The following is a 72,089-nucleotide window of genomic DNA, read 5'->3' as shown; positions in this document are numbered from 1 at the left end:
AAGGTAATAGGGTTATATTCTACTAACTAGGGTATACCGAGGATAACTTAGGACCTATTAGGGTCTATATCTAATACCTCGAACTTCATCGGATATGTCCGGGTCTGGTCCTAATTATCCGTAACCTTAATATACGTCTTAAAGGGCCCGATAAACTATATATTAACCCTAGGGATAACCTATCTAAGTCGCTTTAATAGTCCTAGGGGACTATAGTTAGGAGGCAGGGCCTTTTAGTCGATTAAGTTAACCTCGGCGCCTCTATTAAACTTAGCGCTCTGGCGGCCCTATCCGCCGCTTAACCATAACTCTAACTTCGCCTTAATCACGCCCTTATTAGCGAAGAACGGCTAAGACGGCGGCCCTTCCTAGGCCTAAGCCTATCTAATAACAGGGTGCCTTATATTAACTAATAGGTTATTCGGGTTCTAACTATTAGAGTATCTTAATAACTAACCTAACTTAGAGGGTTCCTTTAGGTATTTGTTCCGGTAATAACCCTTTTTATTATAGCTAAAGCACGTAACGCCGCTATTATTATACCTTTAAGGAGGCCCGGGGGCTTCCGTGTTATCTACTTTAATTAATCCCACGAAACCTTTAGGGGGTATAAAGAGCGGAATAGTTATAGTACGGGCCCTATTAAGGGCCCCGTTACGCCTATGCTTCTCGCCGCGGGGCTGCCTTAGGCGATTATTCCGGGGCATCTCTTCTTTATTCTTATATAAAAGAGTAATCTCTGCCTATTAGGCTATAATACCTAACGCCTTACTATTAGTAAAGATATTAGCGGCTGTAATTTAGTTATATAGCGGCTTATTAAGCTTCGTTAAGATTAACTATATACGCTATTTATTAGGGAAGGGTAAGGACACCTTATTAAATAACGAGTCTAGCCTATTAATAAACTTAGCGTAGGTCTAATTAGGTTTTTATATAGTCTAGTCTAAGAATAGCTTCTTAGTTATAGATATTTTACGGGTCTTATTATCGACTAACTGCTTAGTTAGGAAGGTCTTAAGGTCCTCCTAGGTAGCACCTTTAGTCTTCCTATAAACGCGTCTATAATAGGCACGCTATCAGGACTTTATAATCTTTAGTAGCAGGGTAAAGGCAAAATAGATCTTCTTTACTTTAGACGGCTTAACCTTATCGAGTATAAAACGCTTTTCGATTTCTTTAATAAACGTCTAGAACCAGTTATAGGACTGCCTATCCTATTCGGGGAGCTTTTATCGGACCTTATACTAGCTTTTATAGGAGTCCCCTTAGGGGATACGCGTAGAGGTATCGGGGTCCTTCCCTTATTAGAGGGTAAGGAGGCGCTTCTCTTTCGTTTCGCGGGATTAGCGGTCCTTATAGTGCTTAATTAAGAAATCGAGTTTCGCTAATAATAAAGTGCTAGGGGGGCGGCTCTTAAGGTCTTTAATATCGAATTAGGGTCCTACACGGATAACTTAGGGGGTCGCTTAGTCGAGTAGTGGTCCTACTATAGGATTATTAGTATCCGGGTTAGCTTATCCACGAATCTTAAATTCGGGGTTACTATTTTTATCCTCTAACTCGGGTATAAGGGATTACTCACGATTAGCGCCTAATAACCCGGCTTTAGCTCTTTTAATAGCAGGGGAAGTATCCCGGGTATAAATAGTAGTAGTGCGCTTAGGGGGTATCTTAGGTACTAGTTAGGGGTAGTGGTAGGATTTATAAAATAACTAGTCTTTTAAACTCTTAACGGTCGTTATACCCGTAAACTATTAGAATAAATAAAATATTATAGGTTTTATATAAGGACTAAGGAGAGTCGTTAAGACTATAATAAGAATAGGTTACGAAGCTAACCTTAGGGGGGGAATAATTATAAGATTATTCGTTAAGCCCTTTTAACTTAGGACTTAACGGGAAATACCCTACTTAAGGACTAGTGACTATCCTCCCTAGGATCGGTATATAATAACCTGAGTCTCTAAGACTATAGGTCTTAGGCTAGCTTAATAATCCTAAAATATAACTCGGTCCTAAATATCCCTAGGGTTAACCTTAGTGCCGGTTCCGGGTTCTTAATATATTCCTTAACGCCTCTAAGTCCTATCCGATCCCCTTGAATAGAATATCCCTGATAATCCTAAAGGATAAGATAAAGCCTATAAACGCCGCCTAGGAGTCCTTTATTAAGAAATAGTAGGAAGAATATATATATCTATTAGGAAGATACCCTATTAACGCTGGCTAGATAACGTTATAGCGTTATATGCCCGCGTAAGAACGTATAAAGTTAGGGTGATTAATTTAAAGATAGATTAAATTAATGGCTTTTTAATACGATTGGCTTAGTAGCCCCGGAATAGTCCAAAACTTATTATTCCTTTATCCTGGTTACTAATAAAAAGGACGTTCTAGCCGTTCAAGATATCGTCGCCGAATATACTACCTAGTTACATTATAGGCACCCTTATTATCTTAATTAAACCCCGGGATCGTTATCGCTTTATACGGCCACGTTCCTAGGAAAAGAGGAAGAAGGCTAGTAATAGAATTGCTAAAAGGATCGTTAATAAAGCTAGGATTAGCCGGAGTTTATCTACGATTACTATAAAGTCAGGAAGGCTAAATTTTAGTGCTGCCCGGATTAAAAGTGCGCGAACGTTAATAAGTCCCGTAGGAATAAGTCTTTTAAGATAATAAAAGAGGCTAAAGAACACTATAACCGGGTAATCGCTAGCTAGAGTAAAGAACGCCGGAAAGTATTCTAAAGTAACCTTAAAAAGAACCTTAATAGTAGGGCGAATAAGGGTTAAAAGGAGTTATAACCGAAAGACTCTTTTAAAGATATATCTAATTTTCTTAATAGCGGGGCCCCGGATTCGGATAAGGACAATACGTCTTTATACGGCATATATAGCTTTTTATTAATAGTAGCCATAGCTAGACCCTTTAAAAATAAGCTATTAGTTAATTCCGGTACTATAAGGTATATTACTAATTAACGGCATCTGTTCCAGGATTACCGGCTAGCGGGGGAGCTCGTGACGTTTAATACCGGCAGAGGACTATCGGATCCGGTTACAGGATTCGGGACTATAAGGCTAGAAGTTAAAGATCGTGATCGTTAGCCGTATCCACTGATTTTAAAGGATATAGCGTATATCGAGGGATATCCTCAAACCCTTATATTAGCCCTCCGCCTACTTCTAATAGGATCGCTTATTACCGGTAAATATATATTAGAAATAAAGAAAAACGGTAGGACCGTTACCCTGCCTTTAAAGGACGTGGGAGGTTATTTTACCCTCTCACTAACGGTATAATAATAATAGAGATTTTTTAATAGCTCTAGGACCCCTATTATAAGCGTCGCCGACGCTCGGTTATAGTATAAGCGGCTAGGCCACGCTAGCGCTAAAGTCCTTAAAAAGATTATAACTGCCTGCTCCGGCGGGGCAGTATCCGGTAAAGAGTTCCCCTTAAAGATTAAGTGCTAGGACTACTCTATAAGTAGCGGCTAAAGGCAGGTATTACGATAGCCTCTAAACCACTACCTAATAAGACCCTGGGAGCGTATAGATATAGATCTAGGGACTGACTAGAAGGCCTAGACAGTTTGATATTTGGCCTATAATCGTGGCGTGGAAGTGGGGCCATAATAAATTCATCAGCCTCCCTAAGTACCACACCTATTTTCTATATACATCATCCCGCTTCACCCATCACTTAGGCGTTTACTACCTCTAATTCATTCAATACATCTACCTTATCCTTATTATGTTAACAGTCGTCACTAACGCATTAATTCTGCCCTGAAACTTAGCTAAAAAGGCTCGGAGTTATGATCCTGCGAGTACTGCTCAAGATAAACCTATGTATATACGTTTATGGTATATACGCAGGAGGTATGGTACTTAGGGAGCTTGGCGGCTTTGTCATACCCCACGAAAAAGCCACGATTATAGGCCGAATATCAATTCGTCTAGGCCTTCTAGTTAGTCCCTAGATCTATTCTCTAATAATAAGTCCTATAATATACTAAGAGTAACAGTGCTCTTCCACGATCCCTGTATTAAGATAAATAAAAGGGAATTCCTGCTGGATTATACATCACCCCTTAAGTCGGTCGATAAATATAAGGTATAAACATAGAGGTAGTATAGCTACCCGATCCGGGTTATACGCCTAGATAGCGAGCGGGCCCTATAACGGGAATTTAACGACTAGGGTGCTTACCGGGGTATCCTAATTAAGAGGTCGGCTCCGAAAATAGCCGCCTAAAACCCCCGGGCCAAACGGTATAGTAGTATTATATACGCTATCGCCCGGGCCCTTATTATAGCTTCCGGGCTCTAATAGGATATATAGCCAGAGATCGTGGCCGCCGCGATATACCTATATAAGCTAACTCGAGGCCGGGACCTTAGGTAGAAGTCGCCGAATAGTTATATAAATAAGTGGGTTAATATAATAGGCATCGAGCGTATTATAATAACCCCTTTAATCGGTCACCTAAAGAGGTACGGCTACCGGGCCTATCCCTTAACTACCTTTTGATAAATTGGGCTACGAGTAGTAGGCTGTACGCGCGGAAGAGAGGAATATCAAGCAAAAGCTGTTGAATTCGTAGATCCGTAGGATTACTGCTTGTTTTCACTTATGTGTAAAGAACTGACTTCTGGGATTTCTTCCTGGATCCGGGGCTGGCAAAAGACCCTGAAAGATTGGGTGGCGACTGTTACGTCAACAGCCTACGCGACGGTTATCACGCCACGTTATTTGCTTAAGTAATAACCGAGATATCGTATTTACAATACCTAGTATATATATATAATATATATCATAAGCCAAGTATATATACACGTATAATACGTATAGTATTATAGTATAGGTTAAGCTGGTTATAAGTAGACGTCTAGTTATATAGCTATAACCATATACTGTTTATTTTGACTTAGATATTATACTTATGATTATTATGATTATTACTTATTATAAGTATAATATCAACACTACCAACTACTAGTATAGCCACCGGAAAAATAAGAAGCTCGCGGAGAGGCCTTATATTGGTTGTCTAATCGGCTATAAAGCATTAATATTTATCGGATTTAGGTACCAAAGCTTAGGAGGATCCTGCATATAAGAGACGTTAGATTTAACGAAAAGCTCTTATCTAAAGACCGTGATATTAACCTACCTGTTTTAATAGAGCTATATAAAGAGCTTGACCTGCCGGAGCCAGAAAGAGATAATCTGCTATATACGTTACCGGCTATACCGTAATTCGATTACTGCGCCACGATATAGTAGAACTCGATACTAGAGTCGCTCTAAAATATCTAATCGATATAAGGGATTAAAGTCATTAAAAGAAGAGCTGTTGCTATAGTTAAAGTAGTTAAAATAGTTAAATAGGTTAATGAAAAAGAGGTTAAAGTAGTAGCTATTAAAGTAATAGAACATTCGATTCCCTCGCCTAATTCTAGGGGGGGGATAAGTTACTATGGCGATCCTAGCCGTCTAAAACGGCAGCTATAATGGCTACCGAGGTTACTCTTTCCACTATAGCTGCCTGAGCTTAGGGCTCTGCCATAACGCCGGCTATAATTACTACTATGATTACCTCTAAAACCTCTTTTATAATAAGCTCTTCTAAAGCCTCTAAAACAATGTCTTCTTCTTCTTTTTCCCCTCCTATAATAACACTGTCGGCTTCACGTTAATTAACGCCTTCTATTATAGCTATAGGCTAGTTACTGCCTCTAGCTCCTATAACGTTAGCCGTAGTAACCGCCGGTACTTCTAATAATAAAGACTTGGATAAAGATTCTTCCGATTCTAAGAACTGTAACGATACTATTACTCCCGCCGCTACCGCCGGCACTATTATAGGTTTATTATCCCCTAATTAGTTAGTCCTAGAGGATAAGATAACGGCTACCGCCATAGCTATCATAACGGTAGCCCCGGACCAATCCACCACTCCTACGGCAGCTGCTTAACAGCTGTCTCTAATGGCTGCCCCTCTATCTTCGGGATCTACTACGCCAGCTGCTAGTCTATCTTCGTCTACGCCAGTAGCTGCCTCTTAGCTGCGATATAACCGCCGGCCACTATAATAATACACCGACTCTGCCTTCCTTTATTTAAACCGTTTTAAGATCCCGAAGAAGCTATTACTACGCCGCGATATACCCGAAGAGCCTGCTAATTAGTCGTAGATAATAAAGTCGCCGTATAAAACGCAGTAGATTATAGCCGCCTCTAAAGAGATAAAGACCCTGGAATAGATAGGCACGTTTCAGGCTATCAGGGGCCTCCTAGATAGTATACTATTACCGAACCGGCCTCTTAATCTTATATAAGTATTTAAATATAAGGTTAATCTATTAGGCTACGTTACTAAATTTAAGGCACGCCTCTACGTTTATAGTGATTAATAGCCTTAAAATCACCTAGATACCTATGCCTCCACCCTCGCCGGCAAGACCTTTAAAACGCTTATAGGTATTACTGCCTACTTTAATTTAAAGACCCGCTAACTTAATACTGTTAACGCCTTCACGAACACCCGCCTTAATAAAGAGGTCTATATAAGGGACCCCCCGGCATAGAATGTCTTATAGGCCGCCGTAAACGTTACTAATAAGGCCGGATTAGAGCTATTAATAAAGCTCCCACGACCTATAAAGAGAGGTATCCACCGCCTACGCAGGGCGTTATACGGCCTACGAAGATCGCCTAAGTTATGGCATCAGGAGCTCTCCTCCATTTCAGGTAAATACGGGCTAATATAACTAAAGGAGGACGACTACGCTTTAAAAACGATAAGCTGCTCGTCTTCTTTTATATAGATAATATCGTTCTGCTGTATCGTAAATAGTATACCGACACTACCGAAGAATTAATTAAGCAGCTATAATAACGGTTCGAGGTTCGGGATTTAAGACCGCTTAAATGGTTCCTGGGTATCGGGGTCGTGCGCGATTATTAGTATCGGAGGCTATAGTTATCGCTTAATAATTATATCAATAAAAAGATAAAGATAATAAAGATCGAGATAGGCGGCCGTAGAGTATCTACGCCTTTTCCTTTTCCTAACATTATAGAACCGAATAAACAGCAGGCGTTAAAAGAGTCTATCAACCTATATCTTTAAAAGGTCGGATTAATTAACTACGCGGCTTATTAAATAAGGCCGGATATAGCTTAGGCTGCCTCTAGATTAGCTAAAGTCGCTACTAACCCTTCTAGTCAGTATCACTAGGCTATAGACAGGTGCCTTATATACCTCGGCTCGATAAGCGCCCTCTGCCTATCCTTTAGAGCATAGGATCCATCGGAAAACGCAGTCAAATTTGCTCTTTTCTATATAAACAACGTCGCCTTCGCCGATAACTATAAGACGCGGTATAGCTCGTAGGGATACATAACTATCCTTTTTAAAGGTCTTATCGACTAGAAGGCGAATAAGCAAATAAGCGTTATTATATCCAATACTAAAGCAGAGCTTATAGCTCTAAGCGCCGCCGGCCGCTAGTATATAGCCATGCTACAGTTAATAAAGGACTTAACGCTGGCCTTTAAAAAGGATCCTATCACTATCTTCTACGATAACGATTAAACACGTCAGCTATTAGAAAGCCCGCGCCCGTAGGTAACATCGAAGTGAAAGTATCTCGATATTCACGGCCTATAGATCCGGTAGATCGTATAACGACGAGAGATTATAGTTAATTAGATCACGATAAATAAGATAGTTAGCAACGGGATAATAAAGGCGTTAACGTAAAAGCATATTACCTTCGTTAGGATAGTTAGGATAGAAAGGAGCCCTGCCGGCTTAGCCTAATCGGACTAATCGCCACCGCCTTAACGGTGGTTTAAGTCGATTACTATTAACTTAACGGTGGATTAAATTAGCTCGGATTAGATTACGATCACAATTAACGCGATCCTTAAATTAACTATAATTATATAATTCTTATATTGTTTATAGGGTCGATTTAACCACTATTTTAGGATCATAATAAGACACGGGCTATTTAATAAGTCGCTAACCTTTGGATTGATATCTAGGCTTAAAATCCCTAGATTGCTACGCTGTTTTTAAGCTTTAATTCGATCAGAACCGTCAGAATTAATCCTGCAGTTCTAGGGGGGTGTGTCAGGCATTTATACCCAAGGTCCCCGATAAGCCCAAAGGGTTACATTCGACGGGCCATGTTATACACTGCTCCGAATACGGAGGTACTTCTGATAGATATACCATAGTGCTTTTTCCCCTCTTTTACCTATATATTTAACATCGTAGACTGGTACTCTTTCATGGTCTGCAATGAACACAAGCCACTCTTCGTATCCTATTCGTGTTCTGACAATAACTGAAGGGTGATTATCTTAGCGGGCTTAGACGTTTTGGCCCTAGGCGGAGGCGGCGGGCGCCTTGCCGGTTTCCGAGCTTATATATTATAGATGTATACGTTATGCAAAAAATGCACTTAATAGGTGTAAACCTGAGCTACACGCTATAAAAGGTATATTGACGTGGTATTTCTAAGAAGCCTAGGTAAAACGTCTAAGGAACGAATATAAAGCTAAGCGTATTTAAGAAACGCTTAATATAGCGAAAATTTCAAGGGTCTATTTTTAAAACATAACTGAATAATAATAGAAAAAAAAAACCTTGCTATTTATTATCCGAGATAAAGAATTAATCGAATATAAATCTATCTTACGTTTAACCTTATACGACCTCTGCTTATATCTACTCAAATACACTATTATAAAATCCATTTAACAAATATATATTTATAATAACGACGACCCCCCTCTATCTTCGCCTACACACTAGATATCGCTAAGTAAATTATATACTAAGGATTGTTAAGAGTCGGAGAAGCTTAGACGGTAGGTGTAATCGTGTTTCTATAGGTTACTACTTAGGTAGTATACTAATCCTGGTTTTCGGGTCCTCTATAAGGCCTGGATTAATAATTAAATCGTGCGACTAGGTAGTCCTTTAAAGGATCCTGGATTAACCTATTAAATTAACTAGCCTAGGCTTAGTTAAATTTAGCTATTAGGCAGACCTTTAAGACCATAATATTATGGTTATTTATATAAACACGATTAAGCCAGTGTTCGTTATTTACAGTTCTGTTTACGTTTAGGACTTAGACCTCTCTGCGGGAGAGAATACGATAAATAGAATAAAAAATAGAATAAAAGCCTCTGATTGGATAGATTACTAAAACGGACCTATATATATATACTATACTAGTAATTTTATGGAAATCTATTTCCTGTATATATATTACCGGCCTACGCTATACTCCTCTCCCCACGGTAGTCTGAGCTTACTTAGATAAAAGGGTGAGGTTATTTTGACTAGGGCAATACTAATACCGCCTAACGCTAGCTGCCACTCCTTTATTTTATACCTAGATACCTACTTACATATATATATATAATAACAGAACACTAATATTGTACGAAGTGTGACTTATGCTTATTGCAGACCATAGAAAAATACTAGTCTAAGATATTAAATATAGGGTATGAATAATCCGACTATTATCTTAGTAAGCTTAGACCTTTGATAGACAGTGAAGAAAGGCGAAGCCGTCACTATGCAGAACGGCTCCGCGTAGGGCCAAACAAACAACTAACTAATAGGCTAGCCGAAAGCAAGGGTTAGGCTTATCACGGGTCTGTATCTAGAGCTAAGGGTCCCGAGGAGACGGTCGCCGGGCCTCTAGAAGTGTTGGCAGTAGTCTAATTAGGGGAACGAATAGCTATAGATATGCAGGCGGGTCTACGGTCGGCTCTTCTAGATCGTCTAGATATCCGAAAAAGAAAGTATAATATAAATTATGATTATAATAGGTGATAGGTAATAATCGTAAAAAGATCGTACGAAAAAGCTAGCTAGATATAATGGGTCTATTCCGAAGAATAGCCGTATATAAGACTAGATCCCTAGGACCGCGTATATAGTCACCTGGTATCTATAATATCCAGACCCGGAACACGGGTCTGCCCCTCTATAATTGGCTCTAAATTACTAAACCACGCCTTATAGTTCTAATAATTTTAATATAACTAAAGTAATAGTATAACCGTCCTAAATATATCTCTAGTACCCTGATCAGGGTATCTATAAGCAGCTTATACAGCTTCCGTATCGTCCACCTCTTCTAGCTACACATAGCAGCAGTCCTTCTTACCTTATATATGTATATTATAGAGGGGTGGATCGGAGACCTAGTGCTATATCGTTAGGACGTTACGTGACGTTATAAGACGCGCGCTCTTTCATTTATCTTGTATATTATATATACGTGGCGACGCCACCCAGACATATAGGATGCTTATTATCCTATATAATCATTATCCTTTTAACCCTAAGTTTTGCTATGTTTATTATATTCACTTCGTTTAAGCTACGTTGCCCTAATCAGAGCAGCGCGCACCTCTTGGAACCTTTTCTGAAGGTCTCCTTATTATATGTGTTATTTTGGTTATATACACTTCGTGGTCTTAAGCACTCCTGTTATCGAAGACTTATCCGAGATTATGCTACCTAAGCCGTTCTATATAATAACGGCTTCGCCTTTCTATAATTAATGCTTAGAGGCGGATCTATTCGGTGCCTAGGAAGTCCTGATTATCTAATTAGGGTAACCGAAAGTATTTAAGGGGAGTTCCGGCCTACCTAAATAAACTACACGTTAATTACGGAAATAGGAAAGGAAGTATACGGCTAAGGGGCTAAGATTAAAATAAAGTATTAATATTTAAAATTAGTATTAAGATTACGATAATAGCCTAGGAAACCTGCCCCTATATAGCCTTAATAAAACCTAATAACCAGAAAATAAGGACGGATCCTCCTTACTAAAAATAAGATAAGAGCTATAGACGGAGAGATAGGCCCCTACCGCCGATAAGGTAAAGGTAGGAAGAAAAGTGAAAAACCGTTAAGAAAAAGGTACGATAAGTGGAATAAAGAATAGATTAACTATAAGATAGATTCCGGATATAGTATAGATATAGAGACGGAGGGCGCGCTCCCTTACCGGAATAGGAAAAGTTACGGATATAGACTATTAGGGGCCGTAGAGCCTAGATATAAAAAAATCTTTTACTATAACCTCCTAAATAGGAAATAACAAAGGTATAGGGTTAACCTTACTATAATTAGGGTAATAACGGCCTATACGAATAGCGGTAAGTCCCTAGCCCCGAGAATTTTAAGAAAATCCAGTTATATAAGGCCCTAACGGTTAGAAGAACCTATTAAGGAGCTATAAGATACCGCGCCCTTATAGACCCGGCGGTTAGGTGAACCTACTAATAGATCCCGGATACGACTTAAACTAATCTCCTATAACGGCTAGCGATACCTTATCCTATTCCTTATAGGTATCTCCGTTAGTCTAACCACGGTAGGTTCCCTCCTAAGCCTTAGCGGAGAATACTTATATTATATCCTTTAGGGCCCCTAAGAAAAGGGCTCCTCTTACCCCCTATCGCTAAGTGGAATTATCCTTAGACTTATAGACTTAATACACGACTACTTCTTATTTCTTAACCCTTTTTTTCTTAAAGACCCTGATTCCCTTAATCTACCTAAACCTATTATTATAATAGATTAACCCCCCCTTTTTAATAATATAACGGCTTTATAGTAGACTAACTATCGCGACCCTCCCCCTACGGTTATAGTCTATAGCGACTCTAAGCCTAACGATAATAGTATATACGCGGCTATCCTAACCCTAGCGACTATAGTTACGCCTAATTAGGGTAACGCCGCTCCTACGGCTAACCCTCCTCTTATAACTGCCTCGCTTAGGTAAGGGGACGTAGACCCCGGCATCGGCCCGTTAATAACCGTCTCTTATAGTTAGGGCGTCCTGGCGTCCGGCTACGGAGCCGTATCGGCTTCCCTTTCGCCTAGTTAGGGTAACCCGAACCCTAGTAGCGGGCTAGTTCCCCCTATTCCCCCTGTTTCCCCTGGACCGAGCGCTCCTTAACAGGCTTACGTACCTACTATAGCTGTCGCGTCTTTTAATAACGTCCTTAAGAACTTTAAGGCAAGCCTTACCTTAGAGACGCTAGTAGCTATCCACTAGTATATTAGCCTATACGACGATAAGAAGACTTAAGCTACTATTATATCTCGCGCGCCCCTAAACCCCTTCGCCGCGGGAGCCCTTTACTTTAGTAGAAAGGCCCTATCTAACTTTCTTAGGGACTATAAAGACTATACTAAGCTTAACCGCCTTAGCGAGGCCGATAAGATCTCCTACGTTAGCCTATTCACGGAGCCTAGTATCCGCCCTATAGTTAATAAGATAATCCGACTAGTCGAAGTATCCGGTGGCCGATAAAAGCACTTAAAGCAGCGGCTTATTAACGAATACTCTTACCTAGATCCCGATTAGTAGCTCGACTTATCCGACTAAGTGCGCTAGTTACGACTTACTTATAAGCACGAAAATGTTAAGATAGTCTAGTAAGTTAAGTAGCTATTAATAAGCGTTATGGTTTAGAAGTTAAGAGTAGATAAGGTCGGCGGCACCTTTATCGAAGACTATAAGCTTTACGATATCTTCCTCGCTATCTTATATAGGGATATTAATATATAGCTTACTAACCGGATAAAGTATAAGTTCGTTAACCTAAAGGATCGACTATATAGGTATTATAACCTATCGGATATATTAAAGGAGTAGGCAGAAAACGTCTAGGTAGCCGACGGGCGGCCTATTAATAAAGTTATAAGTATTATAGATATTCCTACTCCTACGCTAACCGCTAAACCGATACTAGCAGTTACGCCTTAACCTGATTAGGCTAACCCGATAATATATACGCCGACTATTTTACGGAGGCCTACTATAGTGCCTAAACCGGCCGTATAGATAAGGAGTAATATAGATAAGTTAATGGAGCTTTTAGAGAAGTGCGCTATCTTTATAGTCTATAACGGTATAGGCGTTATTAGGAACGCGGTCCCCTAAGTTATAGCCCTCTCGCGCCGAGTAGGAGCTAATAAGGTTAACGCGATCCTGGCTACTAACCCCTACCTAAAGACCCTATTCTACGCCGCCCTAAAGTAGTCCACTTTGGAGAGGCAGGACGCCGCTCCGGTAGCTTATTATATTACCCCTAATTAGACTAATATCGGTATATATAAGGACGATATATAGTATAGGCGAGGGCCACCACGGTATAGGAATAGGAACTCTTACCCCTATTCCGGCGGCCCGTTATAATACCACCCTATTAATAACTAACCCCCCTATTACTTTTATTATAGATAGGAGCGTTACCGCTATAAGCAGTACGCGGTACTATAGCTAGATAAGACCCAGCACCTAGTCAGGTTCCGCTACCCTAACTACCTCGCCTTAGACTAGAATAACGAGTAGCAGCCCTGCCCCTAGGATATATACCTTAAGTAGTAAGACTAGCCGCACCGGCGGTCTATCCTCTACTAGCTTAGCACACGCCTTTAAGGGAAGTATAAAGACCTAGCTAAAGCCTACTATATTAACACTAACTCCGGAAGCCTCCCTATTAAGATAGAAGACGTTATACGAGTAACGTTAGAATATTATACTAGGCTAAAAGAGGAAAAAACGAAGGCTAAGGCTCCCGTAGTAAGCACTAGCGTTAATTTTATATCTATTATATCCGATTATTAATAGGCGGATATCTATACCGCGTCGAAGGATACTCGGAAAAAGCAGCCCCCCTCTTAGCCTCTTTACACGACTAGGAGTAGGAGGATCGTTAAACCTACTGCTAAGGTTATCCGTTTCCTTAATTAGGTTATTAAATAATATCCGTAAAAATTAAACCCTAGTCCTAGCTACCGGGTCCCGACCCCTATTATAACTAAGGTCGTCTATAAAGAAGTGGAGATAAACGAAATACCGATATAGCCTAAATAGTAATAACTAAAAATCGTCGGTAAAAGTAAGGCTAGTGCCTCCGCGGATAACCCTTACGATATCGAGTAAGCATAGAAAGACCTAGATAGGTAAATTAGGGATCTCCGGATTAAAGTTCCTGTCTAGTACCACCTTATTAACGACCCGGAAATAAGGCTACGAAATAATAAGAGGATATATACCGCCGAGATTAATTAACCTTAGCGCGAGATCGTTCGCCTAACCGCTAATAAAGCCTTTTTCCTTAATAGATAAGGTCCCCTTAGTATACCTCCTCCCCCGCCTTCGTCTAAGGGATACACCGTCTTATTTACCCGACCTAATAACGCTAGCTTAAATACCCTTACTATTATTAAAAAGGAGGTAGTCCCTAAAACCGATAACCCTTTAGTTATTACCCGATATATAGTCTTAAAGTATAGGCTTACTTATAAGGGTGCCTTAACGTATAACCCCGACGTTTTTATTAAGGCTATTATCGATATAGGGGCCACCTTTAATACTATCTTTATAGACACTATACAACGTTTCGGTTTAGAATATCGTATTAGCTAAACCGAAATCCGGATTAAGGGTGTTAATAACTAAAAGGGATAGCCGTGTATAGGGTACCTCGAAGAGCGTTTATAGGTTAGCGGATAGAGTAGCGTTTTTAACTTCTAAGTTCTCCCCGGTCTAGGGCCCGATATACTACTTAGTATACTATAGATCTAGGAGACTAAAGCGTTCTTTTCTTTCCGGGATAGTTAGATCGATACCGACTTTACGCTTAGTAACGCCCGTATTCTTATGCCTATCGCTTATCGTGAGTAGATTAAGGAGATACCGAGGAATTAAAGCTAGCTAAACTATAAGGCTAATAAAAGGCGTCGGATCGATAAAGATCGGTCTAATCAGGCTAATTAATATTAGCTCTAGGATAACGACCCTACCTATTAGCCTAGGGCCGCTACCTCGCTATTTATTAAGGAAAAGGCTAACTATTACCCTTTAGATATTCTAAAGGAGGGCGATAAAATCTAATACACGATTAGGGACGCCGACGCAGCGTCTCTAATAGCCTTCGTGTTCTCTAAGGAGATTAAGCCACTTTTACTAAGGGTATACGTGGCTTTAAGGGCGATACTACGGAATTAGGGCCGAGGGTATAGGAAATATAATAAGGAAGCCCGATAACACTATAAACACCGTTTTTTTCCTCTACTATTATATTTTTCTATAAATCCTTATTATAGTTACCCTAATTAGCCTAATTTATACTAAATCACTTATACTAATTTTAAGTCGGAAATATAGAAGTCTTACTAGTTATTAGCGTTATCGGCTCTAAGGGCCGAAGATACGCGTATTACTAGCGCCGCTATAATGGCTATAAAGAAGCTATAGACCGCGAAAAGGAAAAAGTACTAGGACCTAATCGAGGAGGCATACTATAAGCCTAATTAGGCTATCTATACTATATATAAGCCGAAAGCCCTTAAGATTCACCCTATAAACAACGCGCTATTTAATAATTCCGTCCCCGAAAGCGACCCCCTTTAGAAGCAGAAGATCTTAGCGGAAATCCCCGAGGATATATAGGAATAGGAAGATAACCGTTTTATTAGCCTAATCACCCTAAAGTTCTCTAAGATTACCCCTTACTCGAGACTTATAGAAGAACGACTTAAAGATATCTTAGACTCTATCGACTATCTATTACCTATAAAAAAGGAGCTTTTAATAAAGACCCTCCTAAACCGCGAAGCTACCCTTATATAGGATTAGCAGGAATACGGGAGGCTTAACCCTAAAGTCGCCCCGCTATAAAAGATTAAGGTGGTTCCGTATAAGGTATAGCAGGTAAAAGGGATCCCTATCCCGAGAGCCTTAGAGTCTATTATTATTAAGATAATTAAGGATAGGAAGGATAAGGGGGTTATTAAGGAAAGCCACGCGGCCTACCGTAACCCCTGGTTCCTTATAAAGAAGAAAGACGGTAATATACGCCTTATTAACTCTGCTACTAAGATTAACGCTATTACCCTACACGATGCCTTTATCCCGCTTAAGGCTAATGAGTTTTCTAAGGACTTCGGTATATATAAGATAGTTTCCCTTTTAGACTTTTTCTCCGGCTATAACCAGGTCACCCTCGATAAGGAATTAAGGGACTTAATAACCTTTACTACGGTTTTAGGACTTTTTAGGATATATACCCTTCCGTAAGCGGCGACTAACTTAGTGGCCTAATTTATACGTGCTATAACCCGTATCCTTTATAACCTTATTCCCTAGTGCTATTAACCCTTTATTAACGATATCGCGGTTAAAAGGCTAACTATTACCTATAACGATACCCTAATTAGACCTGGAATTCGCCGCTACGTGGCTAAGTATATCGGTAATATCGATAAAGTCCTTCTTAATATAAAGCTCGCTAAAGGCACTATAGCTAGCGCTAAAAGCTAATAGTATTAAAAAGCGGCTATTATTATAGGCTACGTATACGGAACCGATAATCGTTCCCCTAAGCAGGCTAAGGTGGCTAAGTTAACTAAGTGGTAGAAGTGCCGGACTATTTCTAAAGTCTATTATTTTCTTAGTCTCGCCACCTTTTACCGTATCTGGATCTACCGCGTCGCTATTATCGCGGGGCCGTTAATAGACCTACTAAAAAAGACTTTTATCTTCCTATAAAGCGAGCCTTAGTAATACGCTATAAACACTTTTAAGGTTACCCTAACCTCTATACTAGTTCTAATCACTATTAAGTATAGTAAAGGGGCTAGTATTATCTATATAATTATCGACGTATATATTAAGGGCTAGGGCGGGATCTTAAGCTAGTATATCGATAGGAAGAGAGCTATTACCCGGTATAAAAGCGGTAGATAAAGCCCGGCGGAGAAGGTCTATAATACTAGTAAGCTAGAACTAAGAGGAGTATTAAAGGTGCTTCGCTAACTCCGTAACTACCTTTACGGAGTCCGCTTTATACTAGAAATAGATACTTAAGCCTTAGTATCCTAGCTTAGTGGTTCTGCTACGGACCTGCCTAGCGCACTTATTACTCGGTGGATTACTTAGATCCGACTCTTTAACTTCGAGGTTAAATATATTAAGGGAACTAAGAATACTACGGCTAATAGACTTTTAAGGATACCTGCTACTCCGTCTAATTAGGCTAATAACGCTATAGAGGGAGATATTAACGACTTTATTAATAGCCGAATCTTCCTCGCGGATACGGATAAAAGGTTTAATAACCCTACCCTGGCTAAAGACGTTTTAGACCCGGATATTACCTAAAGCTAGTTCTCTTAATAAGTGGCCTTATATTTAACGAGTTTATGGATACCCTCTGGAATAGACCCTTATAGCGCCTACCGTGTTAAAGATCGATTAACCCGTGTTTTTATAAAGGATAGTCTGCTATAGACAAGAGTTACTAAGAAAGATTCGACTCCTAAAAGGTGGATTAATAATAAAAAGACTTAGGTTACCCTAATTAGGAAGGCCTATAACGAGTCAGGCTATCGTATAAGGGACCGGATATACTAGAAGCTTACCCCCTTATATACCTAGGACGGTATCTATAAGCAGACTAAGGAGGTTATTAAAGTATACGCCGAGTATTAAAGCCGCCGAGGTAAAGCACGCGAAGATCCCCTAATCGTTACTTAACTACCTTAATAAGCCCTTCCCTTTATATAAGTAAGTCTCGATATCCAGTATCTTAACGGGTACTACTTAGTAGAGGCTCGATATATATTCACGGGATAGGTCGAAGCCCGTCTATTATAGAAAAACACGTTATAAGCCGTCGCGATATTCTTATAGGAAGACGTTATCTGCCGGTATAGGCTATACTAGTATATTATCGTGGACGGAGGTCCTAAGAATAAGGGCAGCGTGATTAAGCTAAATTAGGCGTACCTAATAAAGCGGAAGGTTATCTTTACCTACTACCCCCGCGCTAATAGTCTAAATAAGGTAGGATATAAGCCTATCGCCTATACGCTGGCTATCTAGCAGAAGATTTACCGCGGTACGTTATATAAGATCCTGCTTATAATCCTTTTCGCGGACCGCACGACTATCCGAGTATCTACCGGAAAGACCCCCTTTTACCTCCTTTATAGCTATAAGGCTATCACGCCTATTAAGACGACCTAGCTTACCTAGAGAGTGCTCGACTAGGGCCGCGTTAAGACCCCTAAGGAAAAGATATTACTACGCCTAAGGGCCTTCGCCTAGTTAGAAGCTAACCGGAGGACCGCCGCCGATATAGTTAATAAGTAATAGCAGCAGAAAACGGACTCTATTAACCGTTTAAGAGTTAGGACCCTATATAAGTAAAGACTCCGAGTCGGCGACCTCGTCCTTATATATAATACTAAGCTAGCTATCGATATAAGCCGCGATAAGAAGCTAGACTACCGCTAGAATAGCCTATTTCGTATTATATTATCTAATTAGGATAATAAGACCTTTAGGTTATCGACTTTATTAGGGGAAGAGCTTTAGGGCGTTACCTTTACCGCTAACCGCCTTAAGAAATTCATCCAGGACGAAGACGGATACTAGGAACCTAAGGACTAAACGATACTAGAAAGGGACTATGCTAAAGAACTAATAATTACGTACCCTGCCCGCGGCGTCCTTATCGATAAAAAGCTAGTTAAAGCACCCCTCCTCCTAGGTGAATCCACTAATAAAGATACTAGGGCCGAGGATAATAAGCGTTAAGATAACGCTGGTTCCCCTAATTAGACTATTAACGCACTCTTATAACGGTTAACAAGACTTCGGGATATACTAGGCGAGTATTATAAGAGGTTAGAAGCGGAGCTCCGGAAAGCGATATAGTTAGGAAGAGTTAAAGTCTATATCCCTAGAGATCCTGACTTTAACCTAAGTGAGTATAAGGACTATACTAAGACCTTATACTTTATCCCCTACTATTACTTCCTACCTAATTAACCTAATCGTAGTAATACTATACTTAATAGGAGTCTTATATATAGTATTAGGGCCGAGGATATATAAGGTACCGCTATCTGCTTATCCTCGAAAACTAACCACCACCCCCTAAAACGAAAATACCACTTTTAGGACTCCTTAACTCGCTCTTTTTCCTATTTCTTTCCCGTTTACCCTTTATTACCCTAATCACCCTATTCTATACCCTTCCACTTATTATTTCTTTTATTAGTTCCTTTTATTTATATTTTATTATTACTATTTCCTATTTACACGTACTAACTAAGTAGATACCGTAAAGATATATCCACTAAATATATTTATTATTTATCTACCTTTCCTTTACCCGTTTACGCCACGCACTAAAATAAAAATATCCTAATTATACTAAGGTTACCCTAATTATAGTAATCACTACCCGAATCACCTATCTATATCTTACTCCGGCTTACTCTTATAGTCGCTATTACTAGGGCTATATACTTCCGACTTATACCGCTAAACCTAAGCCCTAGAGATAAAGGGAATATAATACCACTCTACTATCTTTTCTTAATCCCTTTTTATCGGGTTATTCTAAATAGTATAACAGAACTGCTCGAGATCGTCCTTATATTTATACGCTAACACAGGGACCTATGCCATTATATAGTCCCACGGTTTAAGACCCCTTCCTCTATAAACGTCGCGTATCTGCTAAGCACTTTCACGGCATAGAGTAATAGTACTTACTATAAAGACGCCGTATTAAGGCGATAGCCGTGGACGTATCTTATTATCGTATACGGACTATAGCAGCACCAGTAAGTCTTTAGTATATAGATCAGAGTAACTAATACCTATATAGTTACTATCCGGCTATAAGACCTTCTAATCAGACTAATAGAACTGCTTCTAAAGCCCGTTATCGCGATACGTGTAAGCTATCTCGTGAAAATAGCAGTTAGTATAGTCCGGAAATCGATCGTTACGTTAAAGCGACACGTACTTAAAGAAAGGATAAGTAATCTTATTATTAACCCGATTACTTATAGCCGACTACCGTTCCTTATAGCACTAACACGGCACCTTATTAATAACCCCGAACCCTTAGATAATCAGGGCTCTAACCGCGTAAGCCCGGGTTACCGTCTTTATAATATACTCCCTCTAGGGACTAGCGAGGTCCTTAGCCACGAATACACAGCGATAAAACAAAGATAAACCATTACTAGACCTTACCTTCTTAAACAGCTCCTATTCCACGTCTCTATTAGCGAGATTTAGCAGACTATCCTATACCCGGCCTACGACGGTAGCCTTAGAGTCACCTTAGATAACCTAGCCTATAAAGTCCAGCTCGATATACGATATACTACCTTTACTAGCCACTTTATACTAAATAAAATACGAGTTTACCTATATCTATAATATCAGCTTACCCTAATCAGGGCAACACGATAAGAAGCGTAAAGAGAACTCACCACTATATCTTAGACCGTTATAAAAAATATTATACTTATTAACCGTACCCGCGATAAGTCGTGTCTTAGACCAGAAACACGGCATAGGACGAACTAACTCTTAATAAGCCACGGCTTTCTTACGCTTATAAAAGCTAAGGTTATTAAGCCCCATAATTAGAGCTTTAGCGGATATATCAATAATCTTATTATTATTATTAATAATAGGAAGTTTATAGGAAAACACGATATCGAGTCGTAAGATAATATAAAGACGCAGAACCCGAAAGATACGCCTCCGGCTAGCAGCCCTCTGCCTTATATCCCTCGATAATAGGTGACGTGGCCTAGCGATTTACAGTTTTAGTGACTTAAGGAGGCGTAGTTAAATAAACAGCCTATTTTAAGTTACTAAAAAGATCAGGCTTTAAGCGTGATTCACGATTACCTTCCTTACATCGCTTTATTATATAGTCGCGACTATAGGTATAATAAAAAAGGTACTATCTAATCTTTTCGTCTAATCAGATCGGTCACACAGCAAGCCGACTTCCGTATTTAGATCCCGCGCCTAATTCACTAAGTTACCTTTATCCGAAAACCATAAATAGTATTAGGATTACCCTTTCTTTGATAATCACGACCCTATTTAACTAGTAGCCGTAATAGAAACTCCGGTTAAAGCCAGTCTCGTAAAGGAGGCACTACCTAGAAATATTAGATATCAATAAAGAATATATATCCCCTATTACTAGCTCTAATTAACCCGTTTTCCCTCTCTTCCTCTCTTTTCCTATATCGTTAAGTTTATTTTTCTAACTTACCCCCGCCATCTATCTCTTTACTATCTACTACCTCGCCGCCCTTATATATTTTCCCTATATCCGCCACCTATACGTTACCGTGATTAGGCTAATAAAGATATTTAGAATATCCGTATCCCCTACCTTTAACTACTAGGAGCCGGCTCCCGCCGGTCCTATCCTCACCGCTAATATTATTCCCGCTACCCGTATCACTATTAATAAGACCATACGCCCCCGCCATATTAATAACCCTAATAATAGCAAATAGGTATTCCCTATATAAGGACTACCATACCGTTTATTTAATATCCCCGATAACGCTACCCCCTTTATAGGTTTTCCTTAGTAGCTAGAAGATAATATATATATAGTCTAATGCCTCTTTAAGAATACTATAGATAGCGAGCTTAACGCTATCACGGTTAATATAATACTACCTTATATTCCTATAATAAGTATATTCGCTAAGAGGCCACAAGATATTTACCCGGTAATATAGTTATCCTTTAGGATATACTATAACCTAATAAATAAGAGATAGCTAGAAAGGGGCAGTTTAAAGGATATAATACGTGCTATATTTAAGCGTAGATAAGGGGATACCCGTCCCTTAGTATAGATTAGTGTTACGCCTTACTAAGAGTTAAATAGCCGTATAGCGGTCTACTTATCTTAGCCGCTTAAGGTAATTAACCGTATTAAAAGAAGTCGCTTTATCCCTATTATTTATTACTTCGATAATCACTTTATTAGTCTAATTATAGATTAAGAGATATAGTATATATATAGGTATAATAGTATTTAGAACACTAGTAATACTAAGGACCGCCTTTTACGGTTATTTAAGTACGCTATAGGTTAGCTACGCAGTATTAATACACCTAATAAGGCCGTCTCTAGCCTTACTCGCCGTTTCTATATTATCCCCGGTCCCCGTTAAACGGATAATTACTTATACGGCCTTTTCGTTATCGAGTAGATATAAGCTATTATCTAGGAGGGCTACTTATTCCCTTAAAGCTTAAAGATTTACCGGTTCATATAAGGACGCTGCTACTCGAATAACGGTATAGCTTATGCTTATTATATTAAGGAAGAATGGCTATCCTATATTAGAGTAATTCTTGGTTTTAGCTATTAGAAGATACTAGTAGTCCTGGTAGTCCCTTAGTCCCCTCTACCGCCTCCTCCTAAAAGCATAGGTTTCACCCCTATTAATAAACCTATTATTAAGTCTAAGCCTGCTGCCCCTAGTTCCTCTAATCAGGTTAAGAAGAAGACTTAGGCGCTAATTAGGAGCACTCCTAAGAAAGATACTAGTATCCCGGTGCGTCCTAAGACACCTAAGGCTATCTCTAAGAAGCCCTTAGCACCGAGCACGCCTAAGAAGATCGCTAAGGTTATAAAGAGTCCTAAGAAGACTCCTAAGTCCTCTAAATCTTCTAAGTTTACTAGTATTAACCTAAATAGCTACAAGATTATTTAGATATCGCTAAAAAAGGTCTTAGTATAGCCTAGGAAGATTAATATCTAAGGTAAATGGGTTAAGGATATAAAGGAGCAGGATAAGGGCGTCGAGATATCTCGTAGTTATCTATTCTATAGACTATATAATCCTCGCCCTATAGACTCTCGTGTTAGTCTAATTAGACCTAGCTTATTCTCTTAAGATAATTAGGTTTATTTATATAATAGTGTCTACCGGGCGATACTTCACGATACCGCCATTAATAGTTCCTTATATATACCGCCTTTACGCGCGATTCCCTAGGAAGGATAGTTACGGTATAACGCTAGGATTAAGTAGGATAAGAATATAGTTACGGCTACTATAAAGCGAGTATATACCGAGAAGGAGGATTATATAGTCGGCGGACGGACTCTTTATAAGCGTAAGTGAGTTTTAGGATGGTTTTACTAGATTATACTTAGCTTAATTAGGGTAACCTGATTATATTTAGAGTTATTATAGCTATAAGGACGTGAGTAAGATAACTCGGGCCGATTATAGAGGGGTGGATCGGAGACCTAGTGCTATATCGTTAGGACGTTATATAACGTTATAAGACGCGCGCTTTTTTATTTATCTTATATATTATATATACATAGCGACGCCACCTAGACACAGAGAATGCCTATTATCCTACATAATTATTATCCTTTTAACCCTAAGTTTTACTATATTTATTATATTTATTTCGTTTAAGCTACGTTACCCTAATTAGAGCAGCGCGCACCTCTTAGAACCTTTTCTAAAGGTCTCCTTATTATATGTGTTGTTTTGGTTATATGCACTTCGTGGTTTTAAGCACTCCTGTTATCGAAGACTTGTCCGAGATCACACTGCCTAAGCCGTTCTGTATAGTGACGGCTTCGCCTTTCTATAATATTCCTAGAGACGTTTCTTAAAGACGCGAGCTTAAAAGACGGTTACCTCGAAGACATAAAGGTAACCTCGTAGGTCCTTCGTGCTTAAGCTAGGCGGTAGTAGCGGCTTCCTCGGTTCGGTATAAGGAATAAGTAACACGGCGGCGGTAATAGTAGTAGGCAGGTGGCGGCCCTAGTCTATTCTTCGAGAAGATTATAATAACAAACACACATATAGGGTACGCGGCGGCCTTCTACAGGAATATAGAACGCGGCGGCCTTAGTAAAAGATTAACGACGTAAAACGTAGAACCAGACTGTCTATAAGGCAGGCAGTCCATTTTCGGTTTATAGGCGTAGAGCACGCAGGTCGGATCTTTTCCGCGCCGTGGCACGGTACGGTATATAAAAGGCAGATCGGTTTATTAGTTCCTTCGTAGAGTCGGTAGGCGAAGAATAGGAATCGGGTCTCGCGGCAGGACTCTTTAAAGCCGTAGAATCGTGCCTAGGCTTAAAGGAACAGAAAGAAGAAGTAGGATTAACTAGACTAACTAGGTTAATCGGGTTAATAGGATTAAATCGGATTAACTATAGGTAGGCGGATTAGGCTCGGGTTGATTAGAGGAACGAAGATATCGGGGAAAAGAAGAGTAATATAAAACGTTCTTTTTTATAAAGTAGGTAGGTTAGCTAGTAGAATATAATACCTAGGAACTAAAGGACTACTTAGTAAACGCTTTAGGGATCCAGAAAAGGTATTAAAAGCATAAGAAATATATATATAAAAAGTAGGACGACGATAAGATAGTATGAGGCGCCGAAGGGTTATCAGATATAAAAATAAAAACTTAATTATAGGTTATAATAACTTTTTCCTTATAGTAACTAAATAAACGGGGTTAAGCCCTAACTAGTCCTAAAATCCTAAACTATTAATATAAAGTTTAATGCTATTTTAGGCGATTTTTACCGGCGATTACTTAGCGAACCGTAAAAAAACCTAGTTACTAAAACTGTGGAAGTCGGTCTTATCCATAGTAGCGCCGGTATTATTATTATTAGTAGGCGATGGGGCGGCAGGTGTATAGCGATAAGGCGTGCGAATCTATCGATAAGGGATATCCTCTTTATCGGAAAAGGCAGGGACCGGACTAGGCAGCGTATACTTAGCGTTAGGAGGAGGCGCCGGGGTGCCCGATAAAGCGGCAGAGGCTTAATAATAAGCAGCGCGACGGGGACGGGTTGCTATAGGATAAGGAGTAGGCGTAACCTTATTATCAGTATTGTTACTAAAAGGGTCGTCGATATCGTCGTTAATAATATAACTATACCGAGGAGCCGTAGAATAACCGGTAAAATAGCATACTAAAATAGGGCGCCGGGGATTATTAATAGCCGCTAAGAGGTTAGCGAGACTATTAAGGACCGGAAAAGTATCTAAGGCCCCTAAGCGTCCCTTATAGTTAAAAGGGTAATAACTATTAGGCGCTAGGTCCGTAACAAAAATAATAAACGACTTAATATCGCGTAGATTATCTTTACTGGAAGGGTAAGTAAGGTCTAGTAACGCTAAAGCCTTAGCGTTATTAATATAACCTAATCAATATATAAAGTTAACTGTTATTATCGAATAAGAAGAAGAAATCCTATTTAAAATAAGCGTTTAAATCTACTAACTATTAGAATATAGCTGAGGGATCGCCGGAAAATTAACGACTTATATTTTTATAGAGAGTCTTTTCTCTCCACGGTCTATAACTATACGGAACCACTTATACGCCTTAGAAATACGCTTATAGCCACGACGCCGAGCTACCGGTATTAGGTTATCATTTAATATACAAATTTACTTACTGCTATTCTAGAATAACTAAGCGATACCTAGTATAAAATCAGGAATCTAATAAAACTAATTAGTATAGAAAACGCCGAAGGGTCGGCGAACTTATAGCGACACATTATTAATAGCCGCGGTCGTAGGCAATATAGCGACTAGCGCCTGTGCCGTCGCCGGCCTTATTAAAATAATTAATACCGGTATAATAATCTAGGCGCGATATATAAAAGAGGTAAGGCGCCTTGCGGGGGACGGCCGATTCCTAACCCTTATTAGCATTATATTTAAGCTTATAAAGAGTAATAGCGACTTATAAATTAACTGATAATATAACGGCGGATAATCGGCGATAGCGATAATACTGGTGATAACGAATTAAGGAGTAGGCAAACAAAAACGATCGTTATACGATCGGTGATTATAATAATAATTAAAGATAGTTATAGGAGGAATTAGGAGCTACGAGGAAAATCACGCGAAGGAACTATATACTTATCGCTAAACGGTTACCTAGGCTAGGTATAATATCCGTAAAAGGCTAGATAACTATAGGTAATAATAATAAGTATCGCGGAGTTTCTATAGTAATATTTAGATACATTATAAGGCGTATAGTCGGCGATAAAACGATAATAAATATAATAAAGGAACGGCCACTCTTTTCTCCCTACAGGTTTTTAATAAGGGCTCGCATAGAATCAGATAGAGATAATTAATCGCGATAAACGCGTAATTAAAGGCATCACGATAATACGAGTCTGCGAGACTAGACTTATTAAAGGGGGGGCAGTATAATAAGATAATCATAGACCCATCGGCATATAGTCGGACAGATAGCCACGCACGGACCACTGATCCGAACCTATCTCTATACGTGCGTTAAGGGATTAGTTTAATCCCTTAAGTTAAAGTCTTGGTTTAAAGTCAGCGCTTAGTTAACGAATATACTACGATCACTCTGCGATACTAAGCTATCGAGCCTTCTCTATAATATCTTTTCCTTGACTAAAGTCTACGGACTTTCCTTTTATTACACGAATATCCTAGAAGAGTTTAAGAATCGTTTTTAGGTATTTTATATACTCCTTAAAAGTATCAGAGAACATTATAATATTATCTATATACGCTGTATAGAAATACCGATATTTAAAGAGCTATTAATCTATAAATCTTTATATATATAATAGAGAATTTCGGAAGCCTATTAGTACTATGTTCGGTCGTTCTAATCCTCGCGGGGAGATAATAGTTATTTATTTCTTATATTCTTTCTTTACTAGTAGTTAGTAAAAGAACGAACTTATATCGAAGGCACTAAACTATTTCTTCGTTTATAGCGATTATATAATCTCCTCCTATAACGGGATCGGGTATATATCCGGTAAAACTATTACGTTTAATTTATAAAGATTAATAACCACTCTACCTTTTCTCTAGCCTTAGACTATACGCTAGACTATAAAAGCTAGGTAAGGGAAAAGTATAGGTAGCCTCTACTAAGTTATTCCCCCGAGTTTATATAATCCGTTAAATTTATTATTAAGGATATCTCTATCCTCTCCGCTAAGCTAATATAGCCGGGAACATAGGTTTATTATCTACTAGTTACCTATAGAGCCGACTCGACTCGTATACGTTTATATAGTAATAGCGGTATAATACCTTAATCGCGCTATATATCGAAGGATTCTAGTAATCTAACGATTTTACTCACTTTATCTTTATTAGTAGCGTAGACGTAGACGCTATCTTCTATTATAATTTCCGGTATATCGTCCGGTCGTTTAGGCTTTATTATACTATATTTCTATTTCTTTATAGGTAGCGTTCCCTCTATTAATACTCCTTAGTTATAGTTTATTATCTCCTTTAGCTACTCGGGACTTGCTTTTAAGATATATCGTATAATTTCCGAGTTATTAAATTCGCCTCCCTTGGCTATTACTAGCGCGTAGGCGTTTACCTATTCGACTTACTTAGTCTCGTCGTTATCCCAGGAATCTCGTAGACGGCCTATTGTATTATTCCTATATAAGGTCTTAGGCGTGTTAGTTTCATTTATAAAGTACACGACCTTTAGAGTATCGGCGTTATAGATATATAATAGGGCGTTATATTAGCTATATAGTTTAAAATAGAATTTATAGTCTCTAGGCAAACTACTATATCTTACGAGAATTAATATAATAGATTTCGGTGGTACTATAATGATTTACGCTACTATAACTCTGCGTTAATATCTATGTCCTGGCTTTCGTAGATATTCTAGGATTAGGACTATTATTCCGTCCTAGCCAGTAAAATGCAAATTTCTAGATAAATAAAGGATATCGACTCCGTAGGTTTTTAGAAAGACTATACCTAGTAGCAGTTTCGGTTTTAGTTTATCTAGCACCTAAGCTTTAACTATAAAATAGCCTTAGATCGGTGTATCGTGTACACGACTATTTACGTAAAAGTCTAATATAGCCACTTCCTGTATATTAATTATTCCGGTAACTCCCTTTATAGGCTTCGGTTTTATTATAGTTCCATATCGTATATTCTAGGTATACTCGTTTAACTATTTTCTATTAACTAGGATTATAGAGTATCCTAAGTCTATATAGACGCTTATCGGTTCTCGTAAGGGGGGGAATCTAATACCGATCCTATAATACGTATATCTCTCGAGTCCTTATATTCTAGATACCTATACGTTAATAATTTTATTAAGTTTAAATAAGAAAAAACTATTTAGAGCTTCCGGCTTAGAGGGTCTTTATAGTTTATAAGTTATCTTTTCTATGTACTCGCTAGTTAGTTCGCTAACTTACTCTATAATTATCAGTAGTTAGGCGATCTCGCTTCGTATTTCGTTATCTTAAGTAGTGCGTCCTATTTCCGGTTTCGGTCTACTATCTATCTTCTCTGCCGATTCAGGTTTCGATCCCACGGTTTATAGGGCTATTTTATATAGGCCCTATCCTTTCGGCTTTAGTTCTATATAGGTATTTAAGAAAACATGTTTAAATAACTATATACCGCTACGGAGGTATACTACGTATTTTCTATATTAATACGTTTATAGTTTTAACCTAGTCAGTTCTTTCGGCTATATTCGTCTTCTTTAAGCAGATATATACTTTCGACTAAAGGTAGCTACGCTGCGGTTATACGCTTACCGGTTTATAGATTATATAGGAGTATAGCCGGTTTAGCTTAAGAAATAAGAATAATAAATCTTAATTTCGTTAGCTAGTTCCTCCTCTTTAATCTTATAAAGGTATATTTCCTCTCCCTCGCTAAGTACTCCGTTAACTAAAATATATCCCTTTTCGCGTAGTTCCTTCTTATCGTTAGCTTTACCTAGGTTATCTATAGCTATATATATAATATATCTATCGCGGTCACTATTTCCATTATTCACCCACTATCTTATATATCGCTAATATGGGCGTCGGTCCTTACGGAACTAGCGGCCTCCTTTACGGAATTACCGGCCTCTACGGCCACGATTACCACGATTATCGCCGCTCCGGCGGCCCTAAAAAAGTCTATCACGGTTATTAGAATTACTACAGTATAATTATCCACGGGCAAAGTTATTATTATTAAAATAGTTACCTCGGTTACCTCGACTTCCTTTAAAATATCTCTAATTCGGTAACTCGCTTACCTCCGCCGTTTTATCTATCACGTTATCGTCTATATAATATATAGCGAGTCTATTAGTCTATAGCTACTATAAATAGTTATTAAATATGTTTACCTAGCTAGTTAAGGGGGGTCCTAGCTACTCGACCCGAAATATACTATTTTATAGTTAGTATTATAGTAAAAGTTAGCGGTTTACTATCTAGTCTTTAATTTATCGAATAAACTTATCTAGGTACTTATTTATATCTAGGCGAGCATAGATTTCTTATAATAAGGCATTAATAAGATTCCAGATTTCCTGCTATATATTAAGGTTAGTTCTAGTACTAGCGCCTAAAGCTTTATATAAGCGGGCAACTTAGTTCGCCCACTTAGCGAATACTTAACCGTTAATGATAACTCGCGCTATAAAGCGTAGATCGGCTATTTTTACTATACCCACCTCCGGATTTATATACTAATAACGGCATAAGGCTATATACTCTCCGTCTAGCGAATATCGAACTTCGCTACGCTATATTATAGTAAGGCTAGTTAGCTACCAGGAAGCGGCTTCTCCGATAAATAAAGTGTGTAAATTAATACGGGCTTCCTTAATCGACTCGGGAATAGTTGCCTACTCTTTAACGTTTTCGATAAATAGCTCGATATCGTGCTATAGCACTTTCTCGTCAGACACCGATTATACTACTAAGGTTAGCGATAAATACTTTAGCGGGCTAAAAACCCCGATTAGAGTTAGCTTACGACGAAAAACGTGTAGACTATTAGCACCCTAAGAGTTATAGTTTATATTAGTAGTGTTATTTCCGCTAGCTATACTATTAGTTATAGGTCTACCTATAAAAACGCTTATTATTTACTGGAATTACTCAGCGGATAGTATAATTACGGCTAGGGCTAGTATAGAGGGTGGGGTTACCTACTACGTTATCTACTATTAGGCTCCGATTAATACGTGCCTAAGCTAAAGGCCTACGTTTCTTAGTTAATATCTATTTTAGTTACCTAATATACTTATTCTAGTACTTATAAAGTTTCGCGTAATTAATAGGGTGGTAGTTATTAACCTAGACTTAGCGACTCTATCCGGTTATAGCATAGGGGCGGGTAGTTAGGAGGATTTTATATAGGGGGAGGTCCTTATTATATTAGAGTCTATGACTTAGTATAGTTACTGTTTAGGGGCGTCTAGGTGGGGGGATTTTATATAAGGGGAAGTGGGGTTACGAAATCGAATAAAGGTTTACGGGGTGCGTTAATATTAAGGGAGGTGAGTTAGGTATTAACGGAGTAGAGTCTATTTTCGATCGAATTTTACTATCTATATCGTTCCATAGTCTTCCTACTTATCGTAGGGATATTTTATAGGGTTTAGCTTAATTAGCGTAAGTATATTCTACTAGGCTATCGGCTTCTATTAATGTTTGATTATCTAAGTATTATTATAAGTATAGCCTTTACTGTCTAGTTATCTATTTCCTCTTATAACAGGAAGGTTAGTCCTATATCTATGGTTCTGCTTTGGTTACTATGTCTACTAATACGATATTTCCTTTCGGTCCTGCTTTACAGTAAAGATCCTTCCTAGTGGATAATAAAGATTACTCCGTCTAGTAATTACTATTATCTTAGCTAGTTAGGTTATACTTATATAAATCTATAGATATAAAAAAGTTCTTTTTTGAGTAGTTATCAGAGGTTTTATTTATAGTCGCGCTTCGGGCGGGCAGAAGTATATAAAAAGGTATATAGTAAAGACGGGGTAGGATTTATATTTATAGCGGGGAATAGTAAAACTATAGCTTACTATATAGGTTTATAGAAAGCTGCGTTCGGGCTAGGAATAACGCGTCTGATTAAAATAAGGTTATAAGAGACTATTAGGAAAAAATAAAAGGGAAAAGTGGAACAACGATAAGGGAAAAACGCTATGTAAGTGTGACGATAGGAAAACGGCGGATAAACGACGTGTTAAACGTCTTTAAGTTACTAATAATATCGGTGACTCGTTTTGCTATAATTATTAGACGAGTTTGCTTATAGGATACGTTCTCTACGAATTTATATAGATAACTACGGGCTATTATGGTCGGGTTTACGGTGTGTTAACGTTATATAAATATCGGATCACTAGAAAGAAGAAAGAAAGGAAAAAAAAAAAGTTTAAGGTATAGTATAGGGGTAGAACGATAGTAAACGAACAGTTACTACTACTTGCTATGCATAAATATATACTAGGAGACCAAAGGTCTATATAAAGGTTTTATTAGAAAAGAAGATAATCATTCTAAGTCCGAGCTCGTGGAGCTCTACTATAGAGGCATACTTTTATAAGTCTGCCGGCAGCTGACTAATCTAGCTATGTACGTATGTATAACTTTTGTGTAGCAAATAACCTGTTAAGCTTAGGTATAGCCTTTATCTTAAGTTATATCTTCCATAAAGCCTAGCGTATAATCTTTTGCCTAACTAGGCTTGAAATAACTCCTCCTATAGAAAACTATACCTTACTTACTCTAAGAGACCTCTTAGTAAGAAGCTTCTGTCTCTAGTTATCTTAGAAATAGTATAGCTTATAGAATACTATTATTACTAAGTCGCTAGAGGAGCTATAGAGGAATGACTTTAAGCTATTATATAACGTCTTAACGATAAAGGTTATGGAGTAACTAAACTAAGGCTAGGTTTAACCTAGTAACGAATAATCCTTTTCTTAAATAGCCGGATCTAGGTATTTATAGCGTAATTAACTATAGGAGCTAGGTTCTTACTAAAGCGTTAAAAGTCTTGAAGTTACTACGTGAATAGCTCTTCCGAGCTATTATCGATTAAGGAGTTCTAGTCCTTAAAGAAAGCTGTTAAGCCTGCGTCAGGCTTAATCTTACCGCTAACCTTCTTTCACTTCGGAAAATACTGCTTATACTTTATAAGTATATTTATTTTAACGTGCTAATGGTATAGGATATAGGGCATAAGTATTAGCTTTTACTAGTTCTCTAGGGCGTTTATAAAAGCCAGCTCCTAGTTAGAAATAATATAGTGGGGGAGAGAGAATCTATTGCTAAGATACTCGACGAGGCAGTTAAAAGCCTACGCGTATTAAGCCTGTTCTTCGCTGTCGATAACAGTATAAGTAGCCTAAAAAGCCTTATATAAAAACGATTCATTATAGATACTAAGTAGTAGTATATTAAACAGGTTTATCTTATAAGTATAATCAAATAGTAGTATATCGGGTGATTACTTTAAAAGCTCTTAGGTAGTTCGCGGCGTAATAAATAGATATTTAACTCGGCCTAGGTTATTCTTTAAAGCGTGGTAAGAATAAGTAGTCTTATTATCTCATTACTATTACAATAGTAGTAGTTAGTCGATAATTATATATAAAGGAAGGGGAGAGATACTTACTTTATAAAGCCACTAGATAGGTATACGCCTACCTAGTTCTTCGCGCCTATATCGGCTAATTGGATTTAGGATATCTTGATAGGAGATATTCTTGAGTGTTTCCGCCTAGCTAGTTCTTCGTGCCTATATCGGCTAAGTAGGTTCAGGATATCTTAATAGGAGATATTCTTAAGTGTTTCCGCCTAGCCTACCATAGGATTATAAAGCTTTATTATAATTTAGCGAGGCGGGATACTACTATTCTATATAGTAACGACCTTATCTTTATATGTTATTTATTAGCTAGGATATTCGGAAGAATAGGAAAGAAGATGCCTTAAGAAAGCCGTGATTATGGATAGAGACCTGGCTACTAATAACAGGCTAGATAACCTATCGTCTATTCTTTCCCTTGATAGAGATATAGAATAGGCAGTTAGTTATCTAGGAGCTTGTTTTCTAGTCTTTAGAGGGATAGGTATTCCAGACATTAACTGTCTTTAAGGCTTAGCCTTTCCCGTAGCGATACGTTATACGTATAGCCTCGCCTCTGCGACGATACTATTCGGCGATAACGAGGCTGTATCTATTTAAGAAGGCGTGAGATCGGATCGCGGTATCTGCCTCTTCTCTAGGTATAAAGACTAGGTTAGCTAGAGGAGGAGGTCTGTAAAGGCGTTAATTAGGATCTGTATCTATCGTAGGTTAAAAGAAGAAGAGTTAGATTAATTAATAGTGGGATAAAAACAGCAGTTAATTATAGGAAAAAAAGCTATTGGAAGAAAAGGCCGCGATTAATAGAGGGAAGTAGCCGAAGGTCAGGTATAACGTATATATAGCCAGGGAACTAGGTACGTATAAAATATCACTGCTTATACCTTTATAATAGATATCCTGTTTTAAAATAGAACAATAGGTGATTTATACATAAGAGAACTTATGGCTGTATACCCTATATTCTACCTGCTGGATATCCAAACATGCCTGCTATTTAAGTCCGCCCCCCGACTAACCCCTTACCTTACCCTCCCGATCACCTTTTTCTAAACCTTTCCACCTATATAACACTATAATCCAACCGCGTTTTTCCTACTATAACATTATAAACCCCCTTTTTTAATTGGATATTCGTATTTAGTATACTAAAATACACGGAATAAGACCTTTAAAATGTGTATAACGATATTCTGGCGGGTAAAAGCCTGCGATAAGCTTACCGAGATTACGGAGTACCCTTCTCTACTCTTCGAGGCCGTGTAAAGGGTAGCGTAACGCGCCGAGAGGCTACTATACCCCTATAGAGGCTTTCCACCGAATAAGAGACTTTTTTAGCTGATTGGATTATCACGCAGGAGTCCCTTAGAATGGCCCTAACCCATGCCTAGATCTACAGATTCGCTTTATGTCTTCTATATTTAAACGGCGACGACGTTCCCATTAGAAAATAATAGATAGAGGGCTTTTTTACCTATAATCTTACTATAAAGATACTCCGAGGTAAGGTAATTATAAGGAACCGCGTCGAAGGTATAATAACTAAGATTATCCAGGGATTCTTCGACCTAGTCGAGGCTCCAGCCCTCCGCGATATCCCCCTATACCTTTGGTTTAATATAGATAAGACTAGGATATAGGAGAGGCTTAGTATTAACGGTCTTATTATTAAAGAGTCTAAGAGGAAGTCGATCTATTTTAAAATAGCCGAAATAAGGATCTGGACTACGATTATGGAGTATATCCCCATAGCGGGAATATCCTTACCACCGCTTATTATTTTTAAGGGAAAATCGGTTTAATAGTAATAGTTTCCCTAAGATATAGACGGATATAATAACTAGCGCTTTACTACTACTAAAAACGCCTAGACTATAAATAATATAGACCTAGACCAGCTCGTGAATATCTTTAATCCTTCTATAAAGAGGGTAGCGGCTTAGGCCGATTCTCTATGCCTTTTAATCGTGGATAGGCATGGGGGCCACGTCTTAACTGACTTTATATACTAATGCTTTATTAGGAATATTATAGCCTTATTTCTACTAGCCTATTCCACCTATATCACTTAACCTCTTTATATATCGGTCTTTAGTCCTTTAAAGTCCTTATATCGGAAATATCTAAAGAACGTGGCTAATCTAGGAGACTTATCGCCTATTAGTACACGGGCTTTTCTAGAGTGTTATTAGAAGGCACGGATTAACGCATTAACGGCTTAGAATATTAAGGCAGGATAGAAAGCTATAGGGTTATAGCCTATTAATCGAAGGCAGGTCATATTAAGTTCTTAAGTAGTGGACAGGAACCCTGTTATAATCCTAATACTAATAACCCCTATAAAGCGGGTAAATCTATTAGATATATAATAGGTAACTCCTCGGAGCTTAAGGGAGCTTAGGGACTTATAGGCGTTAATATCCACGCCGTTAGGATATACGAGACTTAGGGCTATAACCTTACGCCGGTCTAGGCGATTACTCTAGCAGGCAGGAAGGGCTATTAACGTTAAAAACCACTAGTTAGTTATAAAAGAGACTCGGATCAATCAGTTAAGCTATTAAACACAGCGCCTACGGCCGTATAAATAGCTAAAAGTAGTGCCGGATCTTAATACTCGATTTATTAGTATCGAGGCGATTAAGAGAGCGTAGGCTCGTAGAATATAGCTTATTTAGCTAAATAATATTACTACTAAGGAATAGGGGAGGTAGTTTAAGGAACAGTATTCCGAATTCCTACTAGAATAACTAGTAAATTAAAACTAATAGTCTTAATAATTTAGGTCGCTTCCTTAAGTTATATAATCGGGAGGGTAGGGTAGGCGGTTAGTCGGGGGGGGGGGGGGGGGGGGGGCATCCATTCCCTACCAAATCCCACCCCTAATCTGCGGGTGACTTATACCCAAATTCAGACCGGAACAACCTGTTCCGTTGCTGTAGCGGGCCAGCCTGTGCAATAACGTGTGGGTTGCTGATAAATTTGCTCCCACAGACGAGAACTTTCGTGGTATCTTCCACTGTCCTCCTTATTGGCCATGTTAACTTTGTCTTTCTCTGCCTGGCGGTTTCCTCCAACTCAATAACACTAACGGTCGATGTTTGACAACGCTATGCCAGAGTTCAGAAATGACCAGGTAGATCAAGTTCTGAAGGAGGCTGAAGATCGTCTAGCATCAGCACAGCTGCGGCAGACTGATGCCGAAAATCGACTTTCAGTTTTTGAGCCTAGAGTGGCCAAATCCGCCGCGAGTGTCAAGTTCGGATCCTCAAAACACATTCAACCTGATTTAACCCTTCGAAATCCAGGTACAGCATCGATTGTCTCTCAGGTATGTGATAACTTCCTTGGAATGTTTTCTTGACCTCCCCGGTGCCCCGAATGATGAAACGTAACCCTTTTTTAGTGATGTGATGGTATACTCATTCTGAGACATGCCATCACACTGTTGTGATCGACCATTTTGTCTTCATAGTTACTCTGATTGCAACGGGCCCGATGCTTCTCATGGTCAATCTTAATCAGATGCTTGCAGGAAACTGACAGTTTACGGCAGGAAAAGAACAATGCTGGTCCCGGCTGGTTTGGACTGCCCGAGATGGATCTGAACGATAAGCATTTGAAGCGCGACATCCAATTGCTTGGCATGCGAGGAACTGCCCTCGATCCCCATCGACACTACAAGAAAGATTCGATGAAGCCACGAATGCCCCGCTACGCCCATATCGGCCGGATCCTTGAAGGACCAACAGAATTTTACAGTTCTCGCCTCACACGCAGAGCACGAAAGCGTACATTAGTGCAAGAACTCATGTCTGCGGAGATTGCGTCGGGCAAATTCAGATCGAAGTACCATAACATCCAAACCCACAAGAGCAGCGGAAAAAAAGCATTCTATAAGAAGTTGGTGTCGCATAGGCGTCGTCGCAATTGAAACGAGCCAGACTCCGCTTCCCTCGTCAGTCCGGCTGTTTGTAGTTGTACTCTGTCCCCGTTGGTGTATCTGCACCACGACATACGCGCTTCATTATTGTACTGTATAGGGCTATTTGTGCGTAGGGTGGTTTCCTTTCAGCACATCTCTCTGGCTGTCTACCAGCTTCGAGAATTAATAAGGCAAAAACAGAAAATGTTTTGAGGTAATCAGCACATGAACATGAAACAATATACTTCTAAATATACTTCTAATTCTAAAGGATTGACCCATACAGGAACCTCTCAACACACCACACAATCCGACAACACCAACCACTACTGTATTCGAAACCCCCAGCGACGTTTGTAAATGAGTACGGACTTGAACTTCAGTGTCTTACGCAATCCGTCCCCCACTACCGCCTACCCAGTGCACTTCCCTGTATTCTGTAATCATGTGTGTATAACAGATTACCTCGGCGCAAGGAGTTTTGCTTGTGTCATGTGGTGAATCACACGATTCCGATTTGCCGTTAGCTTATGTAGATGATTCAACTGCGTGGTCTTTACGTATCGCATGAAGAGGAGAAGCATCAATTCCATGCTAAAAGCCAGGTCAGTCATCTGATGTACCAGGGTCTGTATGGCCACGAACCGTTCTTTTGTCATCATAAGGATGCCTTGCACTAGAAGCCCCTTTAGAATCTGAGGCCCGATACCCTTGAATAGGCCAGATGGGCCTTCGTGATCCACAATGAACTTCATGACCTCGCTGAAACTGCCGAATGGTCGCCCTTGTCTTTCCCGTGGCGGGCGGGATTGCAAGCCCACTTTAGCGACAATAAGTGGCTGGGTCACAACTGTTGCCAGTGCTTTGGACATCGAGCCCAATACTAATCTAGAGTTAGCAAGGATGGAGAGGACAGGGCAATAGAAAGCAACACTTACGGAAGGCCTCCCACGGCCGCAGATTCTTCTTTCCAGGAAATAAAACATCCTTTAACCTCTCGTAGGCTCCGTATGTGATGGCTGGGTTCACCACGAGCACCAGGCTTGCCTTCAGTCCTCTCCAAAGGCCGAAAAACCCATCACTGCCATCAATTACCTCTCTTGCTGTTTCGAAAAACCCTTTCCTCTCGCTTTTGTGCTGCGTTTGTTGCCGTGTGGTGACGACAGCAACCGGAATCGTGCATAGCTGGGCAATGGCTCCAGCAATGGCTCCAAGAGAGAGCTCGACCAGAGTAGCGGGGGGCCCTGCAACTTTCGAGGTCTTCATATACAGGGTACGCACGACGGAATACCAATAGAAATAGGCGAAATTAGTAGACGCCACACCGGCGAGGGAAGCATTCATGCCCGCATAGAGGCCTGACAGGCCGTCTTCGGCGACAATCTTCGAAATAGCATCCCATGTAGACGTGTAGTGGACTTCCTTCTCTGACGGAAGTGGAGGCTCTAATGCTGTCGGCGATGGGCGTGCCTTAACCTGCACCTGAAGACGCGTTTTGACTCTGGTGGTGTTGATGAGTTGTTAGTATGAAGGGCAGGAGATGTAGCTTGAGTGTCTCTCACATGTCTAAAGGGTAAACGAGTGCATTCGCTAGGACAGCCCCTGATGCTCCTGCCATGGCACGGCCCCAAGGGGAAAGGGTATTGACAGGCTTGGACTGGGCCACCATGCTGGCTGCAATGAGGCGTTTGGGAGTTGGGTTCCTCGACTCGGGCCCTCGGCTGCTGTACCAGCAAGGACGGCGATGTTCAACGGGTGTTGCAAAGGACAGGATGATGAGCAATAGAAGGCGTGAACAAGTTAACAATATGCTCGCGTGCTACGTTGGTCTACAATAGAGAAATCAGGACAGAAAGTCACCGAGCATTTGAAGGTAAAGAATTGAGCTTGGTGATTGCTGCGAATAAGCTGGTAGTTTTTGGTTGCTCTACTTTAGACCTCGGCCTCTCTGTGACTTCTACCGTCATCCACGGGTGGAATTCTCGGTAAAGGCGATCGATCGGTGGAGCGGGAAGTACACTGGTACACCATCTCTTCAAGCTCCCCCACAAATTTGGCAGTGAAAGAAGCCTCGGTAAATGACAGGCAGACCCCCTCCCGTTCTTACTCCATACCCGCTTATAAACCACCTACAGAGTATCTACGAAGTATGCAATGAACCCACCCCCGCCTTACACTACCATCATCTGATGGCCAAAATACAACGTACACTATGAAGTAGGTACCTAGGTAGGTATCCGCTTATCTCTGCCTTAAGGTACGTATGTAATTAACTACCTTCCTGTCCTTGTCCACGCTTACACAACGTATATACAAAGGCAGCTTTGTAATAAAGAATATTCAGCGCTTTGTTATAACTGTTCACTTGGTCTAGCGTTGTTTGCTTGTGTTATAGTGTAATTAATAATGTTTTCTGCCTTAACTAACCACTCCATAATATTAATAGTATATTAGTTTACTATAGCTTATACTATTATATATCTACCTAGCCTATAGTCTTACTCCTAGTATTTATTCGTATATCCTTAAAGTATTTACTATCTACTATACTAGTATAGACTGTCTTACCTAAGCGACAAAGGCTATATATGTATTTTTTCTATATACGAATAGTATATCTAACTAACTCGCGGCATTTTTATAAATAGGGCACCTAGCCTATAAAGGGCAGCTCAGAGGCCTAATCTCGTGTATTAGGTCGGACGTTTATGAAAAGCAAGTAGGAATATGGAGAAACAGGCACTGGTAAGCTATGTTACTGACTTGGCCACACTTTCTAACTAAGGTGGGTATATACTGACTTTTCCTTGACAGGAGGAGGAAGTGCTGGCTCGAAAAGCTGAGCCGGGACACCATATGTTGGACCATGCTATCAGAGCAGCAGAACTATATATGAAAGCCTATGCTGCCGCGACTAACTCCTCCCAGCGTGGCTATTTGAGGCGAAAGTGTGCCGAAATGGTTGCACTGGCCGAGGCGCTCAAGCTAAAAGAAGCAAAGAAAGACTTACTACCATTACATATCAGACAAATCTCTCCCCAGGAGAAGATGATCCTCCAGGAATCATCGCGCCTTAATGGGAATCACTTCCAGCCCTGGGAATCAGATCCTTCAGCGGACGTGTTTCTTCCTTTACGCGAGGGCATGCACTTTAGGTCAGTTGCCGTGTTTTGCTACTAACTACGCTTACCCATATGACTTTCTCACCGTCATGCTTTATAGTGATCCGGCCACCTATACTATGTCTTGCCACCAGAGTGACATTCTCGACGGTTGGAAGCGGCCTTCCTTATTCTATCACCCAGAATCCGCTACGAACGATCCGAGCGAGCAGCTAATGGCACTGCATGGCCATTGTGATCTTGTGCAAGACGTAACGACTGATTGTTCTGTCGTCGCCAGTCTCTGTGCGGCAATGAAGATCCTTGTTTCTGGCGCCAACAAAAAGCCTGTCAGTACTGCCTACTCCACTCAAATATTATCTGCCAGGGATGCTGATGGGACTAGCTTCTGGGTTCTTTAATGTTTCCCTTTGACCATGAAAAGAGACGACCCAAGGTTTCCCCGAGCGGCAAATACATTTTCAGGATGCATTTCAACGGTTGTTTCAGACAAGTTGTCGTGGATGACCGTCTCCCAACGTCAAAAAAACATGCGAATCGGAGTATCCATGTAGTCGATCGCAGAAATCCCGATCTTCTCTGGCCTGCACTCATGGAAAAGGCGTACTTGAAAGTACGGGGTGGGTATGACTTCCCTGGAAGCAACTCCGCCACGGATCTTTGGGTGATGACTGGCTGGATACCCGAGCAATTATTCCTCCAGAGGTAAGCGCGAACGTGTGCCACCTCTCCAAACATCGCATCCCGGCCTTGATAACCAATGGTACCATTACAGTGAAGACATTAATTTCAATGAGGCGTGGGATCGCATGGTTCAGGGCAGCTCATCCAACACAGTCATCCTTACTTTGGGCACTGGCCGTCTTTCGCCATCTGAGGAGGAGGTTCTAGGCCTAGTGGGCGAGCATGACTATGCCGTTCTCGATTTGAGCCAGTCAAACGGTACTCGCCGACTACTGGTAAAAAATCCGTGGTGTGATGGTCTTATATGGAATGGAGAAAAGCTCCATATTACGGACCAAAGAACAGTGCGCCGCCCATCGACCGGCTCAGGCCCCGAGGAGACCAACAGTTCACCTCTGCCCGGTACATTCTGGATATCGCTCGAGGAAGTTGCTCAAAATTTTGAGTCGATGTACTTCAACTGGGATCCTGCCTGCTTTGGCCACCGTCAAGATCACCATTTCACCTGGCAAGTCCCACAGAAGAGCATGAGCAACACGCTAGCTTATAACCCCCAGTATTCAATGCGCGCGAACGTGGGTGAGGTTGTTTGGGTTCTTCTCAGCAGACATTTTGCGGACCAGGAGCTTCAGATAACGCGCGATGCGCAGTCAGGCTCTCTCGCAGCAACCGCCAGACGTGTTGGGTACACTGGTATCTCCATATTTGAAAACGACGGCAAGAAAGTGCAAGCCGCAGAAGTCGCCTTGTATCGGGGTCCTTATGTCGACTCGCCACAGACGCTGGCTAAGTTCGCCGTCGATGCGGGGAAAGCCTACACCGTAGTGATGACATACGAAGAGCTACCACTCAGCAAGTACTCCTGTACATTCTCATTCTTCTCTCAAAAACCGCTAGATGTCATGCCAGCCAGGGACCATTTGCAGTGCTATGTGGAGGTCACGGGGTCTTGGTCCAGGCGAAGCGCCGGTGGCAACGCTTCTTCTCCCACCTACTCGCAAAATCCTCAGTTCAGCATATCAATACCCAAGGCAACACCACTTTCAATTCTCCTCTCGACTGCGGACCGAGACCTGGCCATTCACGCAGACATTGTATGGTCCCCAGGCAAGCGTGTCGTCTCCATCAGAAAGAAAGACGTACTGGCTAGCTCGGGAGATTACCGCTGCGGTACTGCGTTTATGCATGTTCCAGAGGTTGAAGCTGGTACCTACACCATAGTGTGCTCAACTTTCGAGTCGGGGCAATTTGCTGACTTTGCCATGAGGGTTGGCTCCATGGTTGAGTGCACACTATGGGCGGTTCCAGAAGATGGCGCCGGGCTTCTTTGTTCTCGCGTCCCCGTCCTTGCTTTCGCGACCGGAGAAAACAGTAAGCAGGCAAGAATCACTCCGTCTCGCCTTACCAGGGCATATGTGGTGGCGCGCTGTTCAGACCAGTCGAGCCAGATCGGACAAAATCCATCAGGCACTGGATTTCGGATGTCTCTCGTCTATGGGCGCGGCCCAGATGCGGAAATTCTGGCCACTTCAGGCTGCGGTGAGTTCCGAGAGCTTGTCACTGGCCTTCGAACCCCAGAATTCGATATTGAACCCGATCGCCTTATATACAAACCACTATGGCTTGTGGTCGAGCGATTAAGTAGCCATCGTCCTATACAAGGCATCGAAGTTGAGATTATGGGTGATAACTCTGTCCATTGCAGTCCGTGGGAGGATATAATAGTCTAGTTAAGTACCTAGACTTGCATACCTGTCATCTCATTATAGGGACTCACTAAGTAGCACGTAAACAATATTATTTAGCACGTAAACCCTATATTAAAGTAAGGTTATAACGAAGCCGCAAAGCTACTTAAGTACTATATATAATTTGTATATAGTGATATATTAATCCCTATAAATTATATATATGTATTAGAGAGAGAGATATAGTCGATATATCGCTATATTATATCTACGATTATAGCTATTATTATAATCTAGATAGCCGTTTATATTTCGTTTAATTTACTAGCCTCGTCTTATAATAGTTTAATCTCTGGCTTAGCCTTCCTTAATAATATATCTATTATACTCTTAAACTTAGCTAAAATTACCTCTAATGAATAATCCCCTAAAGATAGTGTATGAATTAACTCTAGGTTATTAAGGAGTACCGGTATTTATACGCCCCCTATTCCGTATTTGCTATCTACTTAACCCTAAATAAGAAGGTAACGCGAGCGTATATATAACTAAGATCTTAGCTATAAATATTATATACCTATCTATATTAGAGTACGTAATCAGGATTAGGTGATATATAATAAGGTTACGTGACTAGGGTAATTAGGATTATATAATACATAATAAGGTTATATAACTAGGGTATTAAGATTATATAATATATAATAAAGTTATATAACTAAGGTATTAGGATTATATAATATATAATAAGGTATCTAGTATAAGGATATTATATATTCTTAATACCTTAAAGTTAATAAATATAGAGGCAGAAACAGTAGTGATTTAGTGGCTTAAGATATATAGTCTTGGTTGCAGAGATTAAGGCTTGTCGTGAGGTACAGGTACGCAGCATATACGGCCAAGATCTTACTTCTGCACGCGGTCGCGTAACTTTCTAAAAATAGATTGAGTGGACAGTAAATACCGAACAGGGGACGTATAAATACCGGTACTTATATATTTTATAGGTACTGCTAGGGGGCTATTAATAGAACTACCGCTATATATAGCCGCCCTGTCTAGTATTTATAAACCCCTTTATCCTATTTATAAAGGTTATATAAGCGTGCGTAGTAGTCTATATACGCTACTATCTTAGCTATAAATATCCCGTATAAATATATTATAATTTTCTATTAAGATATAAATTAATTATTATAACTTTTATATAATACTCTATACTATAAAATCGTAGCTATTTAATCATTTTATTATAATCTTAATATACTTTAGAATATATTATATCCTAGAGATAGAAAAAAGAGGTTATAAAGATATTCTATAACGGCTACGAAGAGATAGTATAGAAGAGGAAAATCTAGAGGATAAGAGGCAGTTTGAATTAGAGTGTGTTTATTCCGACTAGGGTATTTGTTTATTCCGACTGGGGCACTATTTTAGCAGCCGGTCCTGGCCGCCCACGATCATAAACTTTCTATTTATATATAGGATCAATTAGTTCAATTTTATATAGTTGGGATCGTCTTTTTGTCTTTAGACACGATCGTCTTTTTGCCTTTAGATATAATCGTCTTAACTATAATAAGCTATCTTCCTATATTCGTAATTTAATTACGCGCCCCGTCCCAGCTCTTCTTATAGCCTGCGGATAGCCTTACCCGTTCCTGACTAAGATCTAGGCGGGACTAAGTTGCCTCCTACCGAATTTAGGTTCGATTAACCCCGACCCCTCCCTCCACGTTATCCACGCCTTTGACCCTGACCCCGACCCCGAGGGCGATCACGACCTTATCGTTATTTTAAGAACCGAGCGGCGAATAGGCTATGTCGACGTTATTAGGGGTTAAAGATAGATAGGTAATTATAAAGGATAAAAAAGTCAAAATCGTGGTTATATTTTATTTTTATTTTATTATCTCTTACTCCGCTATCCTTATCCCACCTTCAGTAGCTAGGAGTCAGAATTCTGACTATACGGTCCTTCTCTAATACCTATAGAGGGGAAACCCGTAGTATAAGACTTAGGGAACTAGTATATAACTTAGATAAAAACCCCTATACTCTCCTCCTTTAGGATTACTACCTTATACAGGTGCCGTGGCGGCCCCGTTACTAACTTAATATATATCCGAAAGTCGTGGCTTCTATTCTAGGAAGCCTATAACGTTTTTGCCCGTAGCGGCTTTAAAGCCGACTACGTGCTTAATTAACGGCGCGCGCGTGGTTATCTCTGTTTATTTTTATACGCCTTCCTATAAGCCCTAGGGCTAACCCCTGCGAGCCTACTACGGGCGACTTATATATACGCTTCCTAGGGTTTAAAGCTCCTAAGCTTCCCTATTCTGTAGCTATAGGTAGAGCTAACGCGGGCTATATACCCACGTAGAACGCTTATATAATAGCGTAAGAGGCTGCCTCCGTATCGTGGAAGAGACGCCGCGTATTTTACTTACGCGCTTAGGGATAGCGCGACACCCTCTTCTCGTTTTCTATAGTAGGGCGACTAACTCCCCCGTAGCACCTATTAACGACTAGCGAAGCCGGGCGGAAGGTGGGTCTAACAGGCCCCCTATTTAACCCTTATCGTATATACTAAGGCAGATAAAGGCCCCCTAGAATAGGATCCGAGTACCGTAAAAAGGAAAAGGGGTTCCTCTTTTACGTGCGTCTCTAGCCGGATTCGAACCGACCTGGTTATTAACCGTGTACCAGGTATACCACCACTATACTATAAAGGCCGCGAGGTTATTAAAATACGGGCAAAGGCATATATTATATATATCGCTACCGCTACTACTATTATACTAGGGACGCCGTATATAACTATTCGGTTTATAGATAACGATAAGGTAATATACGGACTAGTCGTCGAACTGCTACCGGAAATCGCTAATTATTAGGATATGTTTTTAGAATAGGCTATAAAGGAGCCGCCCTTATTAAAGGACGCCGAATATATAATTAACTTATAAAATAGGAAGAAACCGCTATTCGGGCCGTTATATCCCTTATCTCGAGCCTAGCTAAAGAAGCTAAGGAAGTTTATCGCTAAAGGGATAGTAAGCGGTTATATCTAATAGTCGATAAGCCCCGTAGGCTTACCGGTGCTATTTATACCTAAGAAGGACGGTAGCTTACGACTCTACCTTAATTATCGAGGGTTAAACGCTATAATAATTAAGAATAGGTACCCTCTATCACGGGTTCACTATAAACGGCTAGTCACAGGGTAATCGCACTAAGTAAGGCCGAATAATTATATTAGCTAGAATTAAGGAAAGGAAAGGAAAAGGTCTATAAAGAGGCGTAGGATTTACTAGGTTTATACGAATCCGCGGTAAGGGCAGCGCGAGGTCCGAGCGTCGGTTCTATATACTGATTAGCGGTTCCGGCCTTATACCGGAACTATACTTTTAAGGGGTTAACCCGTAATATTACCCCCCCCCCCCCCCCCCCCCCCTCTGGGGCCGTAATAACTAAGCGCCGAACCTATTATTTTCTAATTTTCTAAACGCGTTACGAGGGAGGCGTGTATCCTCCCTTATATCGGGTATATTCGTGTCGCGTAGCGTTCGCGGCGACTTCGCTCCTAGGTCGCCGGCGTTCCGTGTTACGCCGAGCGCTTACCCTTTATATCTAAAACCCCCGGTTACTCCTTCTTCTTTATTCGTAAACTATTATAATAAATAACTCTATAGACTTTTATTATATTCTATAATTCGATATTATAGTATAAGCGTAACTTTACCGGGTTTTTTATTTATAGTTAATTCTTCTTTTATAAGCCTATAACGTTATTTTAATAGTAAGCTCCGTCGCTTATTCTATACTTAGGGCCGTGTTATTCTCCGCTAACTCGCGGCGTAGTTATTCCGTACTCGTAGTTATCTTATTAATCCGTAATTTATATCTTCGTTTATCCTTCTAACTATTATAAGTTCCTCGATAAGCCCTTATATCGAGTCGGCTAGATAATAGCTAATAGAGTGCGTATAGATATCTCCTCTCCGCTATAATACCCGCTACGCCCGCGAGGGCACCGTTAAAGAGTAGCTGGCTATTAGCGACGTTACGCCCCCCCCCCCCCCCCCCTTCTTATAGCGAAGAACGTGGTTAATTAGTTAAAAGCATAGCTAAGGAAGCCCTTATTATTATAGCGAATACCGGTAAGTATCCGGCTAAAAAGGAGGTTCGTGATACGGCCTAGTACTTCGCCGCGAGGATCCTACTAACTCTCTAATAGGCCACGACGCCTTCTAAGTATTAATATAGCCTAGCTTACCCCCCGGCCGCCCCCGTAACGCCTTTTATCGCCCTTATACCGATCGTATAGCCGGTATTAATTAAAAATTTAATTAGATATACTATAATTAATCCGGGCCTAGCGCGCGCCGTAATAAGCCTAAATACTACGAATATACTATAAGATCCTACCCGTGCCGCCCTATAAGTTTCCTACGAGTTATAGGTAAGGTTATTACGAGTAACCTTTATAGTTCCCCGCCGCCGCTATACCTTTTATTAAGCCCTTAGCCGATACGGGTCGCGCTATACGCGATAACCCCGATAATAATTATATAAGTATCTTCTTCTCTTTTTATATCCTTTTCTAGGTCGTTACTAACTTAGGCCTAGCTCCGCGAGGCCTATAAACCAGCTTATAGCGACTACTACGCCCCTTTATCTAAGGTAGCCTTCGCCCCCGCCGCTAACTCCGCCCCCGCCTCCGTTAACGACGGCGAGGGTCTCCGCTATAAAGTAGCGGCCCTCCGCCGCGAGGTTTACTTATAGGGCGTAGCGATAACGCGCCTCCTAGAGGGTATCCTCGCCGCCCTTTAGGAAGGTAGCGGTCCTACTACTAGTAATAGTAATAATAATAACTACGAGGGTCCGGATAGTAATACCGCTAATTAAAGTCCTTTACGGAGGCACTATGTATCTCCTTAGAAACCAGTAAGGGGGCCAGTAAATTCCCCCCCTTTAATTAACTTACGACTATAGGTTATACTCCCCTTATATTAGGGTCTCCTTATCTTCGTATATTTCTTATAATATAGTCTTATAGAGGCCCGTTATTCTTATCCGCGGGGCCGTGTTCTGCTTTAAAGGCGTTTAACGCCTTAGTATCCTTTACGGCGTCTAATAGCTCCTAAGTAGGTTCAGCGTATCCTACTTAACGCACTAGTACCTCGCGTTATACGCCGTGACCTTACTTATTCTATACGTATAAAATACTTTCTACTTTCTACTCTTTATTACCATGGAGTGCGTCTTTAATCGGTTCGGGCTAGAGGTCGATTATAACCTAGCCGGGGAGGGGGTTATAGCTAGCTCGTTTTAGGATATTAACGTAAAAGCGAGGATATATCCCTAAGGGCACGTCTAACTTAATAATATAGGAGTTAATTACTTTCGTTACTTTATACTTCTAGTATAGCCAGCTTAGCTTCTTTAAGGGCCTAGGCGTAAAGTAGTTAGCTATAGAAAGCTAGGCGAGGTCTTTTACTTCGAAGCGCTTTACTAGGAGTCGCCGCTTATTCGCGGATTCCTTATCCTATAATTACTTCGAGGCTATAGCTACTTATCTAAACTCTATAGCCCCTTATAAGCGACTTAGCAGGTTATAAGTAGCGGCTTCCTTTAGGTATACGGGTATCGAGTCGCGGATTTAGATAGGGTTAATATAAAACCCGTGTTCTAAGAAAAAGGGGCTTAGCTAGGTTATTAAGCTCTTTCTATTATTAAGTAATAACTACACGGCGGGTAATAGGCGACCCTAGTTATCCTAGGAATAGTATACGAAGGCATAAAGGTAGGCCTGGATATCTTAGTTTAGCCTTTTAGGCCCTTTATCGGTTTAGGGGTGGTAAGCTATACTAAGTCGCTACTTAATCCCTATAAGTTTATAAAAGTATCGCCAGAACCTCCCGGTCTAGTTAGAACTATAATCGCTAATAATCGAGAAGGGTATACTATAGAACCTAAAATAATAGTTTAAAAAGTATTCCACGTAGGCCTCCGCTTTTATTATTTTTATCGCTTTTAATATTACTAACTTTATTAGCCTATCTATAATTACTTATAGGAACCTTGTCCTGCTTTTACTAGTAAGTAGTAGGTCTATTATAAAGTCTATTATAAGGTAGCTACGAATTCGTTTTAGTATAGGTAATAATTTTAATAGCCAGCGCTTTATATTCCGTTACTAATTACCTTTATTATATAGATCGTAGTTATAAATAAACTTCCGTATATCCTTATTTATACCGGGCCAGAAGAACTATCGGGCTATTATAGCTATTATATTCTCCCTGCCCGGGTAGCTGCTAATAGCAGAGTCGTGGATCGCTTATACTAAGCGTCCTCTTAGCGGTAAGTCCTCTCCGGAGCTCGGAACCTAAAGACGATCCTAGAAGGTTATATATCCCGCGGGGTTAAGGGAATATTCCGCGATTTATAATTCTAGCCTAAAGGAGGGGTTAAAGCTATAAGCTCTTATAGTGATCGTGGTAAGGACTCCTTAGTATTAGGGGTCGGTTATTATAGTCTTACCCTAAAGTCGTTAAAGGTCTTTATTTACTTTAAATACACGCTTAACGGATATCTTCTATATTATCGGCTTAGGGATCGTTTTTAGGATCACGGAGTTAGGTATTAATTAGATTACCCGCCCCTATTCCTGGTTATTTAAGCTATCCTTCGGGGCGTCCTATTTATAATAGGAGAGCGTATCCGCCGCGAAGTTCTTAGTACCTCGCCGGTACTCTAGTATAAAGTTAAACTAGGCTAATTCGCTAGCTTAGCGGCTTTACCTTTCGGTAAGGGACTATTTAATTATAAAGTACTTAAGGGCCTTATAGTCCGATAATATCGTGAATTACTTATAGCTAGTTAGTTTTACCTTCTAGGTAAGTATATTACTTATAATCGCTAATATCTCCTTATTATAAATAGGGTAGTTATACTCCGCTAGAGTAAGCTTATACGAGTAATACGCGACTATATAGCGATATCCTAGCTTATTTATTTAGGATAGGATACTACCTAATATATAGCCTAAATAGTTAGACTCTAATATAGTCTTACGGTCTGGATTCTATAACTATAAAACGGGTTCTATCTAGAAGAGTCGTTTTAGCTCCTTAAAAGCGGCGTCTTCTTCGGCCCCTTACCTAAAAAGCCGATCCTTTTTTATTAGTGCTAAGAGGGGGGCTATAATACCTACGAAGTCGTAGATAAATATCCGGTAGTAGTTCGCGAATCCTAAGAAACTTTATACCCCCTTTACTAAGGTAGGGGCCTCCTAGTCGCAGATAGCCTTTAACTTCTTAGGGTCGTAAAATACCCCCTTATCTATTATAACGATAAAGCCTAGGTATTTCACTATTACTACGCTAAACTCGTACTTAGCCGGGTCTAGGTTTAGGCCGGTATCTATAAGCCTATATAATACTAGCCGGACCTTCGCTTTATAGTCCTTATAAGATCCGCTAAAGTAGATTAGGATATCGTCGATATATATAGTAACGAAGTTATTAAGGAACTCTTATAAGGTCTAGTTAATATAGCGTTAAAAGGTAGCGGGTATACCGCTTAGTCCGAAAGGGTATACTAGCTACTTAAAGAGACCGAAGCGTATTCTAAAGGCTATTTTACTCTTATACCTAGGGGCTATACGGATCTTATAAAAGGCGGCGATTATATTAAGCTTCGTAAACCACTTAGCGCTAGCTAGGTTATATAGAGTCTCGGTGATTAAGGGAAGGGGGTAGGGATCTTATTAGGTGATCGTGTTTAGGGCTCTATAATCGTAGTAAAAGCGTAGCCCGCCCCCTAGCCTTTTCACGAATAAGACTAGCGCGGTAGCCGCCGAGCTACTAGCTTATATAAATCCCTTATCTATTAGGTCGTTAAGCGTCTTCCGGAGTACTAATAACTCTTCCCTTAATATACTATAAAGGGGCCCCCACGGTAAGGTCGGCTTAAGTTTATTAGGACCTTGTTTTAGGGTGATTTCGTGGTTAATACCTAGTCGGTGGGGGGGTAAGTTATTAGCCTTATTAGGCGTAAAGAGGTCGCCGGACTCTTATAGTATATTTATAGGGATATAGTCCCGAGGGTCTATAGGTTCCTTTTTACGGAGGGCCTTATCGATATCCTATATACTAACGGCCTGGATTAAGGCGTCGAACTCGTCTCTTTCTTTTCCCTTTAATCCCCTTTTTATCCGTTATATTATAGCCGTGAATACCGATCCCGAGACTAGCCTTACCTCGCGGATAGCTCGTATATCGGCTAGTTCTTCCTCGCCTATTAGTCGTAGGTTAATATTAGCGACTCTATAATATAACCTACGATTCTTTATATAATATATAATATTATTATGCTTTAGCTAAGGTTTTCCTAGGAATATATCCTAATCTAGTCCTTTTACTATATAGGCAAAGACTTATTATATATAGCCGCTAATCTTAAGCTCGAATATAGCGATCCCGGCGCTAGTGGCTGGCTTAGACGTATCCGAGAATCCTTTTAGTAGTTGTTTTTTCTTATCGACTAATAGTAACTAAAGTCTTTAGGTAAAGCGTTTATTTATAATAGCGTAATAGTTATAACCCGTATCTATAAAAGTATATATGTATCTTTAATTTACTTATGTTAATATTAGGGCTAAATCGCTGCTAGCTAGGTATTTAAATACCTCCTACTCTTACCGTAGGGCGGCTATCGGCTCTAACGCCCGTTTTCGCGTTAGAGCTATTCTTTTCCCGACTCTTCGTTATCTAAACTATCCGAACTTATAGCGATATCGTTATTTTTATCCTAGACCTTCGCTACGCGGCCGCCCTTAGTCTTTAAGCCCTTATCCCGGGATTTATAGTTTATACGGATATATCCCTTTTTCCTATAACCCTAGCACTCCTAGTTACTATAAGGTCGGTTTATAGTTATATCGGGCTAGACCTAATTAATCCCGCCTATTATAACGTCTTTATCGGTATCGGTCTCTTAGTTCCGGGTTTAGTTTAGTATATAAATATTCCGGCTAGTTAGGCATAGACCTTCTAGCTTCTAGGTAATACTCTAGACCTTAATAACCTAGCTTATATAGTTATAGGGTAACTTCGCGGTAATTAAGGCGCTACGTAGCTTTTAGCTTAGGGCTCCCTCTAGGAATATAATCTTCGCCGAGTCTATTTACTTATTACCACCTACTTAGGCGATCTGTTTTTCGAATTTCGGTAAGAGCTACGAAAAGGTTTACTCCTCGCGTTATCTAAGAGAATATAGCGCGAGGGCCGCGCGAGGCTATTTATTCTAGTCTTTATATATACGGTCTAGGTAGGTAAGGAACGACTCTAGGTCGTGGGTACCTCCTAGACCCTTAGTAGCGTAAAAAGCTAATACCACTTACTAGGCACTCCTTTCTAAGTATAAGTTAATATAGTATAGAAAGGCGAAGCCGTCACTATACAGAACGGCTTAGTTAGTATAATCTCGGACAAGTCTTCGATAACAGGAGTGCTTAAGACCACGAAGTGTATATAACCAAAACAACACACATAATAAGGAGACCCTCAGAAAAGGTTCCTAGAGGTGCGCGCTGCTCTGATCAGGGCAACGTAGCTTAAACGAAGTGAATATAATAAACGTGGCAAAACTTAGAGTTAAAAGGATAATAATTGTGTAGGATGATAAGCATCCTCTGTGTCTGGGTGGCGTCGCCACGTATATATAATATACAAGATAAATAAAAAAGATGCGCACGTCCTATAACGTTACGTGACGTCCTAACGACATGGCACTGGGTCTCCGATCCACCCCTCTATAATAGTATTATATTTCGGCTCGGTTATTAAATAAGTGCTTATCTAGTAAGAGCTTATTATATATCTACTACGACTAGGTAGTATACTCTATTTATCTTCTACTAAACTTCGCGGGGTATAGTAAGGGCTTAGTGCGTAGCGGGCATAGTTTACTTAGTTCTTATAGGACTATAATCTAGGGGGGAGAAGAGGTCGCCGGGGTTAAAGGACCTGCTACCGACTTAGTAAGCGTGTTTATAGGGGCTCCCTCCGAGGGGGGCGCGAGGTTAGGGGTAGGTTATTACGGGGCCTAGATATTCACGAGACCGTTTATAAGTTATTAAAGTAGCTTTTATTATTAAGCTATTTATTCCTATAAGGGACCGAGCGTTATATTAATAGCTTCGGTGATCCTTTTATCCGTCCACTTAGCTAGCTCGGCGGGGTTTATAGGACCGCCGCCGCCTAACGGCGCGTTCGTATCTAGCTCTATACTAATAGAGCGCGTAGGGTTCGCTAAATTCTAGCTATATAAACGGCTAGTTATAGGTTAATCGCACTAAGTAAGGCCGAATAATTATATTAGCTAGAATTAAGGAAAGGAAAGGAAAAGGTCTATAAAGAGGCGTAGGATTTACTAGGTTTATACGAATCCGCGGTAAGGGCAGCGCGAGGTCCGAGTATCGGTTCTGCGTGCTAATTAGCGGTTCCGGCCTTATGCCGGAACTACACTTTTAAGGGGTCAACCCGTAACAGTTATAAAGAGGAATAAGGGAACACGTTTTATCTTATAAAGTGGGTAGGTTAGCCAGTAGAATATAATACCTAGGAACTACAGGACCACCTAGATAACGCTTTAGGGATCCGGAAAAGGTACTAAAAGCATGAAAAATATATATATAAAAAGTAGGATAACTATAAGATAGTATAAGGCGCCGAAGGGTTATCGGATATAAAAATAAGAACTTAATTATAGGTTATAATGACCTTTTCCTTATAGTAACTAAATAAATAGGCTTAGGCCCCGACTAGTTCTAAAAGCCTAAACTATTAGAATAAAGTTTAACGCTATTCTAGACGATTATCGCCGGCGAATACTCGGCGTAGAAGTAAAGATCTAGTTACTAAAACTATAAAAGTTAGTCTTATTAGTAACGGTATTAGTATCGTCGTTATTAATAGTCTTAGCAGCGGGTATATAGCGGCGGGGAGTACGGATACATCGATAAGGGACGTCCTCCTTATCCGAAAAGGGAACGGCGGCGGATAGCGTGTATTCGGTATCGCTAGGGGGAGCCGAATTAGCCGACGAAGCGGCGGAAGCTCGATAACAAGCAGGATAATAAGGACGAGTCGCTACGGGATAAGGAGAGGGCGTAGCCTCGTTATCGGTATTATTAAAAGGGTCCTCGACGTTATCGATAGTATAACTATACCGGGTAGCCGCGGAGCGACTCGGAAAACAACGAGCTAGAATAGAGCGCCGGGGGTTATTAATAGCCGCTAAGAGGTCGGCGAGACTATTAAAGACTAGGAAGGTATCTAAGCCCCCTAAACGTCCCTTACGGTTAAAAGGATAATAACTATTAGTCGCTAGATCCTTAACGAAAGCGATAAGCGACTTAACGTCGCGAAGATCGTCCTCCCGAGGAGGGCGAGTAAGGTCTAGTAACCTTAAAGCCTCGGCGTCGTTAATACGACCTAGCCGATATATAAAGTCGACCGTTATTATTAACTAAAGAGACGAAATTTCGTCTAAAATGAGTATTTAAACGTACTAACTATTAGAATATAGCTAAAGGGTTACCAGAAAATTAACGACTTATATTCTTTACAGAGAGTGTTTTCTCTTTATAGTCTATAACTACACGGAACCACTTATACGCCTTAGAAATACGCTTATAGCCACGACGCTAAGCTATTAGCGTCAGGTTATTATCTAATATATAAATTTACTTACTGCTATTCTAGAGTTGCTCAGCGATACCTAGTATAAAATTAGGAATCTAATAAAACTAATTAGTATAGGAAACGCCGAAGGGTTGGCGAACTTATAGCGATATATTATTAATAGCCATAGGCGTAGGCGACGTAGCGATTAGCGCCTATGCCGTTGCTGGCCTTATTCAAATAATTAATACTAGTATAGGAGTCTAGACGCGATATATAAAAGAGGTAAGGCGCCTCGCGGGGGAGGGCCGATTCCTAACCCTTATTAGTATTATATTTAAGCTTATAAGGAGTAATTCCGACTTATAAGTTAACTGACGATATTTGTCAGGACACTAATATCGTACGAAGTGGGACTTGTGTTTATTGTAGACTATGAAAGAGTACCAGTCTACGATGTCCTATATATACCTTACCGGGAAAATGAGGTGTAAAGGTACAGTTATAGAACAGCTGTCAATAGCTGCTGGACACTAGTGGACGATTGCGTTATTATGCAACTTAGTAACCACTAGTATAATTATCTGCCGTTATACAGCGTTATAGCAAAAATACCTTTCTAGATATCACTCTATAATGGGTAATATGGCCTAGGCCCTTAAGTATAGGGATTAGACAACTACTTAATAATTAGTGGATTCATACCTTAGTGGTATAGTATGTCTACCCGTAGCTTATATCCTGAAAGTCATCTATTCGATCCTTATAACTATTATAATGCTTTATAATTTTTTAAGTGAATTCTGTAGATTATCCTTCGTAGATTATAGATTGTAGATTATAGATTGTAGATTATAGATTGTAGATTATAGATTGTAGATTACCTAATTAAGCCTCCAGAATAGGAGGCTTGATTCTTTTTTTCTTTTTTTTCTTATAACAACAGCAGAAAACTCCACAACGGTTAACCCATCCAGTATCTGTTGCTCTGATAGTTACGATAAATTTTTTAGCAACACTTGCCAGCCTGCATAACTGTGAACAACTGTATCTTCCCCCTATATCTTCCCGGTAAGGTAGGCAAAAGAGGGGGAAAAGCACTAATAATAATAATAATAATAATAATAATAATAATAATAATAATAATAATAATAATAATAATAATAATAATAATAATATTTTTTAATAAATTAGGCTACGAGTAGTAGGCTATATAAGCGGAAGAGAGGAAAATTAAGTAAAAGCTATTAAATTCGTAGATCCGTAGGATTACTGCTTATTATGCAAGCTTATATAGAGAGCTAACTTCTAGTATTTCTTCCCGGATCTAGGGCTGGCAAAAGACCCTCAAAGATTAGGTGACGACTATTGCGTAAACAGCCTACGCGACGATTATCACGCCACGTTATTAGCTTAAGTAATAACTAAGATATCGTATTTAAGATAACTAGTATATTTATAGAATATATATTATAAGCTAAGTATATATATACGTATAATATATATAGTATTATAGTATAGGTTATGCTAGTTATAAAGTAGACGTCTAGTTATATATCTATAACTATATACTATTGTTTTTAACTTAGATATTATATTTATTATTAGGGATTATTTATCTATTATATAAGAAATAATATTTTATATATAAGACCTACTTTATAGCGGGGCTATAATAAGAGCGATAAGCTACTAAAGTACTATACTAAACTTCGATATACTAATTCCGTGCCTATAATAATAACTCGCGTAGGCGATTAAACCAATTAAGCGATTCTAATTATTCTATCAGTTCTATTAGTTCTATTAGTTCTATCAGTTCTATCAATTCTATTAGTTCTATTAGTTCTATTAGTTCTATCAGTTTTATCAGTTCTATCAGTTCTATCAGTTCTATCAGTTCTATCAGTTCTATCAGTTCTATCAGTTCTATCAGTTCTATCAGTTCTATCAGTTCTATCAGTTCTATCAGTTCTATCAGTTCTATCAGTTCTATCAGTTCTATCAGTTCTATCAGTTCTATCAGTTCTATCAGTTCTATCAGTTCTATCAGTTCTATCAGTTCTATCAGTTCTATCAGTTCTATCAGTTCTATCAGTTCTATCAGTTCTATCAGTTCTATCAGTTCTATCAGTTCTATCAGTTCTATCAGTTCTATCAGTTCTATCAGTTCTATCAGTTCTATCAGTTCTATCCGTTCCTATCTAGCTAACCAGTTAGTTCCTAGACAGCCCGAATACCATAGTCACGTACGCGATAATGGCCCGCCTTATAGCTAGTCAGTCCATGACAGGATCCACGGCACGAAGATTCGGGCTGCCTAGGAACTAATAGAACTAATAGAATTAAAAACGAATTTACCTAGCTACCTTTCGTGATTATAATCTGCAGGCATATACAAACTTAGTAAGGTACTTAGGAGCCTTATCGCTCTTATCACAGCCCCGCTATAAAGTGGGTCGTATATAGAAGGATTATTTCTTATATAATAGATAACTAATTCCTATTATTATTATAATTATTACTTATTATATATATAATATTAATACTATTTACGATAAGACTAATAACCGATCCTGTAGCGGTAATACGGCCCTAAACCCCTAGGAATTACTTAAGTAAGTCGGGAATCTTATTCTAGAGCTTTAGGGAGGCCGACGTTTCCTTAGCGGCGGTCGCTAGCTACTTAAAGACGTCTTGTCTAGCGGCTATACCGTCCTTATAGTCGTGCTACTTAATATATATATTCTTACTGGCAATACAAACTCACTTAGCCTTATACTTACCGAGGCTTACTTTCAGAATTTACGGAGCTTAGAGCATAGCTTCTTACTATAACCGTTAATATATAAATAAGCGTAGGGTAGGGTATATTTATAATATAGGTTTTATTAAACCAGCTAGGCCGTGTCTTAGCGGCTTCTAGGATTTCCTATAATAACTTACTATTGGCCTTACCCGCTATTAGTAGCTATAAGATTATTAGTATATAATGGACGACAGAGCGGTCTATAAGAGAGGGAGTATAAGCCTATATCGAGGTATAAGCGATTATAGTTACTCTAATAATAATAACACTCTACTACTTTTTCTATACAAGGTATATAAGTAAATAGCTATAATATAGACTAATTATCAGATACGCTCTAATATTAAAACGGTATAATTTATGCCTAATAATACCTATATCATTTAAGTCTATATCGGCTAGGTAGCCAGTATATCGTAAGTATAATGGATATAGTCCCTTACTCTTACCCTTATCGATGAATTAGGCTATACTAGTAGTATCGTTATTAGCGGCCTAGTTATTAATATTAGCAGCCTTTTTTTTTCATATTTACTAGCAGTCCTTGCTATACTATTACTATTACTAGCAGCGCGTTTCTTATTGCTTTTAGGAGCTATAATATATAAATAATGCTATAATAATAGTTAGCCTATATTCTAACTATACGCTAAATAGCGCCGGGGGGGGGGGGGGAACTTTTATAATATAAATATTAACTCGACTATAATAGGAAAACGAGACTAGAATAGGAAGACCGGAATTAGTAATAAGACGCGACGTAGATAAAGAGGGAAAACGAATTCGCGTAAAGCTGTTATCGGCTAGTCCTAACTCTATTACGGAGTAACGCGGGATTATTTATAAAGCTTAGTACCTAAACTAATATAATCAATCAAAATAGGGTAAAAAAGGAAAAATAAAAAGAATAAGATTATACAAAAAAGATATCTATAAGGCTAGGTAAGAGTAATCGACTACTTTACTTATATAAACGGAATAATAAAGGCGGCTTAATAACTAAAAGAAATAAGTGCCTTAGTATAATAATAAAGGTAGTTATAGACCAGCTGTTTTAAAGGAATTCTAAATAAGAACGCGAATAGTATAGAGTTATATAGCAATTAGAATAGAAATTTTATAAAAGAATACTATTGTAGATTATAATAGGACTAGTAGGAGATTCGAGTCGGAGGAGGGTATAGGAGGATATAAGGGCAGAGGGAACTAAGGAGTCTTTAGTTAGTATTAGAGGTTTTCTTCGGGGGATATTAGGGTTCCTAGGATAGAAACCATAGAGACGGGGCGTTATATTAGGTGCCGGACCTCGTGTTCCTAAGTATCGAGTAGTTCCGAGTCACGATAGGGTCCTAGGTCGGCGCGAGTTATAGAAGACCACAGAGCGCCTAGTCGGGGACCTAAGTCATAGGGGACTATAACGTAGCCGGCACTAGGGTATAAGTCAGATTATTATTTTAAGTTAATTAATAGTACTACAACGGCTAGAATCGAATCCTAAGCTAGGCCCCTACTAGCTAGTATATATATATAAAGTTATAAATAGCCGCTCTTAGAATAAGGAAGCTAGCGATTAATTTAACTCTTTAGCCTCCCTTACCTTTTAACTAAAGTATAATTATATCTTACTTACTAAATGCCCTTATCCTGATTATCTCCTTACTCTTTGCGCTTACCCACTTAATAATATATATCTAGACGTAATAATATTCTAGTATTATAAGTCTCTTTTGCTAAACCTTTAGTTATTATATCAGCTATATTAAATTTCGTATTTATATAAACGATTTTTATTTTATTATTATATAGCTGTTGCCTGTAGTAGTGATACTGCCTGTCGATATACTTTACCCGTTTATGAAATTCAGGGTTTTCGGCGAGCTTCTTTGCACTCTTACTATCTATTAAGATAGTAGGAATCTCGAGAGTTTTATTATTATTATTATTATTATTATTATTATTGTTATTATTGCCTCTTGTATTAGAATCTAGACCTAGAGTCTGTAGTATTTCTTTGTATAGATTATAAAGATAGATTCCTTCTTTAGAAGCTTCTGTGAGAGCCATATATTCGGCCTCTGTTATTAATAAAGCAACGACTTTTTGTTTAGTTAAGGTCCAACTAACGGGGTTATTTACTCCCACCTAGTAAATGAATCCTGAAGTCGAGGTTCTATCTTCGATTATATCCGAAAAGCTGGCATCAGAATAACCGTAAATACTAAGGTCTTCTTTATTATAGTTATATAAAAGAGCGATATTAGGATATGTATTTATATAAGCCCAGATTCGATTCAACGCAGTAAAGTAGTCTTACGAGGGATTACTTATATAGCGAGAATACTGGTTAACTGCGTAAGTTATATCTAGTCTTGAATGCAAGGCTAAATATAATAAAGCCCCGATTTTCTGTTAGTATTTATTTATATTATTAGTTAACGCCTGTTTAGGATTTGGTACTAGGACCTTCTTGTGTATACAAGGGGTGTTAACCCTTTTCAGACTTCGTTTATTATACCTTTCAAGTATCCTTTTAGTATAGGGCAACTGACTTATAGAAAGAGTCTTATTATCTTTATTTATATTCATTATATAGCCTAGAAAGGTACTTATTTCACCTAAGTCTTTAAGTGTAATATCCTTAGATATTTCCTTAAAGAAGTAGTCTAACGTATTCTTAGAAGGGCTTAGAGCCACTATATCGTTAACGTGGCATAAAAGAATAGCTCGTTCTTCTATTCTTTTAATTTTATTATATTTATAAAAGGTAAAAACTCCGTTATTATATTCAGAGACCTAGTAACCTAGTTTAGATAATATCTTAACCAGTATCAGGGGTTTTCGTGTAAAGAGTGAAGAGACGTTATAAGATAATTAGAAAGGCAATATAAAACTAATAGGTCGAATTAAGAGTCAAATTATTCGCTAAACCTCTAAGTTAGGAGTTTAGCTTTACCTATCCCTTTTATAGATAACCAGAGCCTCTCCCCCAGAACCTTATAGAATCCCCTTAAAGCCATTCCCAGGACAATAATCTATCCGCCGGTGGTCCTCCCTATTATACTATACTAGACCGGCCTGGATAGTACTAGTCCCGGAGCCGACTCGACTACCTATCTCCGAACACTATACCCTATCCAATCCCCTTTATAACCATTAAGGCATATTATTTCCTCCTATTTAGGCTATCCCTGGCCTTGATGAATTATACCTATAATATCACGCCCCCTCCTCTAGTGCTTATATCCCCAGGAGCAATATAGTTAACCGGGTACCCTTATAAAGACCCTCTCCCGTCCAACCCATAACCTCCGGATATAGCTCCGAAAAAGACGACTCGGCCCGGGACGGTACCCGGCTATAAACAGCTTAAGTTAGCCTACACCAGGCTTCTAGCTTATAAACCACTATTCGTATCTAGGTTATAGCTATCCTACTATAAGGCCTTTTATAAATAACCTATTAAATCAGAGCTAAAGATAAATATAAAGATTAATCCCCCTAAACCTCTAAACCATCGTGATAAAGCCTAAATAAAGCTTCGTAGATCCTTTAATACTCCGCCTTTAAACTATTATCAAAGGCCTTATAAATAATCTATAAATAATCGTATCGCCTAGCTAAATATAAAGCCTATAGACTTAAAGGAGTGTACGCGACGCTTTATTATTATTTAAATAATAAACTATAGGTACGCTCCTAATATAGCAGGTATACCTAGATTATAAAGTAAGCAGAAGTAACCACGTAGGCTCTACTTAAGGTCCGGTGACTATTATAGAATATATCCTAGTTAGTCCTCCTAGCTTATTATTATTTTTCCTCTTCTTTTCTTTACTTATTCGAGTAATTATTACTATAGCCTTATTCCGAAGCTTTATCGATAAGTTATTCTTTATCGTTATATTATAATAACTTTACGAGGTCTTATCTTAGTGGTTCGTCTCGAGTTCTCTAAGGGTCTTTTTATCGCGTTACGCGAGGTTCCCGGCGGTTCCCTGGTCCTAGTAGTTCTAATATCTAAAGTAGCTTATTATAATCGTCCCTTATATAAATAATAATAACCCCTAATAATAATATACCTTTATTCCGTATAGAATAATAATATAAGTGATTATTATACGTGTTTCCTAAGCTTAACTAACCCCCGTGTTCTAGTATAGCTCCTTAGAAGCGCTAGTTATATACGGCTAATAAGTTAGCTCGTCTACTTAAGTCGGCCGACTCCCTAGCTAAGAAGCCCGCCCCCCCTAAGAAGCCTGTTACTCCTATAAAGAACGGTAAGAAGGCCGGCGGTGGCCTTAACACCGCCACTAATAAGACCTCCGTTATTAAGGATAGCGCTATTAAGAAGACCACTAAGAAAGGTGGTACTAATAGCGGGTTAACTATACCCAGCGCGGCGTCTAAGACGCCCGCTAAAGTAAAGGGGCCGGCCGCGCCTAGTACGGAGTCACTTATAACTCCTACTAAAACGCGCCTAAATAATAAAGGGTCCGCTATACCCGGTATAGTATCTAAGATACCCGTTAAAATAAAGGCGTTAGCCGCACCTAGTACGGAGTTACTTATAACTCCCACTAAAGCAAGGGGCCTAGCCCTCCCTAATAAGAAGACCTTTAAGGTCCCTGACTATTAGGTTAGCCGGGTTCTTACCCGGTTTTTCTTAGTGGTTAGGTCGGACGATAGTTCGACCGGTAGCTAGTCTACTAGCGACTAGAGGACTCCGTCTCCTACGCTAATAAACTATAAGGATAATAATAACGACGATATCGACGATAATATCGTTAACTACGAAGGGGATATAACTATATCGGGTAGCGCTAACGGTATCCTCTATATTAGTAGCGATAAGAGCGGAGATAATAACTTTAACCCTAGCGGAGGTAAGAGCTTCCTAGGTAATAATATCTTCGGTAATAATAACGTTACTAATAAAGGTCCGGGGGCTAATAGGGGCGATAATAACGCTACGCCTTCTAATAACGGCACTCCCTTAGGCCTTTACCCGATTCAGGAGGTAGTTATAGGGGGCGACCTCTATAACCCCCCCTATTAGCGGTGCTACTTAGGATTCCTTAATATTATCTTAGATAGCTAAGGTCCTATTATCTTTTATTCGTGTCGGGACTCCGACTAGTAGTCCTCTAAGTACCACTACTACTAGTATAACCAGAATAGTAAAAAATACGAAGAGGTATAGTTATACTCCCCGCCCACCGTGGACCGCCCCGGTATACTAACTTATCCCTAGATAAATCTTCGTGCTACTCGCGCTGCTATCGCTATATAAGATACGCTTATAGATATAGTTAGGTACGGTAGGTTTACCGATAAGAAGCTTATAAGTTATCTCTCCCCTCCTCCGTTTATATACTCGTGTTAACTCCTTTCTATTAGCGTACCGCCTATAAGCTCTAGGGGAAGCTACGCCGAGTATATACTAATAACTAGTACTATAACTATAGTGGTTTCGATACGGCCAGGTACGAGCGTTGTCGGGCAGACGCCGTTACAGAGGCTTAAATTACCTTATATAATATCTAGGCGTATAAGGCGCGTAAACTAATTAAAGCTATGCGTTAAATCCGCGACCTCCTACGGGTCGCTAGCGGCGTCGAAACTAGCGGCGATAGTGATAATAAAGAGAATTTCGTTAGTCTATAGGCATATAGAAAGAAATGGATCCGTTAATCTAACCTAGAGTGATACCTTATATATATAGCGCGACTACCACCATTTTTGCTTTCTTTTAGCGTTTAGGATATAATATAATAAGTTAGTGGAAATAGAGATAGTAATAAGACCCTCCGGGGTTATAATATAATAAATTAATAATAATAATAAAGGACCCTATAGGCTTATAATAGTCTTTATACTTTCCGCGCCCTTTCCTCTTACTAATCGTGATATTCTTAAAGGAGTTCCTCTAGGATATAACGCCTTGGTTCCTAGGTATTATCCTTATGCCTATAATCCGCCTACTTAACTAAATACTATCTCCTCTTCCTATTAAACCGATAAGCTAAAATCTCCTCTACCTTATACTCCTCCGACTCCTACGGCTCTATATCCACCTTTATAGATTCGGGAGCCTAATTATCACGAGACCGCTAAGGCTCTAATAAAAAGATCAGGAAAATATTATAAATCTTTATTAACTACGGGAGGTCCAGCTTATAGGTAAGACTATAGTAACCGATAACTAAGGTGATACGGTATAGCCCGAGGTACTTATCTAAGAGTTTCTTATTAGGCCGCTTTTACTTAATATTTCTCGAGGAGACTAAGACGTAGTCCCTTACCTTAAACCGCTATTAAGTCCGCCCGGTATTATAGAACCTCTTATAAGACTCTTAAGCCTTCCGAATAAAAGTTTCTATTATTTAACGATTAGCGATTAGGTGCTTTACCCGCTATTTAGCGGATACCGCCCTAATATCTAATAACTTAGGTAACTAGATATTATTAGGGCCACGAGGGTTATAGCCTATTAACGCCACGGAGGGCGTCTACTTAATTACCGAGTACCACGCGGTGTTATAAGTAAACTACGTAAGGGATAGCTTATCCACCTAGTCGGTCTACTCCCGCGAGTAATAACTATAAAGGTAATACTCGATACTCTGATTCTAACGCTTAGTCTGCCTGTCGGTCTAGGGGTAAAAAGTAGTAGATATCCGGCGGTAGACGCCTAAGAGACTATATAGGGTCCTCTAAAACTTGCTCGTGAATAAAGAACCCCGATCCGAAATAATACTATCTAGTAACCCGTAAATACTAAAGACTCTTAACTATATAATATCAGCTAAACCTTTAGCGGTTAATACACTACTATAAGGGATATAAAGGGAATACTTCGTGTAATAGTAAACCACTATAAGGATCGTATCCTTCTTTTTCCCGCCCTAATTAATAGAAGGGAGACCCGTAATAAAATTAATTAAGATCTCCTAGAACGGATAAGATAGAACTAAAAGACTAGCTAATAGGCTATAAGGCTTATACTATCTCCCCTTAGTCCTTTAATAAACCCTATACGTAGGCACGAACTTCTTTATATCCCGGGATATATACTCCTAATAAAACGAGTCCGAAATCCTTTTAATTATTTTACCGGAACTATAATATCTAGCGGTGGGTTTATCGTGGAAGGCCTATAGGATCTTCTTCCTTAACCCCTATATATCTAGGATAAAGAGGCGACCTTTATAAAGGATCAGGCCCTTTTTATCCCTTAACTATAGGTCGGATAACCGGTCCTTCCTAGATAAAGAAACATAAAAGGGATCCTCCCTCTAGGTATCGGCCACCTCCTCCTTTAAACTTAGTAATAAGTCCTCGGAGGCCCTTGGTACTCTGCCCGCCTTCTCCACTACCCTTAATATAAACTTATAGGTAAACCTCTTAATAGGCTTTTAACGTTCCGCGTCTAGGTCCGCCTAATCGGAAATATACTATAGCTTCTGCTATAAACTATTAGCCGGATTCTAAGCTCCCGGTTAGTGCTTAATTTCGAAGTCGAATACCGATAGCTCCTTTAGCTATCGTGTATACTATAGCTTAATTTTTTAGCTTATCTATTAGGTACCGATAATTAAGGTAGTCCGTTAGAACTTCTACTAGGGTCTAGCTATAGGCTAGGTAGTGCCTCTAATACCGGAATACCTTAACGATAGCTATTAACTCTATATCCGGAGTTAAGTAGTTTAACTCCGCGCCCTTAAGCTTCCTCGAAAAGAACGCGATAGGATACTATACCCGATCCACACACTAACTAATCACCGCCCCTAAAATAAACCCCGATATATCCGGCTTTAGTTAAATAAGTAACTTAGGATTAAAATACTATAGAACCGGAGCCTCCGAAAACCTTTAGCGTAACTTATCGAAGGCCTCCTTCTCCCTTATAGATAATATAAACACCCCCTTTACTCTACTTTTTTTTATTAAGTCCGAGAGCGGCGCTATAATCTTTAAATAGTTCTTAATAAACCGCCGGTAGAACCTAGTAAAACCCAGGAAGATTTAGATAGTCTTTACTAAGTTCGGCTTTTACTAATCGCGAATAGCCTTAACCCTAGACTAATCTATACGAACCCTATCCACTCCGATAATAAACCCTAGGAACTCCACCTCTTAAGTCTTAAACACACACTTCTCTAGATTCGCGTATAATAACTACTCCCTTAACCTCCCTAGAACCTCCTTAACGTGCACTTAATAAACCTTAAGGTCCTTACTATAAATTAAGATATTATCTAAATAAACTATATAAATCGTATCGACTAACCCACTTAATACCTAGTTAATATACCGTTAAAAGCTAGCTAGGGTATTAGTAAGCCTAAAAAGTATAACTAAGTACTCGAAATAACTATAACGAGTCCTAAAAGCTATCTTCTACTTATCGCCGGGTCGTATATAAAGTCGATAATAGGCGTCCTTAAGGTCTAGCTTAGTAAAGACCTTTAATAATAAAAGCCGGTCTATAATTTTATATATTAACGTGAGTAGTATACGGTCTTTACGAGTAACCTTATTTAACCCCCGATAATCTATATATAGTCTTAACTTCCTACCCTTCTTCGGTATAAAAAGAATAGGAGTACCCGTAGGGCTAATAGAATAACGAATCTAACCTTTAGCGAGGGCGCCCTAAAGGTACTCCCGTAACGCCACTAACTCCTCCTCCACTAAAGGATAAATCGGCCTAAACAGGGGCGTCTTCCCTTCCTCTAACTTAATTCCGTGGTCCTACTAATAATAACCAGGCAGCTTATTAGCCTCCTTTATATTAAACACGTCTAAGAACTTATAATACTACTCCGGCACGGCTACTAATAACTCTTCTTAACCCACGGGTAAAGGGTCCTTTAGGAGTTCGGGTAATAGTTTAGGTAAGGGAGCAGGCATAATCGTATCCTCTAAGATATAAACTTAAACACGGCTAACCCGCGCTACCTAAGACCTAATAAGTCTAATAGTCACCTTCGCTCTATTCGTAGCCCTCTTTAACTCCTTCCGCGAACCTATAAACTTTAACTCCTCCTTCTAAATCCGAAACATCTAACTCTTATTTACCTAGTTAATTATTAGGTTATACTTAGTTAACTAAAGGATCCCTAGGATAACCTCCGACCTATTACTACCTATATTTATAATATATAACTCTATATACTATATCCGTATACGATTCTAACTATCTATAATCCGAACTATAAATAAGATCGATCCGAGTATCTAGGTTATATATTCCTTATTTACCTAGCTAACTTCCCTAGGTAGTCCGGTAATTACTTTACTAAGGGGTATTACGCGTTTATCGATAATATTAAAGTCGGTAGCGCTATCCAGAATTATAACTTAACGGTCCTATCCACTATTTAGTTATATATTAAGCTTTACCCTTACTAGACTAGGGGGAGGGTCCGACTCTAATAGCGCGTTATCCTAGGCCTAACCCTATAAGGCTTAGGGTAGGGCCTATACCTAACCTAAAGTGGGTCGACTAAGGACTATAGCCTCCTAATTAGGGTTAGTAGCCGAGGTAGAACTTTAGCCGGCCCGCCTATTACGTAGGCGAGGGTAAAAAGGTCGAATATAGCCTTTATCTCCGTATTTATAATATTTCCGAGGGCCTAAGAATTCTAAGGTCCTACTAGGGTTATCCCGCTATTAGGCAGGGGTAGTAGCGATAGCTATGGTTATAGTAGTAGGGGGCGTAGGCGAGTCTTTATAAGAACCACTGGCTTAGGACACCGAGGGTTTACTATTAGTTCCGCGCTTCCTCTTAAGACCCTAATAACGGGGTATATAATAGCCGCGGTCCCGATTACACGGTTTACCCTTATAAGATAACGTGACCTTAGCCTAGTAAGCCGCGACGTTTAGCTCCTAGAAGGCCTTAGGTAGAATCCTAGTAATAATTTAATCGCGTAGAGGTCTATTTAGTTTAGATATAATAAACTATATACGCTATTTATTAGGAAGGGGGATAGACACCTTATTAAATAAGGAATCTAACTTATTAAGAAATTAATTATAGGTCTAACCGGGTTACTAAAAGGTTTATTCCGAAAAGATCTATTCCGTAACTAATAACTCGCGGGTCTTGCTATTAACTAATTACTCGGTTAAAAGAGCCTTTAGCTTAGCCCACATCGCCTTTATTAAAAAACTATAGGTCCTCCTTTAGTAAGCTTGCTAATAGGACTTCGTGTTCCTCTTAAGGTAACTAGCGGTAAAGTAAACCTTTTTCGCCTTTATTATAAAACTAGCTAGATCGAGGTAAAAGCACTCCTTAATCTCTACTATAAAGGTTCTAAACTAATCGTATAACTTATTATCCTATTTTAAGGTAGGAAGGTTTACCTTAAATAGATCGCCGCGACTACCTCGGGGATAGTAGTGGTTCGCTAAGTAAGGGGGTAGGGTAGTATCTAGGTCCTCGCCACGATAAATAGCTTCTAGACGCTTTAACTTACGCTCTCGCTGCTTACGTTCCTTATAGTGGTTTAGGAGGAAGTCTAGCTCCTCGGGAAGTAGTTAATCCGGAGGATAGTTCTTTAGTTCCTCGATATTAAAACGTATATCCGACTAAGGGTAAGACGGTGGCTTTATAGTGTTAACCGGGGGAGCTATAGGTATTTCACGCTAAGGGGTTATAGGAGGCTCACGTTAAGGTGCTAGAGACGGTTCTAGCTATAGCTTTAGAGGGCCTTATAGGATAATAGTCTCCTATTTACTAGGTAGAGGCGCGGTGGTATCGCTTCTAGGACTAGGAGATAGCGTATACTTACGAACCGATTTATAATCTCTGTCCTCGGGAGGAGCAGTACTAAAGCGCGTATAAGGAGGTATAGTTATTTATTAGCTAACTAGTAAAGGTGAATTATACTTATAACTCTTAACGGTTATTATACCCGTTAGAACGGTTAAGCGAATAATATATTAGGGGTTTTCGTGTAAAGAGTAAAAAGATATTATAAGATAATTAGAAAGGTAATATAAAACTAATAGGTCGAATTAAGAGTTAAATTATTCGCTAAACCTCTAAGTCAGGAGTTTAGCTTTACCTATCCCTTTTATAGATAACCAGAGCCTCTCCCCTAGAACCTTATAGAATCCCCTCGAAGCTATTCCTAGGACCACGATTTATCCGCCGGTGGTCCTCCCTATTATACTATACTAGACCGGCCTGGATAGTACTAGTCCCGGAGCCGACTCGACTACCTATCTCCGAACACTATACCCTATCTAATCCCCTTTATAACCATTAAGGTATATTATTTCCTCCTGTTTAGGCTGTCCCTGGCTTCGACGAATTATACCCGTGACAACCAGGTAATTATACCAGAGTCTAGGACTTTATTTTAACCCGTACAAAGTTTTATTAAGCTTATAGAGTATTATATTATTATTATTATTATTATTTTCTAAGCTGTCTTCTTTCTCGAAGCCTATAGGTTATATAGCGTATATTAGGGTGCCTATATTATTATAAACAAACGCGTTTTTAACGTCGAACTGCCTGAATTTCTAGCCGTGTGATACGCCTAGTATTAAAGCTAGTTTATAGCTTTCTGGCCGGCAGGTAGTTAAAAAAGCTTCTAGTTAATTAAGACCTAGAACCTGATTAAACCCCTGAATAACCTACCGAGCCTTATATTGAATAGCTTCGCTAGAGCTATTATATTTAATTCTAAATACCTAACGACCTCCTAGTACGTGGTAGTCCTCTTTTATTTTATTATAATTATTAGGCGTATTTCTTATACTTATTAAGTCCTAGGTCTTTCTCTTTTCGAGTTCTGGTATTTCTGCTACTATCGCGTCTATCCATTTATCTTTATCTAGGCAGTTTATAGCCTATTTATAGGAAGCTGGCTCGTTAATCGATTTTATAGTTAAAAGAAATAGTGAATTTTCTTAAAACTATAGGTTTCTAAGTATAGTATCTTTTATATAATATAGTAAGTGCGCACTATTATTATAGCATATTAAATCCTTATAGTCCGGTTTTAAAGGTTCTAAAGGTATTTAGACTTCTAGCCTGGTACTTTGGCTACTGTTATTATTAGCCGGGCTATGGTTGATATTATTATTATTATTATTATTATTATTATTATTATTATTATTATTATTATTATTATTATTATTATTATTATTATTATTATTATTATTATTATTATTATTATTATTATTATTATTATTATTATTATTATTATTATTGTTATTTTCCACCTAAGCTTTCCATTTTGTTATAGCTGTTACAACCGTCGTTTCAGACTTATCTAAGAGCAGTTATGCCTATAGAAATCGGGTGGAACGGTCTACTATAAACAAAATCCAACGCTTTTTATTATCAGAAAGAGGTTTAATTAGTCCGTAAAGATCCATATAAACCTTTTCTAACTAGGAAAAGTGTTTGTATTTATTAACTGAATCTTTATTCGTAAGTGGAATAGACTTACTTCTCTTATAGGCATCATAGCTCTGTATTTTAGTTAACTCTTCGTTGGTTATATTATATTTCTTTTAAAGGGTATTAGTATAGAGACTCTTTAAGGTAACAGGGTTAATATAACCTATCCTGTTATGCTATAGCGTTATGTTTTTAGTTATAGAGGTAGTTATTCGACGGTTATAACGGTCTCTTTGTTTATAAAGCTCTTCTTAAGGTTAAAGAGGTTAAAGAGATTAAGGTTTCTTTGTTATATTATTTCTTTATTAAGGTTTAACCAACTCCTTTATTATATTTCTTTGCTTATTTAGTTTCTTTGAAACCTGTTCTTTGAACCTTTGAAACCTCTTTATTCTAGTTAAGTCTCCTGGCTGTTTCTTTAGTATAAAATCCTTTTAAAGCTATTTCTTTGTATTTATTGTATTTATTTTCAGAGACTTAGCCCCCCCGTACGACAATGCCCGTGCTACAGCCTAATACAGCCCGTTATAAAGTAAAGCCATTATATAAAGAAAGAGAGGCTCTTTATTATTCAATAATAAGAGCTTTTTATTTCTAGTAAGACCGCGAGCTTTACTATTAAGACGAAAGAGACTAATGATATTCGTGCCTATTTCCGGTATATAAAGGCACTCTTTTAAAAGCAGAAGCTTTCTAGTATCCCGGAATTTTATCACGCAGTTTCCTTCACCTTATATTTTTATTTCTTTTGCCTGACCCTAACGAATAGTTCTCTCTTTGGAATTATAAGTAGAAAAGAGTCTTTTATTTATAATAATATACGCTATAGCCCGCTATCTACACAGAAATTCAGATCTAATTTAATACTGTTTTCTGCTTGTATTTTATAAATCTTTTCCACTAACTAATATATATTAAGGTTACTATTATTATTATTATGTTTGTTATTAATTAGAACTGCCCTATGACTTCCGGACAGAGACCTCTTTAATAGTCTCTTATTAGGCTATTTTTAAGCAGTAAAACAATATTTTTTATTATTTATTTAAGTCAGAATTAACTAAGTTATTTAACGATTTATTTTTATTATTTTCTTTATTTATTTTTCTTTATTACGTTATCGGTAAAGGACAGAAGTAAAGAATACTAAGCTAAAGGTCTGATTCTGATTGGCCTAGCTTCGAAAAGTGGGTCTAAAAGTGGGTCTAAACGGTGAAGCTATTCATGAGTACCGGTATCCCGGAGAACCCTGTCTGGTATCTGGCATAGGCCTTACCCTTTTAGGATAGGTTGCCAAGGCATATTTTCGGACACGAAATTGGACTCTGGGCGTAAGGTCCCGGTACATCGTAGAGTCGCGAAACAGGGACGGAAGGGGTTATTCCGTACCGAGATTAGATACCTACGGTCAAGAGCAGAGTTTTTCCCTAACTTCTAGCAGATCAGATCCTTCTTCTACAGAGTCAATCAAATCAACAGAGTCAATCAAATCAACAGAGTTAATTGAATCAACAGATCTCCTGCTAATTTTGTGTACGCTGTTAATACGATAGGTACTTACTACCCGGCGCCTGCTGCGTCCCTGGAGGTACGTTGTATATACTAGGTAGCCGACCACTGTATTTAGCTAGGAGGATACCTAAGAGATACTTGAAAATATCCACACTATATTATGACTCTACGATGTACCAGGACCTTACGCCCAGAGTCCAATTTCGTGTCCGAAAATATGCCTTGGCAACCTATCCAAAACGGGTAAGGCCTATGCCAGATACTAGACAGGGTTCTCCGGGATACCGGTACTCGCTATTCATAGATCTCGCGGCGCGAAGAAAAGCGATGCTCGTATAAAGCGAATAACAGGATTTCCATAGGCGGACTTTTTACTAAAAGCTTATATGCTATGTTACGATATCCTATTATTATAGGCAGCGCGGTAGGTTAAGTGGCTTAATTATTATAGCTATTATTCGCGGAGTAGTTATAAGAGCCTTTATATTTAATTCACGTATTCGTTATTTTTCTTCTTTTTTAAAAACCCCTTCGTAAAATAAAGGAATAGTATATCCGATCGTAATAAAGAGTCTTATTCCGATCGTGTAGTTCTTCCGGAACAGGAATAAAGAGCTTGGCATAGCTCTTAGTAACCGTATTAGGAAGAATAAAGAGCTTTGAACTATAGTATCGGAACGAACGGTTTGATTCGATTAGCTATCTTCGGGAGATAAAGGGATTTCGTACGCTCGGAGATAAGGATCTGCGACCGGGGGAGGATAAAGGGATAGCCTAAAAAGGCAGGTAAGAGTCTTTTTAGTATTTTTACGTGGCCTGAAAAGGCGGGAGTCTTTTTGGTATTTCGAGTAGAATAAAAGGGTAGAAAAGAGTAGATTTCCTTCTTTGCTAACCCGGGCTTATAACCTTTTAATGAATTAGGCTACGAGTAGTAGGCTGTACGCGCGGAAGAGAGGAAAATCAAGTAAAAGCTGTTTAATTCGTAGATCCGTAGGATTACTGCTTGTTACGCGAACGTGTAGTTATGTGTAAAGAACTGACTTCTGGGATTTCTTTATAGATCCGGGGCTGGCAAAAGACCCTAAAAGATTAAGTGGCGACTACTATGTTAATAGCCTACGCGACGGTTATCGCGCCACGTTATTTGCTTAAGTAATAACTAAAATATTAAATTTACGATACCTAGTATATTTAGATAATATATATTATAAGCTAAGTATATATACACGTATAATACGTATAGTATCATAGTATAGGTTAAGCTAGTTATAAAGTAGACGTTTAGTTATATAGCTATAACTATATACTGTTTATATTAACTTAGATATTATACTTATTATTATTATGATTATTACTTCTTATAAGTATAATATTAATAATACCTTACTTACTAAATGCCCTTATCCTGATTATCTCTTTAGTCTTCGCGATTACCGACTTAATAATATATATCTAGACGTAATAATATTCTAGTATAAGTAATGTAAGTCTTATTATAATATATATAAAATCTATATGGATATAAATATAGAAGCTAATATATAGTTATATATAATATCCTAGAGATATATTGATTTAAGTAATTAATAAATACTTAGTCGAATATATATATATATATATATATATATATATACTATATAAACTCACTTTTAATAAGTATAGAAATAGTTATTCTAAGCTTATAAGTAAATATAACTAATATATAATATTCTAATAAGATTTTTTAACTCTATAGATTAGAAATTTCCACTAACTAAATAAGACTACTATATCTAACGCCGACTTTTGCACTTTAATTTATACACTGTTTGCAATAGCGGCCGGGTCG

General features: G+C 39.1%; 6 protein-coding genes and 1 non-coding gene across 7 annotated transcripts in view; 5 read left to right on the top strand and 2 right to left on the bottom strand.

Annotated features, from left to right (window-relative positions):
* Positions 1-28,804: 28,804 nt before the first annotated feature.
* ACRALDRAFT_1070411 (uncharacterized protein) lies at positions 28,805-31,133 on the top strand (the record flags this gene model as incomplete). The annotated part of the gene is made up of 11 exons (XM_071017764.1): positions 28,805-28,906; positions 29,128-29,176; positions 29,505-29,535; positions 29,673-29,706; positions 30,111-30,121; positions 30,256-30,284; positions 30,383-30,399; positions 30,483-30,509; positions 30,837-30,880; positions 30,912-30,946; positions 31,084-31,133. The coding sequence occupies 11 exons, from the start codon at positions 28,805-28,807 to the stop codon at positions 31,131-31,133; spliced, it is 429 nt and encodes a 142-aa protein (XP_070873725.1).
* Positions 31,134-35,507: 4,374 nt separating this feature from the next.
* Positions 35,508-36,329, top strand: ACRALDRAFT_1070410 (uncharacterized protein; the record flags this gene model as incomplete). The annotated part of the gene is made up of 2 exons (XM_071017763.1): positions 35,508-35,726; positions 35,952-36,329. The coding sequence occupies 2 exons, from the start codon at positions 35,508-35,510 to the stop codon at positions 36,327-36,329; spliced, it is 597 nt and encodes a 198-aa protein (XP_070873724.1).
* Positions 36,330-36,781: 452 nt separating this feature from the next.
* ACRALDRAFT_1032698 (uncharacterized protein) lies at positions 36,782-37,989 on the bottom strand (the record flags this gene model as incomplete). Its single annotated transcript, XM_071014928.1, has 4 exons — positions 36,782-36,914; positions 36,966-37,203; positions 37,259-37,821; positions 37,883-37,989. The coding sequence occupies 4 exons, from the start codon at positions 37,987-37,989 to the stop codon at positions 36,782-36,784; spliced, it is 1,041 nt and encodes a 346-aa protein (XP_070873723.1).
* Positions 37,990-38,986: 997 nt separating this feature from the next.
* Positions 38,987-41,968, top strand: ACRALDRAFT_1093566 (uncharacterized protein). The gene is made up of 5 exons (XM_071019679.1): positions 38,987-39,065; positions 39,135-39,475; positions 39,543-39,771; positions 39,828-40,147; positions 40,218-41,968. Exons 1-5 carry the CDS (start codon positions 39,048-39,050, stop codon positions 41,854-41,856), a joined length of 2,547 nt encoding a protein of 848 aa, XP_070873722.1. The 5' UTR covers positions 38,987-39,047; the 3' UTR covers positions 41,857-41,968.
* Positions 41,969-44,482: 2,514 nt separating this feature from the next.
* On the bottom strand, positions 44,483-44,555 carry ACRALDRAFT_t211. The gene has a single exon. It is a non-coding gene; the product is annotated as a tRNA-Val (tRNA).
* A 9,654-nt stretch (positions 44,556-54,209) lies between these two features.
* ACRALDRAFT_1070407 (uncharacterized protein) lies at positions 54,210-55,728 on the top strand (the record flags this gene model as incomplete). Its single annotated transcript, XM_071017762.1, is given in 6 exon segments — positions 54,210-54,233; positions 54,530-54,592; positions 54,711-54,720; positions 55,038-55,054; positions 55,066-55,068; positions 55,483-55,728. Coding segments are annotated over 6 exon segments (363 nt in total), but the record flags the coding sequence as incomplete, so codon positions are not given.
* Positions 55,729-72,082: 16,354 nt separating this feature from the next.
* ACRALDRAFT_1063479 (uncharacterized protein) overlaps positions 72,083-72,089 on the top strand; it is a 1,477-nt gene continuing 1,470 nt past the window's right edge. The window contains exon 1 of the mRNA XM_071016807.1: positions 72,083-72,089. This exon is cut by the window's right edge and continues 227 nt beyond it. The gene's annotated coding sequence lies outside the window, so the exon portion shown is untranslated.

The sequence above is a fragment of the Sodiomyces alcalophilus genome, assembly GCF_042370955.1.
Source record: "Sodiomyces alcalophilus JCM 7366 unplaced genomic scaffold ACRALscaffold_6, whole genome shotgun sequence".
Taxonomy (NCBI): Eukaryota; Fungi; Ascomycota; class Sordariomycetes; order Glomerellales; family Plectosphaerellaceae; genus Sodiomyces; species Sodiomyces alcalophilus.
Note: the sequence above shows the minus strand (reverse complement) of the source record. Positions and strands in the feature narration are given on the sequence as shown.

Coding starts and splice junctions, on each gene's coding strand:
- ACRALDRAFT_1093566 (XM_071019679.1), top strand. Junction 39,476..39,542: donor CGCGAGGGCATGCACTTTAG/GTCAGTTGCCGT, acceptor CATGCTTTATAG/TGATCCGGCCACCTATACTA. Junction 40,148..40,217: donor GAGCAATTATTCCTCCAGAG/GTAAGCGCGAAC, acceptor GTACCATTACAG/TGAAGACATTAATTTCAATG.